The sequence below is a fragment of the Chenopodium quinoa genome, unplaced genomic scaffold, assembly GCF_001683475.1.
Source record: "Chenopodium quinoa cultivar QQ74 unplaced genomic scaffold, ASM168347v1, whole genome shotgun sequence".
Lineage (NCBI taxonomy): Eukaryota > Viridiplantae > Streptophyta > Magnoliopsida > Caryophyllales > Amaranthaceae > Chenopodium > Chenopodium quinoa.
Genome location: NW_018744367.1, coordinates 4,986,327 through 5,058,415, shown reverse-complemented (window position 1 = coordinate 5,058,415; position 72,089 = coordinate 4,986,327). Strand labels below are relative to the sequence as shown.

General features: G+C 38.1%; 1 protein-coding gene and 2 pseudogenes across 1 annotated transcript; 2 read left to right on the top strand and 1 right to left on the bottom strand.

Annotated features, from left to right (window-relative positions):
* Window positions 1–20,844: 20,844 nt before the first annotated feature.
* Window positions 20,845–24,589, top strand: LOC110696698 (annotated as a pseudogene).
* A 695-nt stretch (window positions 24,590–25,284) lies between these two features.
* On the bottom strand, window positions 25,285–31,711 carry LOC110696594 (zinc finger protein ZOP1-like). The gene is made up of 6 exons (XM_021873932.1): window positions 31,574–31,711; window positions 29,148–29,227; window positions 28,820–29,020; window positions 28,604–28,691; window positions 26,252–26,347; window positions 25,285–26,131 (listed from the first exon to the last, which is right to left on the bottom strand). The coding sequence occupies exons 2-6, from the start codon at window positions 29,154–29,156 to the stop codon at window positions 25,797–25,799; spliced, it is 729 nt and encodes a 242-aa protein (XP_021729624.1). The 5' UTR covers window positions 29,157–29,227; window positions 31,574–31,711; the 3' UTR covers window positions 25,285–25,796.
* Window positions 31,712–51,946: 20,235 nt separating this feature from the next.
* LOC110696593 lies at window positions 51,947–55,871 on the top strand (annotated as a pseudogene).
* The last annotated feature ends 16,218 nt before the right edge of the window (window positions 55,872–72,089 follow it).

Genomic DNA, 72,089 nt, shown 5'->3' with positions numbered 1-72,089 from the left:
CTTGTTTGTGTTGCTTTATGTGTAGAGTTATGGGTTAAACTCTTTGGAAACCCTTACGAGAGCACACTCGTCCTCAAAGGCGACTTTGAGGTTTAAATGGCTTGTTGTTTACGCTAAAAACAACCGTGATTCCTACGAAAGTGAGTTAGTGTATATTCTTTTTCACCCCTCTCCTTTTAGTGTTATTAGATCCTTTTTCTTTCTTTTTGTTTCTGCTTTTGTTCTTGCTTGAGGACAAGCAAGAGGCAAGTGTGGGGGAATTTGATAAGTGGCATTTATGCCACTATTTAGATCCTCTAATTGCGGTATTTTTCTACGTTTGTCCCTTGTTTGTACCCCTTTTGCTCCGTTTCTCCCTTTATTATGTTTTTGTGCTTTTCCTCGTGTTTTGTAGGCTTTTGGAGTTGATTTTAATAGAATGAAGAGCTTGGAGAATTGGAGTTCATTTGAAGAGCTACAAAGGAAGTTAAGGAGCAAGCAAGCAAGGCCATACGGACAGCGCGGGTCGTGCTTTCAGAATGGCGCGGGCGCGCCAAACCAAGCGCGGGCGTGCCTAACATTGGGGTTGAAAATATTGAAGGAGGCAGAATGTAGGCGCGATTTGGGCGCGGCTTAGGCGCGGGCGCGCCTAAGATAGGCGCGGGCGCTCCTAAGATAGGCGCGGGCGCTCCAGGGCCTGAACTCCAAAACTAACCTTTGTTCACTCTTTTAGCCATAACGTTTTATCTACAAATTGGATTGAGGTGATTCAAGTTGCATTGGAAACTAGACTTAAAGAGATTTCCAACGGTAGGTTGCACGCCCATAGAAGACTCCTAGAACAGAAGTTATGGCCGTTTGAAAATGAATGTCGCTGTCAGGCCAATCCCAGTGCGCGGGCGCGCAGGCAAATATCGCGGGCGCGCACGAGCAGCTACGGGTCTTTTAAACGCTTCTTCCTCTCCTCTTTTTATAAGTTTTGGTGGTGGGTTTCTTTGGGGGTTTTCTCTCTCCTCTTTGAGGGGTTAAACCCTAACATCTCTCCATCAATCTTCACATAAATTAGGCTTAGATTTAGTTTTAATCTTTGTTTTTATACTTTGCAATGTAGATTAAGAGTAATTTAGGGTATTTTAGAGAGAGAAAGTGAAGAGCTTCAATGGTGGATTGAAGAAGATGAAGATGCAAAGTGACATTGTTTTGGATTCCTTTTCAATACTTCAATGAGCATTCTAAACTCTATCTCATTTATTGTTCTTTCTTAATTTCTTGCTTGATTAGAGTAGTTGTTTAGTTTAATTGCTTCTCTTTGTTCTTCTTGTTGGGTTTTGTGTTAGTTGTTCATGATTAGTGAGTAATTCCCTTTACTAAGGGATTGGTGATAGCATGTGGTGAATCTTGAATGTATTAGGCTAGACAAATGCTGGTTATATGTGATTAAATATACCTTGTAACCATGTTTTACTAATTACTCCATGTGAATGGCCAATCATGTGTTGTAATTGGGTGGATTGAACTAAGTTATGACGATAGTGTAACTTAGGGATATCCATTAGGTGATCGATTCTATGCAAAAACCTTAACTTTCACAGCTTATGACGATAGTATGAGCATGTGTTAAGTTGGGAAAGCCTTTGACCCCGATAGGTGGTTAGATGGTATTGTTGGTATTGCCTTATATGAGATATTTGGTTTGCATGTAAACTCATTTCGATTGCCTAACTTTATTGAAGATCATTGTCATGTTTGACCCTCTCCCTTGGTGTTAGTTTAACTTAATATAAATCTCATTTTTGTTTATTGTTCTATCCATCCTATCTCTTTGACCTAGCTTAATTGGTGGTGGTGTTGATAGTGTTTATGTCGTCTCCGTGGTTCGACCCTCTACTTACCACTAAACTTGTTTAGTGTAGGTGTAGGTTTATAAATATTGTTTGGTTGAGGGTAGTTAGTCCAACGACCTAATTATCCTTCACCACATGCCGCCTGTTCCCCCCAAAGATAAGAAAGAGATCCTGGATAAAGGACTCTTTAAAGTAGAGTCGAGGGTCGACTCTACTTCAGGGGTACGAGAGCAAGTACCCCTGCACTGCGTCCCGAGCTTCAAATGGCTCTACGACGAGTACTTTTTGGCCGCCTGTGGCCTCAGCAGTCGGTGCTCAAGAGGTAGCCGGCCTGTCGAATACTCTGTTTTTCCATGCATTACTGTTATGACTTTTTATTAACTTTGCTATTTGTTTTTGCAGCGGACTCCATGAGCAAAATTACCGCCTCCAAAACTGCGGCGGCCATGTTGCGGGCCTCCATCATGCAACAGTCATCAACCGACTCCCCCAACAAGGGGGCGCCCTTGGTGAGCTTCGAACCTTTCACTCTCTTTTTGGAGTTGGGTTTATGCATATACTGATCGAGTGTTGTTTTGTTTTTGTTTTTTTTGTTTTTGTTTTTTTTTTGTTTTTTTTTTTAGACGGGCACTCCAAGAGCCTCTTCTTCCCAACAGCCGGACTCCAAGACCCGGAGGACGACTGTTGCGAGCTCTCCTGGTTCTGCCAGGAAACATGCGGCGGCTGAGAAACAGCCGTCCATTCCTTCTAAAACTCCAGTCAGGCCACCTAGAAGTATGAAGTTATCCTTGTGAATTTTACACTTGCTCCCTTCTTTACTAGGTCTAACCCGTTTGTTTATGCTTGATGCATCCGGCCCTCAGGAGCCAGACTTTGTCGAGGTGGCCAAGTCTATGATCAAAGCCGTCCCTCCGGCTGAGAGGGAGGCGGTCAGGGGTGTCGGCACCCTTGACCTAGACGGGATTGCAGGGGTCCTTGCTGAGGTATACTTAGCATATTTTTGGTTATTCAAATTCCAGGACGCCTGTTTTTTGTTTGAAAACTGACGCCTGTTCCCTTTTACTTAGGCCCTGCTCCGAGTGAACGGCCTTCGCAAGCTGCTTGACAGGAAGAACAAAGAGGTAACGGCTGCAAAAGCTATGGTCGCCTCTGACTGTGATAAGGCAATGTTTCAAATTGCCCAAAATGAGGTTCTGACAATTGACATTCTTTATTATCAGGCGCAGGCTACTTCTGCTATCGGGGCCCAGTTAGAGGCGGCCCAGAAGAAAAATAGCGAGCTGGAGGCGACCATCAACATTCTCAAGGCCGAGCTGAGACCTCTTTGCCAAAAAAATGTCCTCATACGACACCTTGGAGAAATCCTTGGCGCACGTTAAGGAACGCTTGGTGACCAAGGCCGAGCAAGAAAAGAAGGAGCTGGTCCAGGAGATGATGGAAGACTCTGCTCAAATCCAGCGCATGACCTGGGGCCGCCTCTTCCCCAATGCCGACTTTTCCTCCTGGGAAAAAAGTACCGCCAGTGTTCAGATAGATATAATCAAGAGATCCTGGCGGCTGCTGAGGACGAGGCGTTGGAGGAGGAGGAGCCGGTAGTGGCGCTTGTGCCGCTTGGGGGTGATGCATCGAAGAAGGATGCAGCTGAAGCCGAGTCCAGCAAAAAGAGTGCTGACCAGGCAGCAGCTACTATTATTAAAGATCTGCCCCCTTCCTAAGCTTTATGTCTTCTTTTCACGGCCTGCGTGCCGTTTGTTTCTATTTACCCGGCCAGGGGGCCGGGGTTCTGAATATTTGGCCGGTCTTTAATGACCGGCTTCTTTTTATGCCAAAATATTTTGTTTTTGTTTTGTTTCAAATTTGTTTAAGTATCGAATACTCTGATATCCAATTGCACACTATACCGACTGTTTTGCATGGCCGATAGTTGCGGACAGGTACGAGATAGTTAGTCACGCCACCTATACCCCTAGACGACTGGTTGTCTGTTTCCAGGCTAAGCAATCAGTCGGCCACTTTAAAGAATGGATTTCCTTCAACCAAGTAGGAAGGTGGTTTCCTACATGCCTTGTTTGTTTTTTTGTTTTTTAAGCTAGAGACTCTAGTCGGTCCAGGCCGACTGTTCCCCGCCACATTTAATCTAGTGTGAACAGGCGCTGTATGAGCATCTTTTTAGTTTCATACTAAATTTTTAAGGAGTGACCAAGTAAACATAATTGTTACCTAGTCGCCAAGTGACTGAGTAGTAGAGGTATCAAGCTGTGGGTACCGGTTGTTCCCCTTTATTCGCCAATGTTTGTTGGCTATTAACTCTTAAGAGACCGACTGTTCTTATCCCAAGTAGTTCAGTCGGTTGGTTGACACGGATGGTTACTGCGAACACTTGTATGACCTGATTAGTCAGTTAAGTGAGAGGTATCCTTGTCCGGGAAACGGCTATGTGGTTGTCTTAGTTAGACAGTCGTATAGGTGCCGTGTAATGATTTTATAGAACAATGTTCCACCCAAAAGGGAGCTGCTCTCTGCGACGAATTTCATCCGGATGGATGCCGTCGGACGCCTGCTATAATGTAGGGACAGGTCGAATTGAATTTATATTTGGATCAGTTGGCTTGGTGCCTGGTCTGATCATTTTAGCCATGAGCCTTTGATAGTTCTTGGTGAACTGTGTTATGGGAGAGTAACCGGTTGTGTGGAACAAGCGGCGTGCCCCTCTTAAGTAAGAATAAAAATTAAACAGGAGAGTAGGCGACTGTTTGTCATTAGGCATGCCCCTCTTAGTACAAAATTGAATGAAACATCAAACTTTTATTAAGTAGCCCTCGACTATTTACATCATTCAAAAGAAATATTTCTTAAGATTATCTACATTCCAGGTTCGAGGCAACGGTTGGCCGTCTGGTGTTTCCAGACGGTAGGTACCGTCCCTGACCTCTTCATAGATTTGGTAGGGTCCTTCCCAGTTGGGAGTTAATTTTCCAGACTCATTAGCCCTACCAACTGCTTCCATTTTTCTAAGTACAAAGTCTCCCACTTTGAGTGGACGCCTGTGTACTTTTTTGTTGTATGATCTAGTCATTCTCAGGCGGTAAATTTCATGGCGCAAGACAGCATTGCCCCTCCTTTCTGGGAGTGAGTCTAATGCCAGGCGCATGGCTTCCCAGTTTGCCTCTTCGTCATATAGCATTACTCGAAGAGTCAGCTCGTAGTGTTCTATTGGAAGAACAGCTTCCGCACCATAAGTTAGGAGGAATGGAGTTTCTCCAGTCGCCCCTTTTTCAGTCGTCCTAATGGCCCAGAGAACATGTGGTAATTCATCCGCCCATAGGCCGCCTGCTCGTTCAATCTTTTTCTTGAGACCGTCTGAGATGATTTTATTAAAGGCTTCTACTTGGCCATTTGCTTGTGGACGGCCGACTGATGCAAAGTGGTGTGCAATTCCTTGGTCACCCAACCAGCTTTTGAGAACAGGCGTCTCAAATTGGGGACCATTATCAAAAACCATAGACATGGGAACCCCGAACCGAGTGATGAAATTTTTCCAGATGAATGAAATTACATCCTTCGTCTTGATTCCCTTTACAGCCTCCGCCTCTACCCATTTAGTGAAGTAGTCGACTGCAACAAGTATGTACCTCCTTCCGCCTGTAGCAGGCGTATATGGACCCAGAATATCCATGCCCCACTTAGCAAACGGTAGTGGGCTATGAATGGTAGTGAGGTCAGTAGCCGGACGGTGAATTAGTTTGCCAAACCTTTGGCACTTGTCACATTTTTTCACCATCTCCATTGCATCTGCTTCTAAAGTAGGCCAAAAGTAGCCCTGCCTCCTTGTCCTTTGAACAAGCGACCTACCGCCTATATGGGAAGCGCAGTAACCAGAGTGAAGATCGTCTAGTATCTCTCGCCCCTTTTCTGGAGTAACACACTTTAAGTAGGGTTGATGGTACCCTCTTTTGTGAAGTTCTCCCTTTATCATTTCAAAACTGGCTGCCCGTTTTTCAGCGCTGCCGCGTGGTGATGATCATCCGGCAGGGTACCGTCTGTCAGATATGCCCAGATTGGATCCATCCAGGTTGAGCTTCTGTCTAGGATTCCAATAGGGTCTTCCTCGATGCTTCTCTTCTCCATTACCTCCCAAAAAACAGTTCGAGGAGTATCACAAGAGGCGGACGATGCTAATTTTGAAAGTGCATCCGCCTGGTTGTTTTCTGATCTCGGCACTTGAGTCAGATGAAAACCTTCAAGGGATCCGACTGCCTGTCGTACCGCCTGTAAATACTTGATCATGGCCGGATGGGTTGCTTCGTATTCGCCATTATACTGACTTACTATCAATTGTGAATCGGAACAGGCGTTTATCTTTCGTGCCCCTGCCGCCTTGCACATGCGGATTCCGGCTAGTAAAGCTTCATATTCTGCCTCATTGTTTGAGGCCTGAAAACTAAAGCGTAGAGCATACTCGTACCTGTCGCCCTCTGGCGACTGACATATGATGCCTGCTCCACAACCATTTGAAGTAGAGCTTCCATCAACATATACCTTCCAGACTTGGTCTGGATCTCGAGAATCAGGGAGAGGAGTCATCTCAACAATAAAGTCAGCAAAGGCTTGCCCCTTCACTGCTTTTCTAGGCTCGAAAGTGTAAGTTTCGGATTTTTCTTCTTCTGTCGCAATTTGATTCGAATTTGTCAATCTAATTGCATTATATATTCATTGGTAGTATTCAATTAATTGTAGTAGTGTTCATCGAATACAGTTATTTGATTCGAATAGGTAGATTAAAGAAGCTTCAAAGTTCTAATTTTAGGGAAATAATTCAATCGATTTTCATTACCGCAATTAATTCAATCGAATTCGAGTAATTTCAATAAAATTACACTTATTTTATCCGAATTACATTTATGTCATTGTCAATCAAAATGATTTTCGCCAAATTAATCTTACCTAGGAAAAATTTGCAACCCTAATAGATAAAGAAAGTGGGGTAAGGAAATTGATTGCCACTGGATTATTGGTTTGAATATTGTGTATGCATTGATGTTCAGTTTATTTCTGTGATAATTAATTTAGGCACGTTGCTTTGCTTTTTTTTTAAATGGGGGGTTGGTTATGAGATCTTTTGATTGAATTTATGTGATAATTAAATCTGGCTGGTCATTGCTTTTTTATGTGCGTCTTCTTTGATGGTGGTTCTAGTGATGTATAAGAGAATTGAGTTAGCCATAATAACCTGATGATCTAACCCATGCAGATCAATCACTCTTCAAAAATGAGTATCAAGTAGCAGTTACCTCATGTAAACTTAAGATTTGGGTATTGTTATATCTATTCTCTTTTTCTTTGAATTATGTAGAGGGGTTTTTTAGTGCCCGAAGAACGTAGAAATTTTCTCTGACATGACTTAGAGAAATTTCCAGCTACCTTGTTAAGACCTTCACATTTTAGCTCCCATGTGAAACACTAGCTCCCTTCTCTTAAGTGTTCCATCCCAGTGCTGCCTCCCACAAGTCTATATTCCTCTTTTTTCGTCTGATTTCTTCCAAGCCCCATCATTGAGAAACAAAATCAGGGGTATCCCTCTCCAATTCTGAGCTCTAGGTTAGTTCCAAAGCTTGTTATTTACGCTTTTTTCATTTCCTTGTGCAAAATCCAACTCTTAATAATGTCACATAATTATAGCATCGTTGGCTTTGATACTTTAGACAAGAATCACTTCCATTATATGTTACGACAACTCATCCCCTATACCTACCTAGAGTGTCACTACAACACAATCATCTAGTAAATCAGTGGTTTATTGATAATGCAAACACTAACCAAGTAATATTTTGATTACTTGGCTATATTTAATTTGATTAATTTATTGTATATTAACCAAAAGTTGGCTTCTTGATCCGCATCCTCCTAAAGCCATCATTTGTTATTGTCATGGCTATGGACAATGTTATACATTTTTCTTTGAAGGCATGCATGTATCTAATTATCTGTGCTCTATGTTTTCTGAGGTTTGTGTTGTCGACCTGTTGGTTCATAAAGATGGTAAAAAAAAAAAAAAATAAATAAATAAAAAAAATTAATTCTCTATATTATTGAATTACTAGAACCGCCTTTTTTAGCAGGTTACGATGTTATTGCTATAGATTATCCTAGTTTTGGCCTAGCAGATGGTCTTGGCTTGTTGGTGATGTCATTGAGCACTACTACAAAATTAAAGGTACAGTAGAATTTACATTTGCTTGTTTTGCTACTCTTTAGTAGATTATTCTGATAATATATATGTATCTTTTACATATCTTTTTTTGTTATATATGCTTGTGTTATTCTGCATTTAAGCTCTAAGTATTTTCCACTTGATGGATGAAAACCAACATAAAGCTTTACCCCCATGTCCCAATGGCCATATGTTGATATTCCTATTCTTATTGACTCTACTTGTTATTATATCATCTATGGTTTTGAGATTAAGAACGAGCTTACTTTTTCTTAGCTGCGAAACCAGAGTTCCATGCCCTTCCAAGATTTTTGTTTGGTCAGTCAATGGGTGGGGTTGTAGCTTTGAAGGTACTGAAAAAATTAATTATTTGCTTCGTATTTGCAACCTAAGCATGAAGTGGCGCAATTCTTTTGGCGCCCAATGTGCAATGTTTTTTACCTGGTATGAAACTGTTATAACTTAGAATATAACTTCTACATAGTTCAGAAAGGAATGATGTATGCAAAACAAAGGAAATCGGTTAGTTAGAAAGGAAAGGAACAGTATTGGTTTTGCTAGGGTTTGAGATAAATGGGTGAGTTTATTTGTTTTTTTTTCTTTTCTCATTACTTTTAGTATTGGTTTTATTACTTCATTAAAATGATTGACTTTACCATTACCACTATATAGTAAAAGGGTAGAAATACAACACAAATTCCTACTCTAGCTCAAATGTTCGTAGCATCACGCAAGGAAAAGCTAACAAAGCGCAAGCTTGGTGACCTAAGGGACAGATTGAATGTAAGATTCATTCCCATTTCATGAGTTTTAATGTTCTTTTCTAAATATCTAGAGTGAAATTTCAGTATGAGATTCAAAGAAGGATGGTGAGAGTGAGCTTTTAATTATTATTTGTTCGAATAACCAAAGGGGTGTTTCATCAACTCAATTAAATTAAAACAAACGGCTTTGATGAAGGAAGTTGAAGAGAAGCATGCTAAGAGGTTGAAGCTATGCAAAAAATATTACGAGGATAAAAGGCAACAAGGGAGATGGCAAATGGTCCTCTTTGCTCCTATTCATTCTCAACTTCAACAACCAAATTCTCTAAGCATGTTTGGCTTTTAATTTTTTGATAGTTAATTCGAGAAGGATGGTAATTCGACAGAAATGCTTCGACTTCATTTTTCAGCTTCTATTTCCAAGGTACAAATTATTTGATTTCTCTGTTACGTATAGTAGAGATAGATATTGACTAAGATCTTCTATTTTTCTTTTATCTTTTTGGTGCATTTGAGAGATTATATGAAGTCTAGTTGTTCATGTAAACCACGAAATTATTCATGCCTTTATAAAAATTATTTTATACCTTTTTTTTTTTGTAATTTTCATTATTTTATTAGTTATAATTTACATTGGTACATTCAGAATATATTTACTCTAGGATTTTTATTATTATTATTTTTACTTACAGGGGGTGAATAGTATGGAGGGTGAACAAGCTAAAGGATGATGAAGGCAACGTGTAAGAAGAAGAAGAATGTGACATCATAGATTAATTTGAATTTGCTTTTAACTTCTCCATTGTTATATCTTGTTTGGAAAAAAAAAATTCTTCAATTTATTTGCTAGACTAACATTATAATCTGTAATATACTCTGAAATAGGTTATTGAGACGAATTTGGTGTTGAAAATATGTTGGTATTACCTCTGTTATAATTATTTATCATTTTTCTTTTTTACTAATTTTACTAGTTTGGGATTTTTGTAGTTAAATGCTTACTACATGTTTTTAAGTTCGACATTTTCCTACCATAATAACTTCTCAAGACTCTCCACCCCTTCAATATAGTATAACAATATATAATTACTTACAATATGAAAATAATAGTTGATTCAATTCATTGTAGGTTTTCAATTTGTATATAACAGTATATAAAGCATCGTCTATAATATAATTGGCAACACTTTTTTACTGGCAAATACAACAGGTGAAAATGTTATTGCATATTATGACATAAAGTAACAATTTTAAATTGTCTCCTAAGGTGGCAACAATTTTCATCTGTTGCCTATGTAGAAGTGTTGCTTTAGGTATCACTTTACCTTGGCTTTTAAAATTGTTGCCTTTGAGTAAAAATGTGTTGCCTTATTAATAGACAACGGGGCATAAGCTACGCCTCATATGTGTTGCCTTAGCTACAAGGCAACACTTTTTTAATATTAGGCAATGGTTTTTCACTATTACCTTTGCTTTATTTTGTTGTAGTGAATCTAAATTATCAGGTAACCAATTTGTGTTTGAAGGAATTAAACTAATAATCGAACTAATTAAGAAAATAAAATAATGGAATAATCAATACTAAAAGATCTAGGGTATAGGTTCACCAATAAATAATACTCCAGGGTAAAACATACGATCAATTATCAATGCATAAATTAACAAGATTATAAAGGGTTGTCGCAACGTATTATAATCACATAATTAATCTACTGGTATTAAATCTCATCTCTCGAATCTCGACCTAACAATTAATAGATTAACATGCCTATTGAAACTAAGCCTATACATCAATTCTCATCTGTCGAATCTCGAATCAATATTGCAAAACTCATACAATTAAACCAGGCCTAATCTAATTGCATAGTATTAAATCAATCAATAAGAATTTAATCAATCATCAATAATTAACAATAATAAATTACCCCTTCGTGTTATTCATGGATCCCCACAAACCCTAGAATAAAATATACTCACACATAATTAAATCTAAGCTAAACATAATAATTAAGCAAGACATGATTAAACAAAATAATTAAATTACTAAAAATAAAAGCAAGGAAGAAATCGTACCCAAAATTAATGGAAGTATGAATTGTATTAAGGAAGAAGTGTAAAGAGAGAAAATAATGTAAACAAGGGAAAAATATCCAAGATAAGTCAAAATTATCCTAACAAAGCGTATTTATACTCTAATATTTATCCTAAATGAATAAAAATAAAAACAAACTAAAAATATCCTCAAAGAGCACGCGCCCGGTCGGGCGAGGCACTGCCCGGCCGGGCGCGCCTTTCTTGCCCTATGTGCTATGCTCGTGCTCGGTCGGGCGCACATCCGGGCGAAGCTTTGCCCTGGTTCTTCTCCTCGCCCGGCCGAGCGCGCCTTAGGGTGAGCCCTTGCCCGGTCGGGCAAATGCTCGGGCAAGGCCTTGCTTCACTCACTTGGGCTTGTTTTCTTGGCCCAATTCGACATCCTTCTTGGATCCAAATGCCCGAGCTCCTCTTTTCTTCACCGAGCCCTTAATCGCCAGATTGACTTCTCAAATACGGTCCTGGGCTTCGGAATTCGATCATAGCAATGCGTCTCCTCTCTAATGCTCGCGGCGGCTCTACTAAGTATCGGGAAATGATCCAAATCTGCAATTTCCTGTAAAATAACATTACAACTACGAAAACACTAGAAAACGCATATTAGTAATAAAATTGGCTCTAAAGAGCCAAAAATACTCCTAACTATGATCACGGTACGGGAATAAAATACTATATAAAATGAAAACATCAAGCATTTGCCTAAGGTGGATAAGAACTTGTTGCATTTGCCTCATGATTAGTGGTCAAAGGCTTAGTTGGTCTAAGATTATGATTTTTCAACAAAAGATCACTATTTTGTTCTACAACAAGCAATAGACTCATTAATTCATTAAACCTTTTGAAACCTCTTTCACGATATTGTTCTTGCAACAGTATGTTGCTTGCATGAAAGGTAGTGAGTGTTTATGGATGATCACAACATCTCAATATAGATACTATCTCATGTATGGTTGAATTGTAATCAATTACATATTTGAAATCCTGGAACCGTAAATTTGTCCAGTCAAATAATGTCTTAGGAAGGAGCACCCTTTTGTGGTGTCCGAATCTTTCATTAAGGCAATCCCATAATTCTTTGGGATCTTCAACCATCATGTACTCAGTTTTAAGACCTTCATGTAAATGATGCCTTAGTAACACTAAAGCTTTTTCCTTTTCTTGTTAAATAACAGGTTTTATAACCGTCATTGTAGAAGTGGTAGTATCAGTTGTTTAACTAGAGGGACTTTTATTCTCTTTAATAGTGTGCTCCAACCCTTGAGCTTTCAAATTCATCATGACATCCACTTTCCATTCCAAAACTTTCTTTCTAGATAAATATAGGATGTTGAATTGTCTTTTCATAAGATCTTCCATTTTAACTACAACAATTACGTGATAATTAGTTTATAATAATAATAATTCATTTGTACAATACATATGTTTAATCCTTCCGTATTTATAGTTTGTTAATGAAACACGTGATAATTAAATTTATTTAACAATAATAAACCATAAATAATATAGTTCTTTTCTCCCCCTTGGTTTATTATTGTGAGTAAATATATAATTAGGCAAAAATAAATCATATTATTATAATAACAGTGATATTATACAATGATAATTAATAACAAAAAAACAACATAATAAAACAAACGGCTATTTCACTAAATGTCACCGAGAAATTTCAAAATTCACCAAATGCCATCAATGTTTACAAAATTCACAAAATACCACCAAGTTTTAAAAAAAATTCACCGAGTGTCATTAATGACTGACGGTCGTTAGTTGACCATTAGTTGACCCTACCACGTGCCACATGTCACCTTCTAATTGGTCCGGTTTTTAAAAAAAATAATTAAACAAAAAAAAAACCAAAAAAATTTGAAAAAAAATTAAATAATATATATATAAAGAAAAACTCAAACCCTAGCCACCACCCCAACCATGCCGCCGGTCCTCGAACCCCTACCGCCGGGACCTGCACCGGCAGGCGTGTCGGCGACCGCTGACCCCTTTCTTTCCCCCTCACCCTCAAGATCGACCGCCCCTCCTCCTTCCCTCATCCCAGCGCAACTCCTCCTCTCCCCCTTGTCTAATTTTTGACCACTCCCACCCAGTGACGCCCCTGCCTCTCCCCAACCGTCTTTACCCCCTCCTTCTTCACAACAACCCCAAAACCCACCTAATTTCCTTGCTACGCAACCACCACATAACCCACCCCAAACTCCTAATTAAAATCGACCATGAACATGCCTAGAAATCTAGTAATTTGCAGTGGGGTGGGATTTTAGCGGTTCGACTTTCGAGGAAAGGCAGGTGGGGTTTTCTGGGTTTCATTTCGAGGATGGGCGGGGATGTGTGGGTGCTCCTGGGTTTCTACGAAGGTGGGTGGATTTCTAGGTTTTGACGGGTCACAAGTAAGTGATCCAAGGTTTCAATGGATCGCAAGTGGGTGGATTTTTGGGTTTCGAGTTTCGACAAGGGGTGGGTAAGTGGAGGTTGACGGTGGGGGAATGGGGATTGGAGGTTGACGTTGTTGTTGGTGGTTTAAGGGGGGTCACTGACTCACTGGTGGTGGGTTAAGGGGGGCTACTGGCATGCCTGCCGGTACAGGTCTCTGCGGTAGGGGTTCGGGGACCGGCGGCATGGTTGGGCTGGTGGCTGGGGTTTGGGGTTTTTTTTGTATTATTTTTTGTAATTTTTTAAATATTTTTGGTTTTTTTTTTAATTTTTGTTTAATTATTTTTTTAAAAAACGGACCAATCAGAAGGTGACACGTGGAAAGTGGTGGGGTCAACTAACGGCCGTCAGCCATTAATGGCACTCGGTGAATTTTTTTAAAACTCGGTGGCATTTGGTGAATTTTGAAAACATTGATGGTATTTGGTAAATTTTGAAATTGCTTAGTGGCATTTGGTGGAATAGCCGTAAAACAAAAAACATGCTTTTAATCTACTAAAACGACAAAATAAACAAACTTCACTTGTACATCATGACAAAAATTAATATTGCTACTAACAGAACTACAAGCACCATAATTAGAAGAAAAATTGTTTTATCTTCCTTAAATCTACCTCAAAAGTGAAGGTGGGGGTGTTTTGGGTGTTTGGTTGCCGTCGTCGGGGAACATATAAGAGAAGAAGGGGGTGAAAGATTTTGGGTGATTTTTGGATAAAAAAAAAATGGGAAAGGGATTTGTAGTGAAATCGGGGGGAAAATCTACCTTTTATAGAGGTAGGTTTATCTGTTACTATTCTGTACAACTGTAAATGTATCATATAATAGTCTAATATACTGGCAAAATTATGGTTCAAATATAAATATTTAAATTGTAAAAGGTTATCACACTGGGAATGCAAGCCATAGTGGTCCGAGAGCCCTAATATCTATAAAAGATCATGGGTTCGAAAACGAAAAGAAACACAAAAAGTACGTAATAGAAAGAAAAAAATAATAAGTATAAAAAAAGGCGGCATCTTTTTGTCAATTTAGTTAATAATATGCATGCAAAGTTACTACTAAAATCAAATTTTACGTAAAAGATGAGCATGTAATATCAACATGCATGAATCAAACAAAACAACATCAACATGAATAAAACAAGGTAGAATAGTATCGAATTCATAAATAAGAGAATTTCTCCACCATTGTTTTGATACAGTAAATGTTTGAGTTTCTGGTATAGAGGATCCCAAAATATGGGCAATTATAAAGCATACTCCTCAAAACATTTAGAAGTAGATTGTATTTAGGATATTTTGGATTTTATCACTACACAAATGTCTGAAAATGTTTTTTAACACCCCCCCAAAAAAAACTTTTATTTTAACAGCACCAAAAATTTTAAAAATTGGAAGTTACCACCAAAATCTTGTCTCTGTTAACGGAACTGTTAGTGGGGCCTACTCCAACGGATATTTTTTTAATAACTCTCTATATATGCACGATTTTTGCACGAATCACCCCCAAGTATCCCCTTTTGTAACCAAATCTTTGTTCGAATTGAGTATCAAAAACCAAATCTCACCCAATCAGATCGCCTTGCATATCTGAAACCGAAACCAAAGAATCATTGTTTGATTTTTGAGAAGGGGAAGAAATTGAAGCTGCTGAAACAGGTATGTGTGTTGATACGATGAAAATGAGTAATGTGTAATCAAATTTTGGGGATACAGTTCGTTTGTTTGGTAATTAAAGTTTAAATTGATGACGTTTACTATTTACAATTGTTTTGTACTGGAATTGATGGTTGGATTGTGTTATGTTTGTATGTAACTGGCCAATTACAAAATTAGGGTTCCTCACAAATTTAAATTGTGGCTTTTCGTGTTAGGTAATTACAAATGAAAATTGTTGGTGACAATGTTAATTCGTTAGTGTACAAATCCATAAATGTGATTGTTGATCTAAAATGAATGCAGATTATGTCGTTTGTTAGCTCTTCCCTTTCTAAGGAAAAAAAAAAAGCCAGTGTGGTGTGCCAATGGCCAAGATCACTAGCTGGACAAGGGATAATCCAGGTAGGAAGTTCATATATTGTAAGTTTTATGACCCAATCACAGAAACAAGGGGTTGCAAAGCTTTCGAATGGGTTGATCAACCTGATGGAACTTATTGGCAAACAGGAGTTATTAACAACCTGTTGTTGGATAAGAAGCTGCTAAATGGTGCAGTTAATGAATTGAAAAGGGAAGTTGATGAAATCAGTGGCCAAAGGAGGTGCCTACTTAATGAAGTTGATAGTTTAAAAGTGAGATGCAAGGCCTTGAACGCTGACAGGAAGAGAATGAACAGGGAGGGCAATGCAGGGAAGATGTCTTCAATGAGTTGTTTTGGTTGGGTGGGCATGGCCATTTGTATTGGTTTGTCAATGGTTGTAGTTTTTCTAATGGTTAGGGGTGTCTAATAGTAAGATGTATGTAGTATTTGATAATTTGTTGTAATGACTTTGGTTTTAGTGTTATATATTTATGAAATGTTATGAGTTTTGTTGTAGTGATAAATATGTATGTATCTCACTCAGCCTCTTTATCACTTGCATTTACTGTAAAAATGAAAATGTTTAAACTTGCACATATTAAGCACTTCATGAAAACTTCAAGTGGACAAAATAAAACATTGCAAATCTACATTACATTGAAAATGGAACAAAGTACTTCAAGTGCAGGTTTGCAAAAGAACCTTACTTGAAACTGTTTTAATGGCAATCAAAGCCATGCAAAAGCTACAAGATTGTATCCAATTGTTTAAATGGCAATCAAGGCCATAAAAGAACTAAGTTGTTACATTAAACAGACACAATGTCTTATAACCAATCATGAGTACATCACTGAGTGAGGTTTAACTTGCTGAAGGTTTGTAGCTTGGCCCTTGTTACAACACCTGTTTGGGATGGTTGTTGTACTGTGGGTGGTGCAGGCTGACTTGAGGAAACCTTTGTCTTTGTTTTTGGTTGACTTGAGGAAGGCTGACTTGAGGTAGGCTGACTTGAGCTTGGCTACCTGGACTGTGATTGTGTTTGCTTGCTTAATGGCAGGCAACCTTCTTGCTCCTGAGGAAACTTCCTGTTTGCTATGTTGTTTGGTCCTGCCCCAATTTCACTATATGACATGGATGTTAAATTAAAAAGTTAGTTACAAATCAGACATATATATAAAACAAAGGGGGATTTGGTGTTATGAATGTATTACCTTTTTTTGCAGCCCTAACCTCTTTCTTCTTCCTTTCCTCCACCATCCAAGGTGTGTTCAATGGGGGCCTGCCTGCTGATTTTACCAGCTCTGTTGGTGGTGCAGCAGGTAAATTGCATGTCTTGGCATAATGCCTAAATCCCCCACACTTGCTGCATTGCTTCTTCCTCTTTGTGCCTGCTTGACCACCTGCAGTAGAACATTCTCCTGGCTCAAGCTTTTTTTTTTTTTTTCTCTTAGGTCTCCCAGGCTGAACCTTAACGGAAGGAGGTAGTGGTTCCCTGATTTTGACTCTCTCCCAGTGCTGGGGACCAGGCATTGGTTGGACAACAGGTTCATAAGCATCCTTGTATGTGTCCATGGTATAGTATGGGTCAACATATGCCTCTATGTCACCCCTCATATCCAAAATGCATGCATAAGCATGAACACAAGGAATGCCAGTGTGTTCCCAGTGGTAACATGTGCATGTCTCCTTATCGAAATCAACCAAGACTTGGTCATCCTTCAGCTGCACCTCAAATGTATTCCCTCTTGATGGTTACACCACACATGACCTAGCCACAAAGTTTATCCTAGCCAGAACACGCCTCGCATATGGCACTAAGTTGCTTTTAATTTCTTTTGAATCCTCCCACTTTTCATTATTCCTGTTCATTATATACCTCCTCATCCATTCCATTTGGGTGAGGATAGGTTTATCTCTTGCAGGCCTAATCACTGCATTAAAAGTCTCACACATGTTGTTCAACAACATGTTGGACTTGCAGTTTGGTGTAAATGCATGTCTACATCAATGACTGGTAGGAATGTTGGCTAAATATTCATATGCTCTTCATCAAGGAATTTGATAGACTCCATGGCAATTTCATGCTCAAATTGACAATATGCAATGACATACCATTTCAGAACAACATGTATAAAAGCAAGACATCTATAACATATAAAGACAAATGCAGACAGAAGCATGAACAATTATTCAAACAATATAAGTAACCATGCATACCAATATTCAAGTCAAATGAAGCATATAATAGCACAAGTTAGCTTCAACAAGCAAAGCAACTTACATAAGTGGTAGCCTTGGTAGCTCTCCAAAATAGCTCCTTGAAGGTTGATCCATTGTAGTTGAGCTTGAAGTTAGCCCAAATATGCCTAACACGGAACCTTTGTTCTGCTTTGGGAATAGCATCAGTCATTGCTTTGATTAAACCCTACCAAATGCAGACAGAAGCAAAGTCAAAAGCCAATCACATACATACACATGGGAACTTAAAAATTGAACCTAAATACCAAAAAGGGAAACGGAAGCATACCTTCTGCCTGTCAGACATGATATGGTTAGCCCAGCTCCTTGATCATGTGTGAACATTGCCATAAGGGATTCCAAGAACCAACCCCAAGTTTCCTAGTTTTCTATCTCCACTGTAGCCCAAGCTAAAGGAAACAAGTTGTTATTCCCATCCTTAGCCACTTCCACTAGAATTTGCCTAGGAAAGGCACCTTTGAGGTGACAACCATCTAACCCTAGTAGTGGCCTACAACCTTTTGCAAAGCCATCTCTTAGTGGCCTTAAACAAATGAAAATTCTCATGAATAAGGGTGGCTCTGGGCTGTTAATACCATCAACAACAACATTGGACCCAGAACCAGGGTTGTACTTCATCACAGCTTTCCCATAATCCCACACCCTTGCATACTGCTCCCTAGCTGAACCAAATATGATCAGCTTTTCCCTACACCTAGATAACCATGCTTTATAATAACTCACTTCAATTCCTAAATCATTCAAAATCCTAGCCCTAATCTCCTTAATTCTCCAACCTGGGTTACTCCTAAACTCTTCTAAATACCTCTCTGCTATTCTTGACTCTAAAACAGGTGTGGTCTAATTTCAAGGTTTTTATTTGCTAAGTCTGCTGCTTCACAAGTTTTGATGCAAACACCTTGAAATGACATTTTACTTCCCCCACACAAGTACAAGCAGGCATTATACATGTGTAGCTATTGAACTCACATGCACATCTATACCTACACTGAATTGTAATTCTTTTACCATCATTATGCAAGTAGTAGAACTCATACCTGTTTTGAATGGCATGAAGTCTTAAGGCCCTCCTTAAGACTGTAGAATTGTTGAATTTCTGATTTACCTTCAACTGGATTGGGTTGTCAAAGTCCACATCAGCATTAAACCATGAAGCAGGGTCCTCTTCATCATCAGATCCACACAAACTCCTTGAATCATCTGACTCACCACCACTTTCTGGATTTACCTTCAGTTTTCCAACATCCAAGTCATCCCTCAACTCTGCCCTCTTATCTTTACCAACACCCTCATCTATTTCACTCCCCAAACCTTTCCTAAGGCTCTTGTTCACCTTTTCCAAGATATCCTTTGACCCTTCAATATACCATTCCTCATCCCCTTCATCATATTCTTCTTCACCAGGTTCCCAATCCTGGGCATCATCACTCAAATTAAAACTTGAATACCTAGATCATTCACCTCCATCATCTTCCTCATCATCAAACCTCAACACTTTAGCCTTAGCTGAGGATTTCCCTTTCAACTTCACCTCTGTTTTTGCAAAACTAGATGCTCCTACTTCTGCTACCTTCTCTTTCCCTTTCTTGGTGACAAATATATCCTTAGGTGGACTCTCCTCCCTGTGTTCAGTGTCTACCTTCTTAAACCTAGGGCTCCTCCTAACATTCACATTAGTTGAACTTCCTACTTTCTTGCCCTTTTTATTTGTCTTTGGTGGATTGGGTTGGGCCTCCTTTATGGGCTTAGTAGGAGCTTCTGCTGTCACAAACACTTCAACATACCCCTCTGCATTTACTGTCTCTAAAAGGCCCTTAACCTCTTCACTGTTTACTAGTTCCCTTTTCCCATTATTAAAGGTTTTCCCCTTCTGCCTATACCACACCTGTAATACATAGGCACAACCATATCACCACTAACAAAACCATGAATTGCAGTTGTTCTAATCAAATGCACATCCAACTTAGACACCTGGACTTTCCTCTTCCAGCAACACCAACCACCACACCAACACAACAGTTGTCTGTCTTTGCTAACTCTTTTAAGGACAAAATCACCTCCTACCCTAAGATAGATGTGAACCGTACTATCATTGTCACCCATTATCTACCATATTAAAAGCCATGTATCAATACATGCACATTACGAATAAATAAATCCAACACAAGTACCAAACATACAGTACAAAGCTCCAATTCCAACATTTATAAACAATTCAAACTAAACAATTGTTCAAACCCAAATTAGGTGCTCAATACCATAATTTAATAAACAAATCACACATGCACAGTTAATCACTAATAAACAACTTTATTTAATCTGTAATTGCAATTAAGTAGTCCAATTAACCTAAGTCGCATAGTGAATTGCAGAAATTGATTTTTTTTTAAGGGTTTTCTACTCTGTTGCCAAATTTGACCCTAATTTAGCCCAATATTGCAAATTTGACATCAATAAAGCACCAGTAACATACGAAATCGATACCAAAAGACAAAAAAACAAAAAAAAAAATACCTTCTTTGCTATCAGATTTCCACCAACTGTCGCCCTTTTGTAGTTGATGAAGATTGTGACGACACCCTGCTGACCTAATCTTCACCAATGTTGGCAGCTCCCTCCTACACTCCACTCCTCAGCCACACAATTTAGGTTACAATGCGAATTCAATGGTGGTTCAGAGAGAATTCAATGAAGACGGTTGGTGAGAATTCAATGAAGGAAGAAGGTTCGTTTTTTAAGTTGGAGGTAAAACCAAAATGTGGGACCCACTTCATTTTTCTAGTCATAGAAATCGTTAACTGGTGGTAACTTCCAATTTTTAAAATTTTTGGTGGTGTTAAAATAAAAGTTTTTTTTTAGGGGTGTTAAAAAACATTTTCAGACATTTGTGTGACGTTAAAATCCAAAATATCCTTGTATTATTTGTTATAACTTTGAGAAGTAGGTATAAATATACCTGATTAGGAATTGGTGCTGATAACGTGTCGAAACGTGCCTTTTTAACTATAGAATGATAGAGAAGTGAACAAGTAGAGAAATATTGCTACTGTTAATTTTATTGCATTCACCATAGTTCACCGGTGAACTTGCAAAATATTGTCATACAATTATTTGCACAATTGTACTATTATACAATTTATTATACTAAGTTTGCTACCAATTATTGTACTAGAGTTTTGTATTTATCTTCAACATTTTTCATATTGATAGACCTTCTATATGCCAAAAATAATGACAACTGGTAAGACCTTCAATGACCCCATTGCTCAACCAATTTTCAAAGTATCCAACCGTTGGAAATTGGAACTCCCAAATCAGTGAAGCTGTCAACAATGGCTTCTCTCACAAAGCCCTTTTACTCTTTCGCCAAATGAAACAAGCTGGTTCATCCCCAGATAATCTGACCTTTCCCTTTGTTGCTAAAGCTTGTGCAAAGATTTTAGACCTTAAACTATCTCAATCAATTCATGCCCATGTTTTCAAATCACCCTTTTGGTCGGATATTTTTGTTGGTACTGCAGTTATCAATATGTATGTAAAATGTAACGAATTGGATTTTGCACACAAGGTGTTCGAAAAAATGCCTAAAAGAGATGTGACTTTGTGGAATGCAATGCTTTTGGGTTTTGCTCAATTGGGTTCAGTGGATAGTTTTTTAGTACTTTTTAGGGAAATGAGACTGCTGGGGTTTGTCCCTGATTTTGTCACTATCATAGGATTGACACAATCTGTTGTTGAGTTGAAGAATGTTAATCTGGTTAAAGGTGTTCATGCATTCGGAACTCGTGTTGGGATGTTGAATGATGTTTCTTTGGTTAATACTTTGATTTCTTGTTATAGTAAATGTGGGGACTTGGTTTCAGCTGAGGGTATGTTTGATGGAATATACTCTGAATCGAGAACAATTGTTTCGTGGAATTCTCTGATTGCTGGACATGCTCTAGTCGGGAATTATTATAAAACATTACCTTTATACCGGTTCATGTCTAATGACGGACATAAACCTGATATGAGCACATTTCTTAGTCTTTTATCTTCATGTGTGCAGCCTGAGGGTTTATCTCATGGCAAGCTAATTCATTCCCACGTGATTCAGTTTGGTTGCGACTATGATGTTGCAGTGACCAACACATTGCTAACAATGTACTCGAAGTGTGGAGATATTGATTCAGCATGGCATTTGTTTCAGTCTATGACATATAAAACATGTATCTCCTGGACCGCAATGATAAGTAGTTATGCAGTGAAAGGATGTTTAGACAAGGCATATTCCTTGTTTTTGGATATGGAAAGGGCAGGTGAAAAACCTGATGTTGTCACTCTTCTGTCTCTGCTGTCAGGCTGCAGTCAAACAGGTTCGCTTGAACTTGGCAAATGGCTTGAAGATTATGCCTGTTTTAACGGGCTTAGGGGTAATGTTATGGTGTGTAACGCCATTTTTGACATGTATGCTAAATGTGGACATGTAGATAAAGCTAAAGAAGTATTTTATTCCACCTTCGAAAACAGTTGTCTCTTGGACCACAATGATTTCTGGGCTTGCACTAAATGGAGAATCCAAAATAGTTGAGCTAGATTTGAAACCAAACCGCATAACATTTCTTGCCATTCTACAAGCCTGCATTCACGCAGGTTTCCTAGATAAAGGAATGGAGTGTTTTGATCTGATGACCAGAGTATATAATTTAAATCCTGGGTTGGAGCATTACTCCTGCATGGTTGACCTTCTTGGGCGCAAGGGAAAGTTCAAAGAAGCATTAGAGTTTATTAAAAGCATGCCCTATGACCCTGACGCTGCCATATGGGGTGCATTGATCAATGGCTATAAAATCCACCAAAATGTTGAGATTGGTGAGCATGTTGCCTATCATCTATGTCGACTGGAGCCTCAAGCTGCTGTTTCCTATGTGGAAATGGCAAATATGTATGCTTCAGCAGGAAAATGGGATGGTGTATCTAAAGTTAGAGCACTAATGAAATGCAACAAAGTGAAGAAATGTTCCTGGGCAAAGCCTTATCCAAGTTGATGGAAAGAATCACATATTTGTTGTGGAAGAAAGATGTCATCTAGAAGGTTCACGAATATATGAAGTCCTAGACGTATTGGCCTTCCAAATGAAAAAACATGGAACTTCTTACCTTTTTAAAGACCTTCCTGAACATGAAATATATCTGCAAGATTTTTTGGCGGCTTGATTGGTAGATGAGTATTAGTGCTCTGATGGTACAAGTGCTTGAAGAAACAATTGATTGAGAGTTCATTGGAAAGCCATTGCATGGTGGAACCAGTGCTTTCACAGTTGGAGGCTTCTTCTTTAGCTATCCTTTCATTGAGCATCTCACACTTTGTTATGTGATCTGAAGCTTTAGCCACTTACCTAGCATGTTGGAGATTTGCTGTTACTATACTCTTCTGCTTCTCTGTAACAGCAGGCTGTCTGAAAATCAATGTACAAACCTAACAGAAAACTGACATTTTGGTAGTACATGAAAATTTTTGCTTCCATTTTTTGCTAAGTGTTTTCGATGACCCTTCTTAGTGAAGAAGGTGGCCACTTCTTTCAGGGATGCATTCTTCAGTTTTGTGTCCAACGCCATGGTGGAAGTCATACCACCTGGATTAATCCTTTCGTTTTGCTAGCCTACTTTTGTGCAAACCAGCAGACTAACTATTGCTTCAAGATTGTTAATCTTGTAAAGGGCATTGACGATTCCATAGATATTAATGTTAAATCCATATTATTGAATTTACGGGGTGAATTGAGTGATCATCAACACCTTCTCCTTATTCTTTTGCATTATTAACATTTTGTTACTGATTTGGATGATTATGTGTCTTAGGTACCTACCAGTATGTCGCGAAATATAAGACATCATGGCGTTGACGGTACTGGATCTCTTAACGGTTGTCATCACATCACAGCATCATGACATGATCACAAGCTCTAGAAGGTCCTAAGGGACAGACACCTACCATATATCTCTACTTCTAGTGGCTGACATGATCATACAGTTTAGTAGTGTCGTCATACAGACGTGGTGCTCCCTACTGGTATATTGAGTTTCCATGAAACCCGCACCTTTGCGATGTATTCAGCGGATGAAACGCCAGATAATCTTCTTAGGACTCCGTCTTCACTGAAATCAGTGCATCGGGCGTTTCTTCAACATATTCAATACTTTGGCATTCTAAACCTTCAACATGGGCAACTTTCGAGCAACAAGATTTGACTCAACCTCTTCAGTGTTCTTTTGTGGCTCAAAATCATCTTATAATTGGTCTTCAAGTTGTGGTGTCATGGATGTTGTAAATTTCGTGGTCTATGTCTCCTTGCCTGCATTTCTAGAATAGCCATGTATATTCCTGTCTGGTTGCGCCTTGGACTCCAGCACTTTTGGCTGAAACCAACTCCGTTTGGAGGCTTTCAATGAAAATCCGCAGCAAGCATCCTCTTGGCCAGCATTGATTTTCCTTATAGGATGCGCAACTCCTAATAGGACACTTTTTGAACTACTTAAGGGTCATGTCATCAAATTGGATGTAGCCATGAATATTGAATAAGGGTTGATTAACACCATTTTGGGTACCAAATTGTCATGCCAAATGAGTCTTTGGATAAGACGGCGTTAAAAAGATGATGATGAGAGTTTAGAACGCAAGAAAGCAAATGCGAGAGTGGAGATGAAGAAACGGTGACTAAGTAAATGCGATGGAGATGAAGAAATGGTGACACAAACAACCATATAATGTTTATCGTCACAAGAGAAGACTAGACTACAATTGCAGTGGTTGAATGGTGCTTAAAACAAGAAAATAGTGATAAAGTTGATCAATGGAATTAGAGTACAGTAATATTAAATCGCGTTAAGTAGGGCATAGTTATGTACTGCTCTCCTCTTCATGCTGTATATTCCTATAAATTATATCCTTCCATCGTTTAACTCACCTTTATTTGGTTTCCTTTGGTACACTTATTACACGATTATTCCTCCCTAACTAACCCTGCAGAAATAAGTAGCCTTTATTTAATCTGTTATCAACACAGTTTTATCTTGGACGTCGTCAAACCACTGGCGACATCACCTGATGTCACGACATAGTATTTAAAGTTTGACCATAACAGTCGGTCCTCCTATTCAATGCATCAGGGTTAGACATCCTCTTACCACAAGCGAGATCATCTCCCTCGTATGAGCAAGAGTAAGAGTAGATAATAGCCCTACTTAACGCGATTTAATATTACTGTACTCTAATTCCATTCATGGCTACATCCTCTTACCACAAGCGAGATCCTCCTATTCAATTCATTTCTAGTTTATAAGAATATGCAAAAATAGCCCCATATGAGCAAGAGTAGATAATAGCCCTGATGCAGCATAGCATACACTTTGGAGCCTCATATCATCAGCCTCCCAATGATTTGAATCCAAATTGTACAAATCAGATCAGCACCTAAAACTGATTCTGTTTCAGATTTTCAGACATAATGATTATGTGCTTGTGAGTTGTGATGAGTCTGATGAGTAAAGTTAGCAGTCAAATCAATCAAAAATGCAAATAAAACATTTTCTCGATCTACTGCACTAACTCAGTAACTCCTGCTTGCTTTATCCTATAACTTCAAAAATCGGTGCTTCTAAATGATTATGCAGCACAAAAGAAGGTCGTTGCCAATTACAGTAGATGTAATGTAGAAACCTCTGGCCAATTTACTGTCTACAACCTATAACCATAGTATCAGCTGATAGCATGGGACATTTTTAATTTTCCATTGTATAATATGACATGAAGGACACTGCACACTTCATGCCATAAATCACAAATAATCACCCCATACATTACAAGCGTTCATTCTTCACAGTATATTCTGTAATAAAGCCACTGCATACTTCAGTAAATGATTGATGAATATTACAACTGGGTCGTTTACTCTTTTAGCAAAGCAAATCCAACACCAAGCAAGGGAGTAAAAACTTCAGGTAAGCATCCAGCCATATATCAACAAATGCAATCAATGAATAGATGATGGGATTCTCAAGCTAAGTGTCAATAATCGAGATAATACAGAGAAGGCAATGGTGACAATTACCTTTAGCCATCTAAAAATAGACCAGACCTTTAGCCATCTAAAACAGAGCTCTTCTTCTAAACATGAGGAAAGCAATTGTTATAGCTATTTTGTGATATCAATGACCATAAAGTCCAAGCATATTCTTTTCTCTATCTTCCACCCTCTTCCTAGCTGCCTCCCTTGCTCTAAGTGCAGCTGCTTCTTCAGCAGATACGGCCTTTGGCTTTTCAGGCCGCTTCCTCTTTCCAACTGCAAGTGATGACTGAGCACCTTTTACTGATCTTGTAGGATTTATAGACCCTGAAACGACAGGCCCAGGTGCACCCTCTTTCTTTTCAGCAGGTTGACCTGATGTAGAAGCAGCCAAAGGCTTTTTCAAGGGCACCTTTTGTTTAGAACCAGCAGATTTCTTAGCAGCTGCAAATGCCTCTTCTTGTGTCACCCAATTACCTGGTTCATGATTACAAAAGAAAAAGATAAAAATTAAATCAAGGGTATCAAGAGCAGTGACAAAAGGAGGAAATGGAAATGCAATCAAATTCAAAACCAGCAATTCGTTCAACTCTTTACCTAGATCATCACTGTAGTAGAAACCAGACTTTGGATCATACTGAATGCCAGTATGTTGATCATAATAGTACCCTGTAGCGCTGTTGTATTCCCAAGCTGCCACCATATCAAAGAATATTATTGAAAGAGGAACATCATATATTTAACCAATGTATCACATATGGTAACAATGACAGAATCTTCCAGAGCAAGCATAAATAAAAACATTTAGTGCTGTAGTAAAGGACAACGTAACAAAAATAAGAAGGTTAGGGAATTTAAAGTTGATGTGTTGTGAATCATTTTCTTTTTTTGGGTCAAAGAAAAAAGAAAGTCTTGGTGGTATTCGTTAAGCATTATTAGCCCTGCAACCTGGTATATTAGGGGTTGCAACGTAATTGTTTCCTGATAGTAATAACATAACACATTCCCAAAGAAAAAAAAAAGTAAACAAATCATTTCATAACATGTCTGAGAAGGTGTATCCTGGGACTCACAAACGAATACCTGCTTATTTTCCGTCCCTCTTTTAAATTGGGATGATGACAGGAGAATTGCATTAAGCCCGAGTTAACAAGCCTATCACTAATACTATTCCTAGAAGAAAACAAAGGAATCTCCAATAGTTGATCATGGGATGTGCAATCCTCCTTCATCCTACATAAAGAACTAGTTAGCAGAAGTTTAAATTAGGCAGAAAGAATAATCATTCATATTAATTCATCCAACAGTTTCCTTCAAAACACAAAACCTAATATTCAGATAGTAAACAGGTTAATTCAATCCAGAAAATATGTATGGATACCCTCAAATCCATTCATAATTACAGTTATCTTCACTAACTAATCTCAAACATCACAATAAAATTCTTAGGATGCGTCCTAATAACCAGATTTCCACTTGTCTCATAACTATATTATAGCTGTATATTAAATTTGGGAGCCTTTATTAACCCATATTAGAAATCTAAACTAATCTAAAATTATTAACCTTTACCTAAACTTGTTTTTTCCTAAAACAAGCAGAAATAAGGTAAACTTATAGAGACCTTAACAGAAGGGTTCCAAAATAAATTAAAAAAATTTCTCCCTCCATCTTAGATTAGTTTTTACACTTTCCTTTTTCATTTGTCTCATATTAATTTTTACTCTTTTAGGAAAGTTCCCACTATTATTTTAATACATCTCTCTTTCCACAACTTATAATTTAGGGCTTAATTCTCTCAAATTTAATAAAAAAATACCCCAACATTTTCTATCTCATCAATTTTGTTAATAAAATAACACCAAACTATCTCCTTTCACATCTACTTCTCCAACAATAATAACAATTAATAACCAAACAACTTATCACCTAAAACTATGTGCTATAATAAGCTAGTGTAAAAACTAGTCTGGGACGGATGAAGTAATAACAACCTCATTGTTGAAGGCATGTTTCTTCAAGAGTTAAGTATAGCCTTAAAATATGTTATTAAGGCTTGAGAGCCTTAAGCCACAAGGTTGTGAATGGTGAGTCTATCTCACATCCTCCCTACCCAAACAAGAAACAGTTTTAAGAAAAGAATCTAAACTCTTCATTCTTCTTCAATCAATATTGATGATGTGTATACCATTGGTCAGACCTCTTTTTAAGAAGAACAGAGATTAATTTCTTGTCCTGTCCACATAATAAAGAAGATAATGATTTCAATGTAACCTCCATGATTCAAATTGCAGACTATTGAGTGAGTTCAACAGTATGACAAGGCCTATAGCAGTAAGGATCACTTTTCTATCAAGGGTTATTAAGGCTTGAGAGCCTTAAGCCACAAGGTTGTGAATGGTGAGCCTATCTCACATCCTCCCTACCCAAACAAGAAACAGTTTTAAGAAAAGAATCTAAACTCTTCATTCTTCTTCAATCAATATTGATGATGTGCATAACCATTGTTCAGACCTCTTTTTAAGAAGAACAGAGATTAGTTTCTTGTCCTGTCCACATAATAAAGAAGATAATGATTTCAATGTAACTGTCCATGATTCAAATTGCAGACTATTGAATGGGTTCAACAGTATGACAAGGCCTATAGCAGTAAGGATCACTTTTCTATCAAGGGCTTGAGTGACAAACTATTGTCATAGCTAATAATCACCCCCCCCCCCCCCCACCCCCTTCCAGATAAATAAATGAATAAATCACACACTAACAAATTTGGGCTGGCAAATCTTATCTAAACAATTTGTTATGACAAGCAAGAGGATGCACTAAGGGTCATTTATAACTTTTTCAAGAACACAAACACAAAGGAGAAAAAAAAAATACAAAGTATAAAAAGCAAGAAAGAAAAAGCCATCATAATGTTGTTAGTTGCCACTTGCCAACGAGCAGTACCTGTGTCACGGGCAAGAAAATCAGCAGGGGCTTGTGATTGCTTGCTCTCTTGAGATGCTATATCTTTCTGATAACTGCGTGTAGCTTTCTGTCAAAGACATGCAGGAAGGACATTAATTTAGATAAAAGAGAGAATAAGAGAAAGTAGATACAATCGCTAAACGACAGAAAGTGAGCAATAATGTAGTGCAGTAGTGTTAGAGCATAGATCATTACAGCTTCGATTTGCTGCAATGTACGAGCATCTTCCTTTTCTTGCTTCTCCTTAGCAGCCTTTTCTTTGCGCATATCAACAAGACGCTTGGACACACTATCCTTATGACGCTGTCCCATTTCATGATTTCTAATCGTTGATGGATTATTTGTTATAAATATTTTGCAAAAGTCACACCAATGCTTGCCCTGGCTCACCCAATACTGCCAAATGATCCCATAAGAAGCTTCAGAATAAAGAAACCAAAGGTGGTAGAGTAGCACAAAAGCCAAGATCTCAAAGGATAGAGTACAGAAATAAATTATAAGCATAAGCAAGAATATAAGATACCTCTGTCATTGCTACTGTGATCTAGATTGTCATATATACTCAATCTTCAAGCTGAGAGCCGTATATTTCTCAATCTATAGCTAAAAAAAACAATACAAGCCATGTGTTACCAAAATATAATAATTGTTATACTAGAAAAAATGAAATTATTACCCCCGTTTCATATTATGCGCAACATTTACTAAAAATGGTTGTTACAAATTATGTGCAACAGATTAAGTTGTTATTTCTCTCTATCTCTCTCATCATCATATGCACCACTATCATTCACTCTCCGTGCAAAACTCACATAAACTTTTAGCCTACAAGTCTGTGCAAACTCATTTGTTGCACATAATATGAATCAAAGGTAGTATATAGATTACTAAATTAAAGGGAGATAAAGGCACTTAATTACAGTCAGATGGGTTAAACAAACAAAAAAATTCAAAAAATTCTCTTTGGTAACATTGTAGTTTTTAAGCTTCTCAGTTGTGAATTGCAAAAAAACTTATTATCTTTGGTAAACTCAAATTTTTTATATTAAGCTAACTATAACATTAATGACTAACTTTAACTAAATATTTAATTATAGTTAGGTTTTTTTTTTAACATTTAAATGATTGTTAAAATAATTTCTTACAAAAAAAAACAAAAAAAGTCACCCCTTCCCCCGGCAGCATCCCACCACGCTAGCGTTGCCGCCGGCGCCCACTCCCCTACCTCAACCCACACTGGCGCCCAGCTCCCTCCCTCGCCGGCGCACCGGCCTTCCCGTCCTGCCGCGCCTATCCCCGTCCCCTGAACCAACACCTCCCTTCCCGCCAAAAACCCTAGAAACCACCCCCAAAATCCCCAACCTTCGAAATCGTCGCCGTTGATTTTTAGAACCATGGCCACTAAAATGGATTGATTTTGTCGCCGTTTATTTCGTCCTGAAACCCTAACTCCTAAAGTCGGTGGTTTGGATCGTGGGTTTGGGTTTGATCTAGGCAGAGGAGAGGGAGGTTGCGGTGGAAGGAGGAGAAAGAGAGGAAGGTTGTGGTTGCGGTGGCCGGTGGGAGGAGAGTGTTCGGTTAGAGGAGGAGAAAGAGACCGGCAGTGGTTTGGGGTTCTGCGTTTGTGGTGGTCTTGGGTGGAGGAGAGGTTGGGATTTTTTCTTTTTTAAAAAATAATTTAATTATTCAAGAAAATAAAATTAACCATGGTTAGTGAGTTTATATTAAAAAAAGCTATTATCTTTGGTAAACAATAATTCGAGTTTACCAAAGATAATAATTTTTTTTTTGCAATTCACCACGAGGATTTTAAAAACTACAGTGTTACCAAAGATAATTTCCCGAAAACTTTTTAACTTCTCCTGTCCCTCAAGCCTTAACTATGTGCTCTCACTAAGATGAGAAGCATAGCCAACTAGATTAAAAACCTGAGTTCAACAAGTTCGAGTTTGAGCTTCACAAGGGTGCTTAGCTCAGGTTCACCAGAGATTTACACAGGCCCGTCCCTGAGCCAAGGCAGGAGGGCAGCAGCCCCGGCCGAGGGAGAAAAGGTCCATTTTCAAAGTTCCTTCCAAACATTCACGACCCATTGGTTACCCGATTATAAACCATGGTAATGGGAATAAAATTGTATGTAAATGTGGAACAAAAATCAATGTTCACTCCCATGATCACTCAAGATGACCTCCAAATTGTCTATATTCTTCCTAAATTATCATTCCACATTTCCACCTAATACCACCTCTCAAGCGGTAATGGATGGAATCATGGAAATGGATAAATAAGAAGAAAACAGAAGTTTGAGGGGTGACTTGTGCTCCTATGGAGTTTATAAGTTGTATTTTATACTAAATTAAACTAAAAATCCATTCCCATTTACCACATTTTATTACCGGCTACCAAACGGGTCATTAAGCCGTTAAGGGTTATATAAATTAAATTAAAGCCTGCAACACATTAGCAAATAAATTTGACTCAATTATTGAATTAGGCTCCATAGCAAAGTGATTGTTGAATGGAGATGAAGGGCACTATGGAATAAAAGATTCCAATATTTGATTGTGGTGCAAAGTGTACAACCACCATCGAAATTACTGAAACACATATATAGTTCTCCAACTCCCATGTACTAACTCCAGCAACTACCAGAAATATAATACCATTTCGGCAAAAAACCTAAATTCAAAAATCACCAAATTACTGAAACTATCAACAAAATTCAAAAGACAGGGAGAAAATAAAAAATAAAAAAGGTAAACATCCACCCAGGCCCGTCCCAGAGGAAGGGCAGGAGGGGCGGCAGCCCTGGGCCCAGGGAAAAGAGCTCTGATTTCATAGTTGAATCCTAACATTAAAGTGTTGTGCAATACATTAGCAACCAAATTTGATTCAATTATCTCATAATTTTAGGGATATTTGATATGATGATAACAAATACAAACAACTTACCTCAGAAGCTGCTTCAATGGGGGATACAAGAACTATATTCAACGGAGAACGGCAACTGCGCTTCAATGGAGAAATTCAATGGGTTGGACGCCTAAAAGTCATGACCCATGACCCGCCACAGTATTATGGGTTAGAACCGTCTAATAAATAAATGGGCTGAGTCTTTATACGATCGTCCAATTAAGGGGCAGGGTAAACCTTTTAAGTGTTTAAAGTAAACCTGTTTTATAAACTACGGAGTATTAATTTATCTTTACACTTCCATTTCTCAAAATACTATCTTCACACACCAAAGCTTGTATAGTTTGTTTGTAAGTTTTTTTTGCTTTATTTTTTAAAAAAAAAAAAAAATTGAAAATGGCTGAAATTACATTAATTAAACTTAGTTTACAACAAACGAAAAGAAAGTATGGTAACCTAAGTCAATTACAAGTTATCATGTCGTAAATGTGGTTAGGATGAGTTTTCCTCAAAAAAAAATGTGGTTAGGATGACTCTTTTATCGTGGCCATTATGACAAATTAATTGTGTCATGTGAAGTGTGAACTATGCAATTGTATAGGTAGTGTTACCTTTGCGGTTTTAACATCAGCTGACGGTCACATACATTTTTATTATAAATACATTTGCAGACTAGCAAGGGTAGAATTGTATGAGTTAGTTAATTGTGTGAGTTGGTTAGTAATCTGTGTAAAACAGAAAATTATTTGTCAATAACTTTGGAAGTGAAAACTTTAATACTTTGTTTTGTTTTGAAAAAAACCCATCTAGATCAACCGAAAAAATTTCCAAAATGTGAGGAGGGATTACATCACTCCACACCCATTGCCAAAACTCCCATGGTTGAAAGTAAGTCAATTTGTGTGCTACATTATTACCCCCTCGCTTTACAAAAGATCATGAATCACTAGTAAAATTAGAAGAAATAAAAAATCTAGAATATCCTTTATAATCAAATGAAAGGAACTGGAGTCATACAAACACTTCCTCATTGCCTTAATCACCACCAGATTATCACTCTCGATCCCAATTCAGCTCATACCCTTGTGTCTCCCAATCTTCATGCCCCAAAATACCGCTTTTCACCTCTGCAATCTTAGTCTCTCATTTTTCACTCCACTACACCGTAGCTCCCCAAAGCACCACCCCCTCATTATTCCTGCATACTGCACCCAGTCCCGTCCTCACCTCCCCCAAAACACCAGCATCAACAATGATTTTAACCACACCAGATGCCGGAGGAGACCTGCCCACAGAGTCACTCTTTCCACCCCTCCATTCCCCATGTTATTTAACTTTCCCACCTTAAACCTTCAAAGCATAGGCAACAATTTGCTCAACATTCGGATTTTCACCCTTAATCATCCATTTGTTCCTTGCGCCCCACATAGCCCAACACATGGTAATTAAACTTACCATATCCTCTCCAAAATTACCAAAACAGTGCTCCCACCAATCACCCATACTACAAAGAGAGTGAGACAAAACCATAGAATAATTGCACTTACTCCAAATTGCTCGGGCTAAACTGCAATCTTTTAACGCATGCATGACAGATTCTTCTTCTCTCTGGCAAACACCACAAGCTAGTAGCTAGGGCACAAACTAGCTACAAAAAAATTAGCTTTAAAATCTTATGTGGCCAAAAAAGCTAATTTGCTAATTAGCTTACCGTTGGAGTTGCTCTAATACTCCATCTGTTCCTTTTATTAGATACATTTTGACTTTACACCCTAGTGTCCCAACCAGTCCAGCGAACACCCACCCAAACCCTAATTCTAACTCTCGAACCCCACTTATTTGGCGAACTCCCACCCAAACCCCAACCCTTACTCTCAAACCACAATTATGTGGCGAACTCCCACCTAACCCTAACCTAGCCGATCGATCGAACCCACACAGCTCCCACCCACCTTAGTCGGCACGAATCTATGACCACTCAGTCCTCCATACCAAACTCGACACCCCAATCTTTTTAAAAAATTATTTATTATAGTTAAAATTAAAAATATTTTTTTATATTTAAAATTAATATTAAGCTATATTTTATTTTTAATTAATCCAATTCTTATTTAATTGAGAAAAAATTATAGTATAAGTCAATTGATGACTTGTTTGACCGGTCACAAGTCAAATCTAGTACTTAAATTATTTATGGAATATAGACATTAATGTTAGACTTATTTTTTTAATTTATGAAAGTTGACTTAATATTGGAAGATCACCTAAAGTTCGACTTATTGTGGTTATTTTTTTCATTATTTTATTATATTAGACTTTCCTTTTACTAATTATCTGCATATGCATTTCTAATTTACACAAATATTTTCCATACGAGAATGACAAAAAAAGCAAAAAAATAATGGTGCATTATCTCACCAAGAATCAACACGAATTTTTTTAGTGTCTCATTAAGTATATAGTTATTGAAATATATACTTATGGATTATTGATTGGTTATTATTTAATTATGATTACTAGTTATTTATTAAAGTAAATATAAAAATATGATATTTCATATATTTTTTTTCTGACGGATAAATCACAAAAGAAGTCAAAAGAGAAGTGTGAATGAAAAATGTCCAAATGGTGCAATTAAAGAAAGGGAGAAAGTATTTAACAAATTATATACAATTATTTGGAATTAACAAATTATATAACTATTTAACAATTATATAAATAAATAATTTTTTAATTATCATTTTGCCTTGGGCATCCAAAATGTCAAAAACGGCTCTACATCCACCAACCTAATTTACTAAACTAAATTTCAATCGCAATATCTCAGAACCAACATTTTCAAGGAAAAAAAACAACCATAACCAAATTCCCTTTCCGTTCTTTCTTTATCTACACAGGGTTTCAAATTCGATTTGCTTCATTTGAAAAAAGTAATTTTAATTTTTACTTAATTAAGTACAAATCGTAAAAGCAAATTAAGTGTAATTCGAATGATTTCACAGCATTTGGACATAATTATTGCCCTCAAACTTCATAGATTCTTCGACTTGAATTAAATCGACCAAAAAACTCAATGTATAATTTCTTCTACATCGGAAACCTTGATTTCACATAAACAATAAGAAGAATCTCTAAGGTTATTGGTTGGAGAGTGAATTTGTGAACCAAAGACTAACGAAATAAACCTTAGACAGTGGCGCTCACCAGGAGGGGATTAGGTGGTGCTGTAGTGGGCACGCCCGTGCGCTGAAGTTCGGCGATGATCGATATACAACGCACTCTTGTGCGTTTTTGCTTGAGTCTTGTGAAAGTGAATTAAGCGCAGGTGGGAATTATTTTAGCCGCGTTAAAATATATTTCCTCATTTTTGTTACTTGACCCGCTTTGACTATTACACTATTCACACCCCTTAACTGTCTTTTGTGAATTATGAGAGCTTGTTCTGTACACCCAGGTGTACCCGGGGTTATTTGCTAATTAGCTTTTAACCCCGGGTGTACGGTACACCCGGGTGTATATTACAAATTCTAGTGAATTATATGCAACTAAAAATATATTCATGTGAGATCTTATTAGATTCATCTCAATACGTACTATCATAATATACAATTTTTATAATTTTTGCTTATGGAGAATTAATTATCGATTGTTAAAATTCTACATTAACAAGCGTGATGAATGAAACAGGTCGAAGTAAAAAAAAGTGGAGGAAGTATGAAATTATGATTTTTACCCCCAAAAAAATATAGAAATTGTGTAATGGTATTGTTTATTACCTCTACGTCTTTAAAAGTTTTACTGTATTTTAACAACAACAAGAAAGAGAAGTTTTAAAAGGAGTATTATTATGTATCTATTGGTACATATTAAGGGAATAATGATAACTTAGTACAATAAAAAGGTAATGGGACCACATATTATCACTTTAATTTTCAGTTTTTAATTGTACCACTATAATCATTTTAGTACCATTACAACTAATTATTATACTATATACTCCAATAGCATGATTTCACAACCTAGTGATACATCTTTAGTACATTTTTAACCATTTACAGTACTATTGTATTAACAATGATGTTTCGGGGTTTTCTGTGTCCCTTGGGAGAGTTATGTCACCAAGACTGGATTCTGGTCGACAGTACCTGCAAAACCACGGAAGCTCTGGTTGGTCCGAGTTCCGCCTCCGACGATCAAGTTAGTAAAGATTTGGAGTAAAAGAGTGCGGAAAAGTAAATATCGTCTCGAATTCCGAGATCAGGTGCTTTATCTAAGAATAATAACTGATGTAATGATTGAACGTGCCCCCAAAATGGGGGGGGGGGGGAATCTCCATATTTATAGGGTCCTTGGGATTTGTTCCCCTGTCATAGGTTACGGAAACCTAGGACTAATGGGCTGCGCCGTTTTAGGGCGGTCTAGGGAATTGGGGTGCTCCTCACAAGGGTGACGTGGCGTGCCACGTGGCGCCTGTGATAGGTGTCACTTGAACATTGGTAAAGAGTTTTTATTGTTCACCTTCTGGGGTAAAATTAGGGTTGACTCCCAAATTTTCACCCCTCTATAAATAGTTTTCACCCCCTTCTCACCTTTGCATGTTTACGAGAAAGTCTTCGCGAGAGAATATTTGACTTTGAGAGAATTTGTCTTTATTTGAGAAAAGCACCTGCCACCTACAACTTGTCTTGTTTCTACAGCCGATCAAGACCTTTCAAGCGTTCTCAGTACCTTTTAATCTAAGGTAACCGCTTGCTTTTCTCTCTTTTTATTTTAATTTTGTTTATTTTCTTTTGAAAATGGTTTCCCAAATGCACACGACACAACCTAGGTTAGTGATCAACCGGTCACGGGGAACGGCGGAACCTAGAACTAGGATTGCTGATGGCACCTTCTTAGATTCTCCTTTGCGAACTTCCCTGAATCCGACCGTCTCTGTGTCTATGCGAGACACCATGGACAAAACGAAACAAACATCCAGGCAGCAAAATTCGGACGACTCCTTTAGGGCGCTGATTTTGCAAGAATTAGGGGAGGAGTTAGGGAGTGATGTCTCTGGATCTGTTCATCAGGCCTCTCATTCGGACGTTAGGTTCGACAGCTCTGACGACGAATCGGAGCCGTCTATTTCTGGCAGAGTCTCTGTGGACTTTGATGAAAAGCGCTCTCGGCTAGAGACAGCGAGAGAGTCCATCTCCGCTGAGATGGGCGAGGGATGGGCCAAGCCTTCTGCCCATCGCCGAGAGCAGTATGCTGACTATCACCACCACGTTCCCGCAAGCAGGCGGAAGGCTATGGTTGACAAAGTAGGGAAATTCAAAGCTCACCATGTCATAGGTCATGGTTTCATTATAAGTGTCCCGGATGCTGAAGACACCGTAGTCTGGCCAAAAGGGTTAAGCTACAGGGACGAGTGTTTTGGCTGCTATAAGGCAGCCATTCAAGCTGGTCTTAGATTCCCTCTTCATCCTGTTGTGGAAAGAATTTTAGATGGATACCAGATGGGTGTTTGGCAACTTGCCCCCAACTCTTGGGTGAATATCCTGAGGTATGTTGTCGGTTGTGAGATGCAAGAGGTTGAGCCAAGATTTGAGGCCTTCGCTCAAATGTAATATCTCAGTCGGACCCCGAAGGCAAGCAGGTCCGAATGGTACACCCTTTCCAGCCATAATGGTTACATGATGGCTGTCCGGAGGAGTCTAAGTTGAAGGAATAGAGGAGCAAGTTTTACATTATCACCTCCCCAGACAAGGTGAAGAAAATATATAACCGGTGGAACCGAAATCCCCCTATGCTCTTAGGCGGAGCTGAACTGTCATTTGTCCCTAGGAGGGCTAGGAAGCAGATCTTGGACAAGGGTCTCTTCTAAGTGACCTTTTGGTCAAATGAGGAGACTGGGGATAAAGAGGTCATTCCCGATAACTACATTCCCCGCCATTAATGGCTAGCTGATGGGAATTACTTGGCCGCCTGTGGCCTAAGCGTTGAGAGGCCGAGAGGTAGACAACCGAATGTGCTTTAACATTTTCAGTAAGACTTGATTGTTTTTTTTTATCTTACTAACAACTTACAACTTTTTCCCATGCAGACAAAGCTATGGAAAAGCTTTCGGCCTCCAAGAAACCAGCTACCCACTCCGCCGCCTACTACCGCTCCATTTTGGGCAAGCGGAAGAACGAGGACCCAGAGGCAGCCAAAACGCCTAAGGTTAGCCATTTTCTTTAGTTGGATAGGTTGGATTTCTTTTCCCCGCCTGCTATTTACTCGCTCTGGTTTATGTGCAAGGTGATTCAACCAAACCAACTCCCTCTTCTCAGCCGGACCCGAAGCTTCAAAAGCAGTTGGGCGGTGTTATGAAGACTCTTGGCAAGCCCAGGAAGCATGTGGCCACAAGCCTAGAAAGACTAAGGCAGGAGACGGATCCTACCCCCCAACTGGGGGAAAATCTCTAGCAGGCCTCGAGGCCTTAAAGAAGTCAGATGCCCATAAAGCGTCAAAGAGTAGTAAGGGTCCACTCGAAGCTGCTATCGGCATAGCAGCTAGGGGAAGCAAACCCCCAAAAGACCGGGAGGCGGCCGGTAAGAACAAGGCCCCCAAGGAGAGGGCGACAACTGGTGTAAGTAAGCTCCTAGAGAGAGAGATGAGGAAGACACGGGAGGTAATACAGGTTTTAATCCCTTGCCCTACCCTTATAGGGTCAAGTTCAATCAACAATCGCTAAGCACTTCTGAAGACACCTGGTCTTATGGCCGAATTTACGTCAACTACTTACAAAGTGCTGAATGTGCAGATGTCCCCCAAAGGCCGAATATTCAGCATCTGGCAAGACCATGCTGAGGGCCATCTCCCCCGAGAACAAGGAGTCTACCAGAGGAGTCGACTCCCTCAACTTTGATGCCATTCTTGCCCTCCTTGCTGAGGTGCAATAACTTGTAATTTTTCTTTTTTGTGCAACTCTTTAAGCCGCAATGTTTTGCGCCTTTGCCGGATGTAGGCTATGCTTCCTGAACGATCTTAAGAAGTCGTTCAACGAGAATACCAAAGAGGTAAAAGCCGCAAATGCTCGGGCCGCCTCTTCTCTAGATACGACCGCGTTTGATGTTTCTCAAAATGAACTACTGACCACTGATATACTGTATTCTCAGGTGACGCCCAATCTGCAGGTCAAAGGCGATCTAGATGTAGCGAAGAGGCGTATATCCAAGATGAAGAAGGAGGTTAAGGACCTCAAGGCCAAGCTCGAGCCCCTCTAGGAGGCGGACAATAAGGCAGATGAACTCCGCGCCCGGGTGGAGAACCTCAAGAATAGGCTGCAAAACCAGGAGGTCCAACTCGGAAAGAAGTATACTTCAAGAGGCGAAGAGGAGAAGAAGGCCCTGGTGAAGCATGTGATGGAGGACTGCGAGGCCATCGTGGAGATGACTTGGGAGTCCCTCTTCCTTGGTACTGACTATGACAGGTGGAATCATTATTTTGAAGCAGCCGCCCTTGAGTTCAATGATAGGCTTTTGAAAAAAGCCCAAGAGGAGGAGGAGGAGTCTGACTCTACTGGGGGGTCATCCGGGGGGTTTGATCAAGAGGAGGAGCAGGAGGATGAAAATGGCCGGCAGCCGACTAGGGAGAAAGAGGATGCGGCTACAGTAGAGCTCTCTCCTGATAATTAAGCTTGATGTTTTTTTCGGCGGCCAGATGGCCATTTATTATCTTTTCCGGCCTATGTGTCGTATATCTCTGTATCTTTTACCGACCAAGGGGTCGGGTAACTTGACAATTTCTGCTGGTTAACTCTTTTTTAGTCGACCATGGGGTCGGCTAAGTTAATCAATGAATCATCCGGCCATGAGTCCAGTTTTATCATATTTCACTTGCTTTAAAGAGTTTTAAGTCTTTAAATTTTTGATATGCATAGATTTTAGCTAAGTATTTAACTTGCTTTTTTCTATGCAATTTTTTACTATACCGACTGTTTTTGCCCCTAGACAGTTGTGCGCTTGGTTCCAAAGGTGAATTGATTGACTTTAAAATTTTTGATACTTTAAAGAGTATGATTGATTTCCACGTCAATCAATCACTATGGTGATTGCCCCAAACCAAGCGGACAGTTGGCCGTCGAGCAGGCGTATAAGCATTTAATATTGTTTGGACATTGGCCTCATCAGATTGTTCTAAAACGAATAATGCTTAGCTGCTAAGTTTTTAGACTTAGCTTATATTTATTATTTGAAATTTGGCCGTCTGTATTGCCCCAGTGCAATAATAGGCGTTTAACGGTGTATGTATCGGAATAAGGTTGTATCCAAATGAAATAGTAGCCGGTTACCGTTTGTTATAAAACAAGCGGTAATTTTCAGCTTTTTAGGTCTCTTGTTAGATAGTTTAATTCAAACAGCTGCGAGCTTATCTTAATCTAGACAGTCGGTAAGGCTGTTTGTTTTTAAGTTTATAGAGCAATGTGCCACCTAAATGGGAGATGCTCTCTGCAATGAAGTCACCCAAATGATGTCGCCGGATGTCACACTCATGTTAGAGTAGACGGTTGGAATAGATTTATCCGCTTGCACATTTCACAGGCGGTTTTCCCATTGGGAGACAAATTTAGTATAGTAACAATAAGAAAAATGGAAACAAAAAGCCACTTCATTGATAAGCTTTTTATTTACAAAAAATTTACAAGTCTCAGAACTAGTAATTTTTTAAGTTATCTACATTCCAAGTTCTGTCTAGCTTCCTGCCGTCTGGAGTTTCCAGGCGGTAGGTGCCGCCTCTTACTTCTTCATAGATCCGGTAGGGACCTTCCCAATTGGGCGTCAACTTGCTTTTGTTCATTGGACCTACCGGTTGCTTCCATCTTTTGTAGCATAAAGTCCTCAACTTTCAAGGGCCACTTGTGTACTCTTCGGTTGTAGGCTCTTGTTATTCTCAGATGGTAAATCTCATGACGCAAGGCCGCATTGCCCTTGCACTCTAGGAGTGAGTCCAATGCTAGCCTCATGGCCTCCCAGTTTGCCTCTTCATCATATCGCATGACTCGAAAAGTCGACTCATAGTGTTCGACCGGAAAGACGGCTTCAGCACCGTACACCATGAGGAATGGGGTCTCACCGGTTGCCCCTTTTTCTGTTGTTCTGATGGGCAATAGAACATGAGTTAACTCTTTTGCCCATACGCCGCCAATTCTTTCAATTTTCTTTTTTATGCCGTCGAGATTAGCTTGTTGAAAGCTTCAACTTGGATGTTTGCTTGGGATCGGCCGACTGATGCAAAACAATGTGAGATCCCTTGATCTCCCAGCCAATTCTTGAGGGTAGGCGTCTCAAATTGAGGGTCATTGTCAAAGACCATAGACATAGATAACCCAAACCGGGTGATGATGTTCTTCCAAATGACGGAGATGACATCTTTTGTCTTAATGTTTTGACCACCTCCGCCTCTGCCTCTACCCATTTGGTGAAGTAATCAACGGCAACTAGAATATATCGTCGTGCCTGGCGCAGGAGTATACGGGCCCAAGATATCTATGCCCCATTTGGCGAATGGTACTAGGCTATGAATGGCCGTCAGATCAGTGGTCGGACGGTGGATTAGCTTGCCAAACCTTTGACACTTATCACACTTCTTCACCATTTTCACGGCGTTTTCCTTAAGAGTGGGCCAAAAGTAGCCTTGCCGCCTGGCCCTAACTGCTAGTGCCCTACCGCCAATGTGAGAGGCGTAGTAGCCCGAATGTAATTCCTCCAGAATTTTTTGACCCATATAAGGGGTGTCACACTTCAATAGAGGCTTGAGAAAGCCCTCCTTAAAGAGTTCTCCATTTCGGATCTCAAAGTTGGCCGCATGTTTTTTAATTATGGCTATTTCTTGATGTGTATCCGGCAGGGTGTCGTCTAGCAGATAAGCCTGGATGCCATCCATCCAGGTTGAGCTTCGGTCTAGTACTCCAATGGGATCTTCTTTGATACTTCTTTTTCCATTACTTCCCTAAAGACTGATCGAGGCGTATCATAAGAGGCGATGATGCCAATTTTGACAAAGCATATGCCTGATTGTTCTCAGACCTGGGCATTTGATCATAGCCGGATGGGTGGCCTCATAGTCACCATGGTATTGGTTAATGACCAGTTGTGAATCAGAGCAGGCGCCAATCTTTCTTGCCCGTGCCGCCCTGCACATGCGGATGCCGGCTAGCTAGGCTTCATATTCCGCCTCATTATTTGAGGGCCCAGAACTTGAACCGTAGTGCATATTCATACTTGTCCCCTTTAGTAGACTGACATATAATTCCTGCACCACAGGCGTTCATAGTAGAGCTCTCGTCTACATACATTTTCCAAACCTGGTCAAGATTCTCCGGCTCAGCCGACTTTGTCATTTCGACAATGAAGTCGGAAAATGCATGTCCCTTCACTGCCTTCCTTGGTTTAAAAGAGATTTCAAGACTTTGCATTTCAAAAACCCATTTAAGCATTCGGACGGATGATTCCAAAGTTGTCATTGGCCGCTTGAGAAGTTGATCTGTGTAGATCACAACCGGATGCGTCAAGAAGTATGGTTTTAACTTCTTAACTGCCATGAAAAGAGAAAGGCCAAATTTTCAACTATTGGGTACCGTAGCTCAGCATTTTGAAGAACATGGCTAATGAAATAGACTGGGAGATGGATGTCGTCTCTTTTAAAAAGAAGAACGACACTGAGGGCATGATCTGAGACGGCTAAATACATGTAAAGCGTTTCTTTAGGCAGAGGGCTAACAAGCCTTGGCAAAGAGTGTAAGTGATCTTTCAATTTTTGGAAGGCCTCCTCAGCATCATCCCCCCATTCAAACATAGTCTTCTTTCTGATTGCTTGGAAAAAATAGAGGCACTTGTCACCTGACCGGTTGAGGAATCTCCCCAATGCCGCCAGACAACCTGTTAACTTCTAAACTTCTTTGACAGTGTGGGGTGACTTCATGTCAATGACCGCCTGTATCTTCACTGGATTGGCCTCTATCCCCCTTTGATCAATAAAAAATTAGAGAAACTTCCCAGACTCAACACCAAAGACACACTTCTTGGGATTGAGCATGACCTTGTGCCACCTGAGTGTGGAAAATGTTTCTCGGAGGTCAGCAAAGTGATCCGCCTGTTGCTTGGATTTGAATATCATGTCATCAATGTATGCCTTTACATTCTGACCAATTTGATTAATGAAGACTGTATTAATCATTCAATGGAAAGTAGTGGGCACATTTTTCAAACCAAACGACATCACAGTATAACATAAGAGCCCCTGATCAGTGATGAATGTCGTCTTCTCTTGATCTTTCTTCCACAGGGGTATCTGATGAAAACCAAAATATGCGTCCATAAAACTCATAAAAGCATGTCCGGCTGTAGAGTCAACCAAACTGTCAATCTTCTAAAGCGGGTAACCTTACTTCGAACATGCCTTGTTCAGATCAGTGTAATCAACACACATGTGCCAGGTACCATTCGACTTCTTTACAAGCACAACATTCGCAACCCAATCTGGGAAGTGACATTGCCAAATGAACCCGACGTCTAACAACTTTTTCACTTCGATGGTTGTCGCCTAACCGTGATTTCTTTTCTTTTGCCTCACAGGCTTCTTTTTTAGATCCACGGCGAGCTTATGGACAACAAGATATGGGCTGATGCCTGGCATCTCTTCCACTTCAAAGGAAAAATTGTCCTTGAATTCTTTTAGCAAGTTGTGCAAGTCTGCACCTAGCTTTGCAAAGGCAACCGTCCCAACCTTAACAGTTCGCTCCGGAGGGGAGTCGTCTAGAGCAATATCCATATGTTCACCAACCGGTTGGAGATGGAGGTCGTCTGACCGTTCCTTGGTCAGTAATTGCTATTGCTTTTCTTTTTTAACAGCCACCAGCTGGTCGACCTTTCTTTTCTTGCCGGCTGCTGGTGGAGCGGGCTCTTCGTCCTTGACATCATCAAGGTCGATTGGCTCCTCGCCCTTGAAATACCCTAGAAATTCCTTTCCTTTAAAAATAACTATTTTGCCCTTTCTAAAATACGAAATAGGAAAATCTAAGACATTACTGCCACCGTAAAACGGCTAAGGCAAATATCAAAGACACACAGCGGAAGACTATCTTTTAAATCATTCAAAACAAGGCAACTTTAAAAGTCAAAACAAAAGAAAGCAAAGTCAAACAAAGTCAACCTACAACTTGGAACCACTATAGGCCCTTAAAACCAAACAATAATGAAAACATTTACGTAAGTCTCATGAGCATATCAACATAAATAATATTTAAAGAAAATAAAACACATCATATTCCTATGGAAACTAAGCATGATTCGCTCTTCACTCATGCCCATCATGAAAATGTTTTATCACCTGAAAAGCTTCTCTCTACTTGTCCCCACTACTCGCCATTAGAAATGGGTCGTCGTAGGGCCAAGGTAAAGACAATGCTGAGTACATAAGTGTAATAAAAACACACTAACATGATTTCATCCTATCAACACACAACTTACCGTATTATTGTTTCATTATCAAATATTATCAGGTTATCAGCTTCTTGTTTGATTATTTTAGATATCGTGTCATGACCATGTTTTGATGAGTTGCTACTTTGAATACGATAAATCGATTCAGACATCGGATTATATAGAATTACAGAAATCCTCATTTATTCTATATCATGTTAATGTGTTATGTTTCAAGTTTGGTTATAGTCTTGTTGTTGTTTATTAAATATTAGTCTATTACAGATTTTAAGCTATTAATGTATTATTGTTTCATTATCAAATATTATCAAGATATCAGCTTCTTGTTTTAAAGATCGCGTCATGACCATGATTTGATGAGTTGGTACTCTGAATACGATAAATCGATAATTGATATTTTAATAAACTAATAATTTAATGTTACAGAACTATATTTTGATATTTAATTAAAATCACGATTATTCAATTTCTCATTAGTCTAATAAAGTAATAATTGACAATTGTTTGTAACTATTCCATAATTTTGGTGTTAAAGTTATATTGCTGAATTACTTTATTCTCTTACCCTCTCTAATCACCTTCTAAGATTACGTGCCTACAAGGCTGCAACATATATATGTTGCAACTTGCAAGTTAAAGAAAACGAATGAGGAAGTAGAAGTATTTAATTAGATCGATCATCAAGTGTTTTAAGTTTTAATAATCAGATACATTTATCGATTATCTATACATACCAATGATAGTATGATACCAATCGTACCATACATTATTATTTATTACATGTATTGATATACATATAACTAATATACATTAAATATGTCGTATTGAATCAATTCCAATTTCCAAACATTTGCGTTTTTCTTACAATTTATAAGCTACATAAAGTTATCATTTTTTAAGAGTACAGTAGTGTTTTTATTGGTACATAGCTATGAATAAAAAAAATACAGTATCCTAATCCATCATCCCACGATCCGTGTCACCGTCTTAAATTAAATATCAGCCATTGATTTGCATGTCATCTAACGGCCTATCATCGCACACATTCCAATTCACGATCCGTGTGTTTTCTTTTCCACCAATCAGATCACTCTTACCATCGTCTCTTTAGTACTCTTTCTGATTTCTCTCATTTTCTCTCTCCTCTTCTGTAATATTATCAATTTTTTGAAGCCATGACTGCTAATATGCTCACTGCTCTCTCGTTTTCTCTCTCATCTCCTCTTCTTTCTTTCTTCTTCTTCCTTCTTCTCCTTTCTTCCGCCTATGTTCTCCTTTCTTCCATCTCGTTTCTCCGTCTCCGTCCACCGGCACCACGCACGACGGTTTTTATGGTCAAATTCGGTCACGTAACTCTAGATCTAGATGTTTCACGATCGAATTTGGCCTTTTAAAACCGAATTCGAGGCCAAATTCGGGATTAGTATGTACGGTGTTTTCGCCTATGTTCTCATTGAGGTATTCTGAAAGCTGTCTTGTAAATTCGACGTTGAAGCTGATTTAGAAAGTTGTTGATTCTTCTTCTGCTGGATTAACATTCAGACATCAAAATAAGTTTTCTTTGAGCCATCCGGCTGAAGATGCCGGATGACCTTCCTCTTCCCTGGTTCAGGGATTCGGAATTTGGTTAAATCGATCGAGGGCCACTGTCCCTCCTTTGATTTACGATATGGAGTGTGTTTAGGGTAAAAATACCCTATGCCACATGGCCCAGTAGCATGATGACACGTGGCAGCCCACCAGAGGCCCAACGGGATCCAATCGGATGCTGACACGTGGCATAGTAACCCTAAGTGAGAGACAGGTTCCCCACACTATAAATAGTGGAGGAATCCTCATTTATTGGGCATTCAGAAATACATTCATAAATACATACACAAAACCCGAGCAATATTAATTGCGGAATCTCTCTGAATCAGGGAGAAATACCTATTTACTTCTCGCACTTTTACCCATCCGGAATCATACTAACTTGATCGTCGGAGGCGGAACTCCACCCAACCGGAGCTTCGTAGTTTTGCAGGTACGAACGTCAGGTGTGCATACTCAGTATTGTAACTCTCCCGAGGGACTCCAAAAACCCCCGAAACAGAGTGGGCTCTTGGTCCTTGACTGGATTTTTCCTCCCAGAATGGGAAGGCTTCTTGGCCGATTGGTCCTTGTTGGAGCCAACCGTCCTTTTGTCTATTAGGTCCTTAATCTCCCCTTTGAAACTTGTCATGAACTCATGAGCTTGTCTCTGGTGATTAGGATGTGCCTTCTGTCGCCTGGGGTTGCCCAATTGGCTGTCCGAATGGTTGGCTTGGACCTGCCTAATCGTCTTCCTCAGTTCCCTTCTTTCCGTGGGACGGGTGCGCCAGATTATAAGTGACCCGTCAGGGGCCACATATGTGTCGACCTCAAAGTCGTCATCGGTGTCTTGGTCTGTATAGAATTGTGCGTCGGCCATATGCAGTTTCTCATTAGGAGGCGGTACAGACTGATGTGAAGACATCTTAGAATTACTCTCCCCATAGACAGCGCCAAATGTTTCGGGGTTTTCCGTGTCCCTCGGGAGAGTTACAATTCCAAGACTGGGTTTTGGGCGCCTGTACTTGCAAAACAACGGAGACTCCGGTTGGGTGGAGTTCTGCCTCCGATGACCAAGTTAGAACGTGTTCTGAAGATGTAAAGTGCGGAAAAGTAAAGTCTCTCTCGGATTCCAAGAGAGTATCTGCAATTAATGATTGTTAGTTTTCTGTGAATACTTTTTGTGTGTGTCTATTTCTGTGGAGGAAACATCTCCCTTTTATAGGGTCTCGAAATTCGTGCCCATTCCTAGGTTAAGGAAACCTAGGACTGACTGGCTTGCCTAGGAGTTTGGGTCGTTGAAGGCCGCCTTTCCCAGTTGGATATTCGTATGTCACGTGTTGTCCCCTGATTGGTCCACTTTAGACTCTTCCCTAGGTGACACGTGGCAGACTCTGGTTGGTCCACGTGGATGACATGTGGCGGGCTTTGATTGGTCCACGTGGCAGGGTAAAATCACCTAATCAATATGAGTTGTCGATCTTTCCATCAGCTGAATTTGTTGAATACTTGAATTGCCTTGAGTTGCTTTTGCTTTTAAATTGTTGAATTTTTTATTTTTCTTATGTGTAATCTATTTGTAATTCATAATTTGAACTTATGTATTGAATATTTAATTATTATATTTTTCCTTCCTTTGTTAATTACGATTCCGAACTTCCGAAGTTTTGAACCCACACTTCGAAAATCCTGGAGACACCACTGACTTTCTATAATTGTGCAATTTGATTCATATTAATGTTGTGACGGTGGCAAAAAACTTGTTTTTTAGTTGTGACAGATGCTAATTAAGGTTTAATCAATCTTATGGTAATGATTTGATTGTAATTATGGGTTCGTTGCTTATTTTATTTATGATCGAAGGAAAACCAAACAGAATACTCTTCAATAATATTAAGCTACCAACCTAACTATAGAACTAAAGTAATTAATTCAATTTTATTATAATAATTCAATTTTATATTTTCATGTATTATTATATTGAAAATATATTGTTTTAATAATATCGTGTTTTGACTATTGCATGTCCTTAGTGTTTGGAGTTTACACGTAAACTGCGAGTTATGACGAAACAAGAGAAGGTCAGTGTCAAGGGACCAAGTTCTTCTATGGTTAAAGGGGAGTTAACTTCTGCATGCATAATTAAGTGATTTTTTTCTCTTTTTTCTTTTTGAATATGAAGGTGGTAACTGCTATGGATGACTTTGACTTATTCAATAATAGTAAGGAATGGAACAGTTTTTACAAGAGGAAAACAAAATCATCTACTGTAGGGGTACATGTGCATAAATCCTTAACCAATATGACAACATTGTAGTATGATAAACTATCTAGCATTAGTAATATATATATATCCTAGTTTTGTGTTCGAGCGATGCCTAGATTGTTTATAAAATTTTAGGATAAACTTTTTAGAATATTTAGACATATGATATCATATCGCTTACTTACATAATAGTGTATTTTTTGTAGTTTTGTTTGTAAGTAAATATCTATATTGTTATTGTTGAACGTAAATTATTTTTATTGACCTGAAAATATTTTCACCAAACTAAATTTTTTTTACGGATTAAAACTTATTTTTAAAAATTCTCAAATTTTTTTAAAAGTAAATTAAATATATTATAAATGGATTTTATTTAAAGAACTTTTTAAAACGAATTTTATGATGGAATTTAGAACCGAGTCATAGGATATTTGTTAAAAGTTATGATTAATTTTGTATATATGAAATAATAGAAGTATATCGATAATAAAACTCTATATAACATTTTTATCTTACAAAATCTATCCAAAATTTGCATATGCTTAGCATCATATGCCACAATAATACCTATTTGTTGCTACGTGACTCGACACTTGGCGAAAAACTAAAATGTCAAGTGTCGCTGTCTCGTGGCCTGGCTGCGAGACCGACTTTATTTATTAGTGATATGATATGATATATAATATTTATGGGGACCATTATACAAACTGTTACTAACCACGAATTTGGGAGGCCAGGCCTTCACCAGCACCCCCTGTCCTTTCGCCCCTGGGCGGAGGTGGGGGGAAGCGATGGCTGAGAAAGGAGGAGGAAAGAGACTTTCTTTTTTTTTTGGTTAATTGAAAAAATTGAAGTTTTTTTGATAATTAATTACAAAAAAAAAAATTAATTAAAATCATATCATATCATATAACTAATATATAATACTAAACTTTCAGCCAGCTTACGAGACATCGACACTTGGACAAGTGTCATGCCACGTAGGTGTAGGGAATTTTTCATCGCCCCACATGTGGGTCATGTTTTTAAGCATGGTGGCGCTCCAAGGGAAAGAATCTAGAGAAAAAGAGTCGCCAACAAGTTTTAGGAACTTGTAAACTGTTCATGATCATGAAGGTTACACCCCATTCACAACCATAGAGACTACTAACTCCATAGTAGTCCGGAACCATGACTAGATGTTCGGGGATAATGTTACGAATTTGACCTAAGAGAAGCCAAACTCGCCCTAAATAGATCATTACTTAATTCTTTTTATATTCATGTGCGCTTTTCGATCAACATTCATACATCAAATTAACCCTAAACCTGTTTAATCTACATTGGTTGATTATTAATGCACAATCAAATCTAATATTGGTGATCACTTGAATTAAAATCATATTAAACCTAACTCCAATTTATTAATTATCTTTTTAGGCGTGATTTCAGGTACAAATTCCCTTTAAACCTGCAGAAAAGGGCGTGATCAAGCAATAAATCATGAATATTCAAGCTACATATAATTAATGTAACAATCGTCATCATAAAAGCATCATCAAAACATCGTTAGTGGTAAGATCCTAAGCATGATACTAAATAGTTAATAACAATCCTAACATGTCACTAATAACAAAATCAATACGTTATCTTAAACATGATACTAGAAATCAAAATCAAAACGTTATCCTAAACATGATTTCTATTCCAAATTAAAAGAATAATTAAGTAATTAAATTATTTACCTTGATTCCTCAACCTTCTTGCTATTAAAACAATACACACGTTAGTAAACTTCAAGAAAGCGAAATCAATAAAGTAGATAATAAACTAAATTAATTAAGAATTGAAAAATAGATTTGGGACCAAACCCTCGGAACTATTAACCTTTCACGTCGGCGTCGAAGGAAATGTCAAGTATGATTTGGAGTATTAGAATCACGCAAAGGAAGTATTGTGAATGATTTGAGGTGTATCAAGGATGTGTTTAGGCTAAGGCTAAGAACATGGGTGTTTTGGAATAATGATTGTTGATTGTAGCTAGGGGTTGTTGATGATGGTTGTAGCTGCTTTAGAATGATGGTTGTTGATGATGATTGTTACCGATCTGAAACGGGGCAATTCGACCTTGATTTATAAAGAAAAAAAAGAGAGTTGAACGATCGAAAAAAGATCAGAAGTTCTAATTGTGATAAAACTTCTTGTCATGTGGCGACAAGGCTTGACGCGTTGCGGCGAAGTAAAAATTCAGAATTTATCCTAGAATTTCGTCGTGTCGCGATACGCTTGTCGTTTTGCGACAAGGTCTTTCGTGTCGCGATGATTCATAAGATAGAAAAGCTCGTACTGAGTTTGTTTTCTGATGGGTTTTCTACGCAAAATATATCCGAACAAGGATTATTATAAGAGTTTTATTCAATCTCAAACTCTTGATCTTATCATTTCGAGAAAGATAGATCAGAACCTTCTAGAGTTTTCTAGAAGTTCCTATCTGGTTTAGGATTAGAAATATGATGCCTAAATAAAATATTTGGACTCCATATAATCATTGGGTCGTACTAAAGGTGGACCTAGGTTCGGTTTGGGCTCGGTTTAGTATTTTGGCCTTTAAGTCAGATTTGGGCTTATAATATATCGTTGGAAAACTCTTTTCAAGCCCCATCCAACTAAACAATAATTGGACTGGGAAAATAAACCAAAATAATCAGATTGGACGTTTTTTTTTATAATTTCGGCACGAAATAAATGATTTTGGGTTTATGGACACGAAATGAATGTTTTGGACTAAAAATATTTTGGGTAAAGGTTATAAAAATGGTCAAGGCTTAGGAAAACTTTACGCGATCCTTCAACGCTTTGCCGAACTCGTCAATAAAAACATGAAAGGTACTCATCACTAGGTTTGGTGTTTGGGGAGATACAATCAGGTGTCTACAATAGGCAACAATTAATTATCCGTAAGACACGTAGGATAAAAATGTTGGATAGGTTTAGATAGATTTTGTTAGATAAAAAAAGTTAGTTTAGAGTTTTTTCAATAAAGGATAGATTTTTAGGATAAATTTGTTGGTTTAGAGTTGTATTTTCGATAAAATACCAACCTTTTACATGTACAAATTAAATTATAACCCTATTAAAAAAATTAAATTATAACTTTCAATAATTATTATCTTAATAATTTATTATTTTTAATTATATCATAATATTTGTGTTAAAGATTACTCCAAATTAAATCAATTTATGAGCGGTAGTACTATATATTTTTTTTTATTATTTAAGTATTATTGTCAAGTGATTATTAATCCATGAGTAAAAAATTCAAATAATGTACATAGAATGTTTTTCATATATAATGTATATTTCTATAATTAATTTGTATTGTGCTATTACAAAAATAATGGTATCCTACATCAAAATATCCTAAATTAAAAGGGATATAGAACTTTTACATAGTAGTGTTTTAAATTTTGGCACATAGACAAAAACTTTAGGCACATAGATAAAAACTTTATTTTAAAATTCAATAAACAAACTGGGCATCGCCACCAGAATCAAAATTCCATATAAACAATCGCCTTTCAACAAAAAAAATTCTTAAAAGTCTAGGAGCCGAAAACTTACTTTCGAACTGAGGGTTTTGAATAAAGTATAGGAGAACTCAAATTGTTAAATGTCAATGAAACCGAATTAAACACAAACTTTTATATGTGGGTAGCCACACTATATGGTTGGGGTTACTTAAGTTACTCGGTTAGGGGTTACTTGAGGAGTTCGGTTAGGGGTTATTCGGTTAGGGGTTACTTGAGGGGTTCGATCAGGGGTTACTTGAGGGGTTACTCGGTCAGGGGTTACTTGAGAGGTTCAATCAGGGGTTAATTAAGGGGTTACTCGGTCAGGGGTTACTCGAGAGGTTAATCGGTCATGGGTTACTCGCTCAGTGGTTACGCGAGGGGTTACTCGCTCAGGGGTTACTTGAGGGGTTCGGTCAAGGGTTACTCGGTCAGGAGTAACTCGAGTAACCCTTGACCGAGTAACTCGAGTAACCCCGGCCACACGGTGTGGCCGGCCCTACAGAAAAATCCCCCAAAATTAAATTATTCATCTGATTATAAACATTTAAAGCAACAAATGTTCAAAAGTGGATAGATTTACACATTAGTATGTGTCAATGCCTAATATTTCTCTATATTTTATGAGTAGCCAATTAATGTGAAGATTTTTAAACATAAGGATATATATTGTAGAGAGAACGCGGGGCATCGCCCGGGGTACGTACTAGTTTTAAAAAAGACTAACCTTGTTATGACACGTGGCATTGTTTACCTGAACAACCGATTACTTTCTAATTCAACAGGTTTAGACTCATTTTGAGAAGATATTGTATTAAAGCCGACTTATTTTGAGTTAATTGAAAGCTTGGCTTATTTTGAGAAGATCGGCCAAAGATTGGCTTATTTTCGACAAATTTTCCAAAAAAAAAAAAAGGTAACTCTCTAAACAAGTATTCTACCATTTAAAAAAAAAAAAAAAAAAGAGTACAGTAAACAACTTTAAAAAAAAATTATAACCAATTTCAAACTTAGATATACTCAGTTACCCAGATTCCCACCATTTCAAACAGAAGTTGGGTAAAGCCCTTTAAAAAAAAAAAAAAAATAGTGTACTTTGAGTACACGATGAACAGAGGAAAAAAAGCAAAATTATGGCTGGCGATAGGAATCGATCTCGGAACCACATACACACATGCGTCGGAGCATGGTCCCCATTGCAAGACCGCGTTGAGATAATCACCAATGAATTAGGCAATCGTACGACGCCGTCTTGGGTCGCATTTAACGAAACGCAGCGTTTTAGTGGCGAGGCTGCCACCAACCAGGCCGGAAATAATCCCACCAACACCATTTTCGGTTTTTCTCTTTTTCTCTCTTTTAAGCTTTATGTTTTCCTTGTTGTTTTGTGGTTGTAATTGGCCAAGTTTTTTATTAATACTAATCGAATTAACTTAATTAATTAAATGTTGCCATACGACATCTATAATAGAAAAAATCAAATAATGTCAATTGTTGATGATGAGTTGTGACAATTCTTTGTACCCTCTTTCATCTCGCTAGTGAAATTTTGTAACTTTAAAAATAAAATTAATTGTAATTGTGTATAATTTTAACTTCAGAACAACAATGTATTTGGTTGAATTTGATTTTAATTGTAGATGTTAGTTGTTTGGTCAATTTAAGAATGTATATATTATTTCGATGTTTAGGTTGAGATTCTACCATTGGTGCTATCATACTACAGAGTTTAAAAAAGAAGCATAATCACAAACAATAGGTCGAGCTATCTTGTTTAGGATTATAACTCGCTCGGTCCAAAATGGAAGTAATGGAGATTTACTATTTTGAGATGTTCGGAAAATGAATGTCTTGTTTTTTTGAAATAGAAAACACTAATGTAGTAGTGAAGTGAGGTTGGCTTGTTATTTGCTCCATTTTAAATGATAGATGTTTGAATTGTTTGGGAAACACTTTAGTTAAAGTATTCTTCTGTAAGATCATTATAAAATGGAGCCATTTTCGTCGAAGTCTTGTTAATGGGACAACAAGAAGTTTTATTAGGAAGTTAGTGTCTTGTTGTGAGAGCATAACATTGAAATTTTATTACTGTAGTGTTGATTGTCTTTACTTAAATGTTCAAGGCAATGCATCATTATTGGCAAAAACCGTAAAGAATTACCCTGTAATTTTTTCAGGAAATTGTCTTGTTCTAGTCAATGTCAAAGTAGTTGTCTTGTTGTCTTCTTTGGCTTTTGGTCATGAATTTGATATCGAAACAATTAAGTTTAATAAAACTTAAAAAATTTCAATTTAGGAAAGGGTAGTTAAGGCCAAACATCTGAGTGTAAGATGTGATCAGGTTTTTGATTCTGAGCTAGCGTCTTGTAAAATCTGTAAACTCATCTTGAACCTTTTGCCATGTTGTTTGCATCTTACACTTGAAGATGGAACATGCTTTCCTTATTTAGTTGTAGCTACTTGTATTAGTCGTCTTGTGATGATATCTTTCAATTGGTATCATAATTGCATACTATTGGAATACAATGATGGGATTTGATTGATTTTGGAGATGATAATGAGAACCTTTCTTTTTTCATGTCTTAGATGCTAAGAGGCTTATAGGTAGAAGATTCAACGATGAAATGGTACAGAAAGACATGAAGCTCTGGCAATTTAAAGTGATTCCTACTGGTGATGGACAGAATTTCAAAAAGATTGTAATTGTAGTTACTTACAAGGGTGAAGAGAAGCAATTTGCTCCAGAGGAAATATCCTCAATGCTTCTCATGAAGATGAAACAGATAGCAGAGGCATATCTTGGTTCAGAAGTTAAGAATGCTGTCGTTACTGTTCCTGCCTACTTCAATGATGTCCAACGGCAAGCAATTAAAGATGCTGGTGTCATTGCTGGCCTAAATGTTATGAGGATAATCAACGAGCCAACAGCAGCTGCCATTGCTTATGGTCTTGATAGGCAAGGTGCTAGCAGTGATGCAACAAAGAATATTTTGGTTTTTGACCTTGTTGGTGGAACTTTTGATGTCTCTTTGGTCGCAATCAAGATGGGTGTTTTCGAAGTAAAAGCAGTAAGTGGTGATACCCACCTTGGTGGAAGAGATTTTGACAATAGATTTTTGAGCCATTTCATCACCGAATTTGAGAGGAAACACAACAAAGATATAAGTGCCAATCGTAGGGCTGTTGGAAGGCTAAGAGCTGCTTGTGAGAAGGCTAAGAGACTCCTTTCTTCAACTACAGAGACTACTATTGAGATTGATTGCCTTTTTGAGGCAGTAGATTTCTCTTGTAGCATAACTCGTGCCCGATTTGAAAAGATGAATATGGATTTGTTCCAAGATTGTACGTTTCCTGTATAAATGTGTTTGAGAGATGCCAAGATGGAAAAGAGTGAAATTCATGATGTTGTTCTTGTGGGTGGGTCAACTCGAATACCAAAGATTCAGCAACTATTGCAAGAGTTTTTCGATGGAAAGGAGCTTTGTAAAAGTATTAACCCGGATGAGGCTGTGGCTTGTGGAGCTGCATTCCATGCTGCAATCTTGGCTGGTGTAGGTTTAAATAAGAACGCTGTGCTTGTGGATGTTACTCCTCTGTCTCTTGGTATTCGATTATACTCCGGTGAAATGCGTGTAATAATTCCCCGGAATACATCCGTCCCAACAATGATGGTCGGCAGAGTTAGTACTTCGTTTGACAACCACTTTATTGTAGATTTTCCAGTATTTGAGGGTGAGAGACCCATTGCTGATGAAAACAACTTATTGGGTGAATTTTCCCTGCATAACATTCCTCCAGCACCTCAAGGCGTCCCTCAGATTGATGTCTGGTTCAACATTGATGTTGATGGCATCTTAACCATGTCTGCAGAGCTTGTTGGCACTAACAACAAGAACCAAATCACCATCACCAATCATAGTGGGAGGTTATCAAAGGAGTCGATTGACAAGATGAAGAAGACTGCCCAAAAGTACAAGGCTGAGGATGAGGAGCGTAAGAAGGCAGCCTTACTCAAGAACAAGTTGGAGAATTATGTATACGAGGTTAAGGGAACCTTAAGCAATAGTGGAAAGAAGATGAATAACAAGGACAAGAGAAAATTGGGTAACGCCATTGAGAAAATAACCCAGTGGCTGGAGTGGAACTATTTGCTTGCTGAAGCTGTGAAGTTCGAGGAGAAAATGGAAGAGTTTAAAAGCATCTGCGAGCCTTTGATCGCAAATATGCACCAGCAGGGGGATGGTTCTGCTAAGGCTAGCAGTGGTTGCTCCAAGATCGAGATTATAGAACTCGATTAAGCTTTAATCAATTAGTGAACCTGGTTACAACATTTTGCGATAAGTCTATTAGTACTAGTGAATTCCATTAGGAAGATATGAATATGACTGTTAATTTATTAGGTAGCGCCTATACAGTTAGTTATCACCTGTATATTTGCAGGTGCTGTGTATCCTTTGCTTTGCTATGATATGTTTGCTCATTTTTTAGCTTAATTGCACAAGGACACATGATTTGGAGGTTTTTTTATTTTGCTAACATAGCTGTTAGCTTGTCATTTTGTTACATCTGAAAGTCTGAAACTAAAAATTTGAAAGAAGATAAAGCTAATAAAATCCAGTTTCTGTCTCAAAAAAGTCATCTCCATTTATTCTTTTTCTCCCTTAAAAATTGGGGAAATGGCACATAACAATTTAGCAAAAAGTGTTCATTTTTTTTGGAAAAATTATTTTATTAGGAAAAATGTTTACTTATATGATCATATCAATAAAATTGCTACAGGTAACACTCAAATTCATCCATTTGGACCTCCACCTTGGCCCTATCTACCTCAATGCCGGCTTGCGAAATTTTGTGGCCAAGGAATATGCCACTTTTCACCATGAAGTGACATTTTTCCAATTTAACACGAGGTTGGCCTTCTCTCATCTTTTTAAACAACGAGAGAAGTTGGAAAGACAATCTTCATATAGGTGACTCCTCCAACAGAGAAGTCATCCATGAAGACTTCCATTTTTTCTTCAATCATATCACTAAAAATGGACATCGTGCAACGTTAAAACGTTGCGGGGACATTACAAAGACCGAATGACATCCTAAGGTAAGCAAAAGTATCGTATGGACATGTGAAGGTCGTCTTCTCTTGATCTCTCAGGTCTATTGAGATTTGGTAAAATCCCGAATAGCTATCGAGAAAACAAAAGTAGGCATGTCTTGTAAAGGTAGTGGAAATTGATCCTTCGAAGTGCTTTAATAATTTTGATTTTGCTATGATATGTCAAAGTGACAAAAATTCAATCGTTTTATGTAAATCTTTCAAATCAAAAATTGATACCCGAGCGAAAAATATTAATGAACCTTTCAAATCGAACTCATCAAATATTTCAATTCCATTCCAAGTTCTTGTAATCCCATTAGCGCTAATTTCTTAATCGTTTTCGGCAAATCTGTTTGGTTATCCAATTTACTTGTTCCTAATAAGTCAAAATCGAGCCCACTTAATTCCCAAACAAATGAAATAATGTTGGATAGCTGCTCTGGATAAAATAACCTTACGTATGACATTCATAAGCCCAAGTCAAAGCAGAACCATTGTGAAACATTTGACACTGGCACCAACATTTAACGTTAGTTAGCAATGTTAAATGTTGGCTTCCAATCACGTTGTTGAACGGTGTTTTCCGAGCGATTTACGTTGGTTTTTCTTTTGTAAATCGACTTTACGCCTTTTAGCCTATTATGAGCATTTTTCCCCCCGATTAACATATAGTGTAGGCATACAATATTCTAAGCCCTAAACACCGGTATTATTACTGCCTTCTTAAACCCTTCTCAAAACGTCCTTCAATACAATTCAAGGTCAACGATCATGTTTAGTTCAAGCTGAAAGCTACATACACTAGTATAAAAATGTCTAATGTTGCAATGAAAAGTGTGGTATTTACATTAAGTAATAGGACTCTCTACTTCATAGTTCATATAAAGCAAGGGATAAAGGATCGCCTCGTTGTAGGCCTTGTTGAAGGTTTAATTAATAATTCTATAGTAGACTTATTTATGGGAGGTAAGTAGCTAATAAAGTAACACATGCTTTAATCTAGGAGATCAAGGTCTAGTTAAAGACCAAATTAAAGGAATTGATAGTTACCTATTAAAAAAACATCTCATTTTATCCAATCATTAATTTTTTTTTTTTTTTTTTTTTTTTTTTTTTTTTTTTTGGCTAAGCTAGCAACATTTATTTTTTATTCATTAAGTACGTACATGAGAACTTTGTTCAAAAAAAAAAAAAACCAAAAAAAAAAAAAAAAAAGAAAAAATACTTACATGAAATCTCCTCGAATTATAAAAATAATATGATTAATATCTATTGTTGCATGATCTGGGGCGGCAAAACATTTTAATAAGGGGAATCTTAACCTTTATAACATAGTAAAATACGGTTTAAGTCCTTTAAGACTATTAACTAAAATCTTTTTAAGAACTTTAAAGATAATATTACAAGAGTGTTATGAGTTAATTACTTGACTCTTCATACAATCTCCAAAGCTAATGAATATAAGCTATCAATTTTAATTTCTTGTAATGGTGACTTTAGAAGGAAAAAGGGCATACGCAAATTATTAAAATACTACTACTAATAATAATTAAGGGAATATTAATTAGGCTAATTAGATTCAGTGGACACTCATGCCACTTACTTGCTCGTACTTGCTCTCACAAATCTCTTTCAAGATCACTCTACTAGTTGCCCCACTACTTGTTCATCTTAACTAGTTGTAATAATCTAAATTATTTATTTTATTTTACTATTTATTTGCTGACATAGATAGAAAGGTGGAAAGTTTCTATAAGTTAAGAATGAAGATGGGACAGTAAGATGAGGGACCCACGATTGAGATGTTCCTATCCCCCCCCCAAGCTACGTTCTTGTTAATTATTTGATCATATTTTAATTATATAAATAAAATAAGGTGATCATATTTTAATTATATAAATAAAATAAGGTGATCATATTTTAATTATATAAATAAAATAAGGTGATCATATTTAAATTAATACATGGCTTACACAACTTTTATTCTATACAATCATTTTCTACTACCGGAGTAATAATTGACTTGCCAAAAAATTTGTCAAGTTCTTTGAGTATAGTATTACTACATGCATGCCAATAGAACTACTAAACCATTTGGTCAACCCAACTATTATTTCACTCATCATTATTGTAGTTGATAATGAGATCCAAAATCTATAGAAAATTTTCATTTAATACATTGGGAGGCTTTGCCAAGAGCATAATTTCTTTGGTATTACTACTCTCCCTAACACTCGATTTTACTAATTAAGATACAGTATATAGTAACATCATCCAATACAGATTTACGTTGTTTGAAATTTATTATTTATTGAAAATACTTTATTTTAAAGAAGTTGCATGTGAAGTCCATATTGATTCTAGATGGATCGAGTATCAAATATTTCATAATATCCTGGTTTGAAATACCCACCAATAACTATAATTTGTTAGCTAGAATGCACGCATTGTCCAATCTAATTACATACCAGTTATAAATATTAGCTTAGCGTAATTATACTAATTTATGTGCATAGTCTTTACAATCAAGATTATATATGAGCTGCGGCTTTAAAGAAAATGAAAATTGCAATTTACAATTTCATCAAAATGTGATGTATTGATGTATCAGCTCACAAAATAGATAAGTCATTTTCACCCTAATTATTCACTATATATCACACCTTGGTAGAGTGATGAGACGACCCTTGTAGTTGGGTAGAAGACATGCATGCATATATATATTGTCTTGATTAAGTTAACATCCAAAGGAAATATGGTTGAATGGAATCAAATTATACAGAAATGCAATCCATTATACAAGTATCTTATGCATTATTATCAACCCATAAATACATTTAATTAGGGCAGTGTATATTGTTGAATATGTCATATATGGAGAGAGTACAAGACAAGTGTACTAAACAGCTAAGCTAAGAAAGAGAAGAATGAGGTGATTAAGCAATATTGCGCAATTGCACTACTTAGCTTAGCTTGGACTTGTACTGAGTACGTAGTTCTCCACTAAGTTGCCTAATTCAGCAGCTCAATCACACTAAAAAAAAAAAAAAAATTAATATTACGACATATTTCATATGGCATAATTGAGGGACCAATTATATCGGTTCCCACGTTATATGGCAATATGTTTGACATGGTTCGTGGTCCCAGTTACTACTAAGTACTCCGTAGTAACAACTAACACCATCTTCTAGCTTCTTCTTCTTCTTTTTTTTGAATATAATGGTGATAATTATTATTTCTATTACTCAAACTAATTATTTTCTTTGTAATAAGAAATGCTTAAGTTAAGGCCATAATTATTAAAGTCATAAATATTTGGAGTATTAGCTAGTAGAAGTCTAGCATGTAGCTAAATTTGATTAGTGCATTACATGCTTCATGCCACAATGGAAAAAGGAATTTATAATTAGTTTACGTTACTTTGTAGATCATTAGATTCACAAATTAAAAAGTAACCTTTTTATTTGATTGAATATTAGTTTATTTGTTAGTTTTTGATGAATTAAGTTTTAGAAAAATGAAATTTAGATAAGTGAAATTCAAATTAAAAAACACTAAGGTTTTATACTACCAAACAAATGGTACGGTTGACGGGAGTATCATATAGTTTGTGTCTTGTTGCATGTTTAATCTATTTGTTTATTGGATATAGAGCAGTATATACTCATAGCTACTAGCTAGCCCCTATTGTAAGTTAACAGGAATACAGGGTGAGATGATTAATATACAACCAACACAAGTCAACTAATAGCAGAAAAGACAAATTTGATTAATTCATAAATGTGATTAAGACCATTAATCCATTCTACTTCAATCCAAAAAATGAAGATTTCAATTTGCCAATTAATTGTAACAATTATAAAAAAAAAAGAGTCTAAATTTTAATGATAAATAATGTGTACATGATATAAAGTTTAATTTCCTCTTCAATTCATTGATTAAATGAAAAATTGAAGCTACTAACATTGCGAGATTATTACAATAGATTGGATAGCGAAATTAAAGTTGGTAATTACTTAGTCAGTGATAGTATGAAGTATTACTATTCCTTGAAATCTAACCTTGTTTCTATCTTTTCTTGATGCATTAGGAATAATTCCCATTGTGAAGATAGTTTCCTAATATTTTATTTTTCTTAATCAACTATATATACTAAATAAATAAGTAATAAATCAATAAACATTGCGAGATTAATTGTAGACTCCTACTCCACTCTTGGTGACCCATGAATGATCATACAGACATTACAGTTGCAATAGAGTAGTGCCTTAGCCGTAGCATTCAGAATATACAATCTGGATATTCTTATACATTCCCATTGGACACTTTTTGGGTGTATTTAAAGATTTGCAATAGGCGAAGCTGACAACCTTAAGATTGTTGTATCAATTCAGACAATCCTTATACTTTATCCATTACAAATTAATTTTACCAATTTGACTTTTAATACTCCTTAATACAACATTGAATATTAATATATGCAGTGAAACTTGTCCAACCACATTTTACTTGATGTTATAAATACATCAGTAAAAAAATGTGGTCAATATTATTCTGTGTATAGATAATAATTAGGAAATTTTGTCAGGAACTACCCCAAAGATGGGCAATTTTTTGAACAACCACCCAGTTTTTTTTTTTTTTTTTTTTTTTTTTAATTTGTGAACAAATATCCCTAAGATACCTAAAGTCTGTTATGATACTCATTAAGTCTTCTCTAGGTTTTCCTTGGGGGAGTTTTGTCTAGGTTTTCTACCTAAGGTTCCTTCTCGTTCGAAGGTTTTCATTTGTCATTTTCTTTTGTGTGTTCTTTTGCCATGGCTTCCAACAATACAGAGGAGTGCAGGGAGAGTGCCCCATCACAATTAATCACCATAAAAACAAGCAAGTAGAAGTGAAGAGGAAAAGCACGACAATGAGGAGAAGTTAAATGTTAACGAAAGGGAGGACGCTATTGACTAGGTGGATGGTGAGGAAGAAGAGGAGGAGGCGAGAGTTGAATTAGGGTTAGTTGGTAAAATCTGGACAGATCGAAACATCAATACAAACGCTTTCATTACTACGATGAAAAACGTTTGGCAGTCAAAGAATGGAATTGAGATTAGTAATATTGGAAAAAACACGTTTTTATTCCAGTTTTACCATTGGAGGGATAAATTGAAAGTTCTTGAAGGACAACCATGGCACTTTGATCGACATGCTGTGCTTTTGGGCGAAATTGAGGACAACACGAAACCCCTCGACATCATACTCTCAAAATTCCCAATGTGGGTGAGGGTTTATAATCTACCTTTTAAAGGTAGATTAAGCACTGCTAACGTTGAAGCAATCAACAACAAAATTGGTAGTTTCATCAAATTGGAGAATTCTGGGTGTATATAGGGATTGATAAGTCTGTTAGGATGAGGGTTATGATTGATGTGAATAAACCCCTACTCCAAAAGGTCAAGGTGAAAATGCGAGGGGGTTTTGAAGAGTTTTTTTAAGTCAAATATGAGTAGCCACCATTGTTCTGTCTCTTTTGTGGGAAACTAGGCCATGGAGTTAAAGATTGCGAGGATTGTCGCAACGAAGAAGAGCCGAACTTGAAGTATGGGGGTGACTTAAGGCATCCCCATGGAAAAATAGCAGATATGATAATGATCAATATGATAAGATGGATAGACTTTCTTGTGCTAAAGGTCTATTTGGGACACAACCGAAACAAAAAGAAAAACCTATCACAAAAAAATAGTTTGCTGTTGTCATTGACAAGATGACTGGATGTGCAATAACAAGGGAAGAATCTGAGAAAAGCATGGATAGTCAACCTGAGCAGCAGATAATATCAATAGAAGGGAGAATAAATGAGAAGGCTTAGATAGGGGAAGGAGAAAACGCAAATAAATAAGGCTCTAGGCAGTATCATAGAGCCTAATTTTGAGGCTGCACCCCTGGAGAGTACGATACAAGGGAGTGGGGCAGAGACTTCTCAAAATAAGAAGAATAAGTGGGTAAAAATTCAGAGAGAAAAGTCAAACACACAAAGTCACTGCTCGCTGACATTAGAAAAAAATAAATAAATAAATAAATAAAATAAAATTAGGGAACGGGAGGAAGGAGGTGATGACAGTGAAGTGAGGGTGGCAACTGGAGACAAAAAAAAGAAGATAGTGAGGGAGGTGAGGAGGGAGAATGATTTTGATACTAACATGGCTGAGAATGTGGCAGGCCCCACTCCTTGGGCCCTCGGTGTCAATGAGACACATTTTATCGTGGAACTGTTGGGGTTGGGGTGTCCCCAGGCGGTCAATGCGCTAAGGCTTATTGTTATTTCTGAAAATCCTGATATAGTCTTCTTACAAGAAACGAAGCTCAGCCAGATTAAGATGGAAATAATCAAAATTAGATTGAAGTTTAGTGGAATGATAGCAGTGAGTTGTGTGGGAGGTGGAAGGAAAAGGAGTGGTGGAATTGTTTTGCTATAGAGGAATGATTGGAACATTGACATTAATTCCTACTGTCTCAACCATATGGATGCTCTTGTCAACTGTAATGACCAATATGTATGGAGGTTCACTGGTTTCTATGGCTTCCCTGATGATGAAAGCAAACATAAAACTGGCGCCCTAATGGAACACCTTTAATTATATGGAGAAAAATATGCCTTGGCTCTGTGGTGGTGACATGAACTTAATGATATGGTCTACTAAGAAGAAAGGAGGATCTTGCTTTAATTTCAAGGAATTGAAAGCAGGTATCTTGCGAGATGCAATGGATAAATGTAAACTCTCAGATTTAGGCTTTATCGGTTATCCTTTTACCTGGAGTAATAATAGAGGAGGCAAGGATAATGTGCAAGAAAGGCTTGATAGGTTTATGGCCAATCAAGAGTGGAAAGATCTCTATGCGGGTTCTTTTGTTTCCCATCTTGAAAAATGCAAATCAGACCATCTTCCCCTTCTCCTTTGTCTCAAGAGCCGAGTTCATGTTACTAAAGATACAAAGAAAAGAAAGTTGTTCCGCTTTGAAGAAATGTGGACTAGAGAGGAATCATGTGCCGATGTTATTAAGGATGCATGGGAAGGTGGTGGGAACATCTCTATGAACATCAGGCATGCTGCTAGTAGACTTAGCGCATGGAGTAAAGACAAGTTTAGCAATTTTGTCAAAGAAATGAGAGAATATAAGCTCCGTATGTGTAATACCTCGTATTTTTATACATATATTAATTTAAAATATTATTATATGACGTAATTAAATAATTTAAAATGAATTATTTATGGTATTTTAATAACTTAAAAGGTTAATTTTAATTAAAAACCCATTTCTATTTATTTATTTGGTTTTGAAAATATTTTACTTTATTATTTAGGAACTTTAGGGCATATTTAATTTATGAAAGAATTTTAAAATCAATAGAATTTTAAATAAAGTCAAATGACTATTTTGAATGGGAATGTGAATCATTAAAGGTAAAAAGGGAAATTTAAGCTAGGAGGGTTTTGAGAGGGGGTATAAATGCCCATCTATAAGCAAATTGAGACTTTGCCCAAGGTGGGGAATACCTAAAGGTAAATATATCTCTCTCTCCTCTTATTTTTCTTTTCCCCTTAATTTTTCCCCTCTCCCCTTACTCACAACTCACGACACACACACACACACACACTACCACCGCAAGTGGTTGGCTGCCACCACCACCACTGGTCGACCACCACTAGCACTCGCCGGCAGCAGCAGGAGGCGGTGGCAGCCGTCCTCCCTTCCCCTCCTAATGTGCGTGCATAGGTTCAGAAAAAAAAAACAAAAAAAATTCTTGCTTCAATTTTAATTAGCTTTGACAAATTATTATTTTGGGTGTTGTGTGATGATTTTATGATGTTTAACTTATATAATTTTTAGATTTGGTTTTTATATGAAAAAGCCCCAAATTGATAAACCCTAGTTTCCTAAATTAATGTTTATTAAGGGAATTAAGTTGTGGTTGGTTAAAACTATTGAAATTAATGTTTTAAAACTAAATTACAGCAAGTTTAAGGGTTTTTATATTGCTGGAATTAGCTAGAATAAAGTTTTTTTTGAAAAGAATTTAATTACCCATTGATTGGGAATAAAAGTAGGTGGTTTTAATTAATTTTCAGCATGTTTTAGAAGGTTCAAAAGTGTTTTAAAGAGTGTATATATTGCTGGAAATTTAATATGAAAAGGTATTAATGTCTATTTGTAATTGTGTGTTGTAGGAGACTTCCAAGTGAGTGATTTCGTTTAGTCGTGGCTATTTAGAGATCATATTCGAGGTACGTTCGCAAACTTGGTATTTATTAAAGAGTGTAGAAACATGCTAGAATTTATTTTAGTTGATTCTAAATTAATATCACGCTAGGAATTGATTGGAATTGGTGAATTGGATTGGATTGATTGATTTGGAAAGGTTTTGGTGAAATATTTGTGAAGCATGATTGGTTGAAATAATTTATTTATTGGAATTGGTGATTATGGATTATTGTTATTGAACCTTACTTTTATTATTAGCATATTGAGAACATGTTTAATTAAACTAATTGTTTAATTTGGTTGAAAATATAAAAAGGGAATTTTATTATGGTCCAAATAATTTTTGTTGATGCTATAAGCATGGGAAATGAGCTATTTAAGTGTCTAAGTACACGATGATTAATTTATATTTTGGTGCCTAAGTGCACTTAAAGTGTTCTAAACACCGAGGAATAGGATTTGTGGTGCATTATGCGCTTAAGATATTATTTAACGCTGAGGTAGTTTAAAAAGGATTTAACATTTAATTATTTGTGATTACTAGTATTCAAGAGTTAAATTGAAATGTTTGATTACCTGAATGAATTGTATGGATTGATTGTGTTGTGGATTAAGAGTCATCACCGAGTTTAAAATATGTAAGTAACGTAAAGTAAAAGAGATTATGCACCAAAACTCTTGGAACGTATATACCTCGAGTATGAACATATGGGGTGAGTTATGTGACTTTACATTTGATCATAACTTCTACTAAAAGTACAAGACGCTGTATTTTCCTTTTTATTATGCATAGGAATTCTGCCATTTACGAGTGGTTCTTTTATACTGGCACGGTTAGCTCTCGTGTCAGTACCCCATTATTTGGGGCAGGTTAGGGGGGAAACCCGTTCGATGCATGATCAAATTAAATAAGCAATTTAACTGTCTGCTGAATGAAATGTATATTGTATGCTTGTAACAGGTGCAACAAGGTAAGTTGTGTGACGCTAAGTTATATTCATGTTAGCATGAATCATTTACGCTTATGTACTCAGCATTGCTGATTGTGTGTTTGTATGTTTGTTTGGCCTTGACTTTATCTTGGCCCTACGAAGATCCATTTCTAATAGCGAGTAGTGGGGGCAAAGTAAAGGTAACCTTTTCAGGTGATGAGACATATTCGTGATGGGTATGAGTGAAGAGCGCAGCGAATCTTGTTCAGTTCCTATACAGATATTGTAGGGAATTTTTCAAACTCAACTTTGAGCCCCATTGTGATCTTTAAGTATGGTGGCGTCCAAAGGGAAGGAAGCTAGAGATAAAAGAGTCGCCAACAAGTTTTAGGAACTTGTAAACCGTTCATGGGTGTGAAGGTTACACCCCATTCACGATCACGGAGATCGCTAACTCCATAGTGGTCCGGAATCATAACTGGATATTCGGGGATGATGGTACAAACCCAACCTAAAAGAGATTGAACCCGCCCTAAATCAGCCTCTATTTAATTCTTATGATATTCATGAGCGCTTTTCGATCAGCATACATACATCAAATTAATCCTAAGCATATTTAATCTATGTTAATTGATTATTAATGCACAATCAAATCTAATATTGGTGATCACTTGAATTAAAATCAAATTTGCCTAAAACAAATTATCAATTATCTTATTAAGCGTGATTTCAAGTACAAATTCCCTTTAAACCTGCAAGAAGGGGCGTGATCAAGTAATAACAATCAATCATGAATAATCAAGCAATGTAATAATTGACACAACAATCATCATCAACTTCAAAACGTTATTAGAACATGATTAGCAAGATCCTAGGCATGATATTAAATGGATTAATAACAAATCCTAGCATGTCACTAATAAAAATCATAATCAAAGCATTACCCTAAACATGATACTAGAAATCAACATGAAATTTGAAATTTTTATTAACACCGTAAACATGATACTAGGAATCAAAATCAGCATCCTAACATGATACTAGGAATTATAATAATATCCTAAACATGATTCCTATATCAAAATCGAGGAATAAGAGTAGTAGATCCACTCACTTTGATGTTCCTCCCTTCTTGCTATCAAAACAATAAACACGTTAGTAACTTCAAGAAAGATTAAATCAACAAAGTAAATAAATCAAATAATAATTGAAATAAAGATTTGGGACCAAACCATCAGAACTATCAACCCTTCACGTAGAGGTCGAAGGCAACGTCGAGAAGGGAAAGGAGTGTTCGAATCTCGTGAAGGAAGTGTGGTGTTTAATCGAGGAAAGTATCAAGGACGTATTTAGGGATGTGTTTAGGCTAGGCTAAGAAAAGAATCAAGAGAGAGACAGAGAGAACGTATTATAGAAGGGATTAGATGATGATTGTTGGTGATTGAAAACAGGGTAAAACGACCTATATTTACAAGGATCAGAGAGGGTTGAATGATACGAAAAGAGTCAGAATACGATTCAGAGTAAAACACTTCTCATCGCGGCGTGACAGCTTTGCCGCAGCACGATGATGCTGTCGCTCAGCGATGGTTTTGGAAAGATAGAATTCGTAAGGAATCCAATTTCCAGTTGGATTGGGTTAATCAAATTTTCGTACGTATTCTATTTTGACCGGGATTAGGATCATTGAAAAGCAGATGTTTTATTCGATGTAAGATTTTTAAATCTTTATCTTTTTGAAAACAGGATAAATTAGAACCTTTTAGAGGATTCTAAAAGCTCACAATAAATCCTAATTGGTTTAGGAATGGGATTAAGGTCAATGGACCCTCCACATGATCATTGGATCGTAGGTAAAGCTTGGTTCGGGCTCGGTTTAATATTTTGGCCTCAACCTCTTCGTTATAAGTCGGATTTGGGCTTATAATATATCGTTGGAAAGCTCTTTTCAAACACTATCCAACTACACAATAATTGGACCAGAAATTATGGACCAAAATAGACTGGTTTGGACGTTTTTATGAATTAGACACGAAATGAGTGATTTTGGCTTAAAACATTTAAGGAAAGGTTATAAATGGTCAAGGCTAAAGGGAATTCACGAGACTCTTCAACTCTTCACCTTACTCGATAATCAAAGACGTGAAAGTGCTCATCACTGGGTTTGGTTTTTGGGGAGACACAATCAGGTGACTAAAGATATGATGTATTTATTTGCTTTAATTATTATATATATTTGCTTGTGAGACTAACACAATGGTTTTAAGTATTTATTGGGTTTTAAAAATGGTCTACAAGGGTTCCAAGTTTTAGGTTGACTTAGTTTGACTTTGTTTTGACTTTACTTTTGATTAGGGGATTTTTATCCACCAATCAGCATCCGACACGTGGGCCATCTAGGTTTCGCCACGTGTCCTTCATGTAGGCCAATAGGATCCTGCCACGTGTCATCAAGAGATTCGTCCTCCTTGGACTAATTGCAATGTGACACGTGTCCACCCATGCCAAATGGGAAAATCGGCCAACAAGGCCCAATCATTGTGGGAGGCCCAGTCAGCCTTAGGTTTAACCTAAACCTAGTACTGGCACGCATCCCAAGGCATATAAATATGCCCATTAATCCTCATTAAGGGAGATTAGACACATTTAACACTCTCACCTAGAGAGACCCAATTACTTTTATTTCCGCATTAATTACTCCTTAATCAAGTACTAACTTGACCGTCGGAGGCGGATCTCCAATCGTCCGGAGCATCCGTTTGTTTTGCAGGTACAGGCGTCCGGTTCCAGTCTCAGAATTGTAACTCTCCCGCAGGACATCAGAAAACCCCGAAACATTTTGGCGCCGTCTGTGGGGAGAGTACTTCTGAGATGGCATCCACGTCTGTACCGACTCCTGAAGAGAGGCGTCCCCTGGACGACCCTCAAGTTCAGTCGGACCATGATACTGAGGAAGAATTTGAAGTTGAAGCTCACACAGCTTCAGACGGGACCCTAAGGGCCCGACGCACCCGTCATATCGAAAGGAGAGAACGGGAAGATCTTCAAACTGGACTCAGTGATCCAGCCGGCGCACCGCCTATTCAGCAGCAGCCGGCTGATGGGTCTGCTCCCATTACAAGAAACGAACTCATGACCTTCATGAGGGGCTTCAAGGGAGAGATTCAAGAGTTGCTCAACAAGAAGCCGCATGCTCTGGCCAAGGAGCAGTCGGCTAAGAAACCTTCCTCTTCAGGGAAGAAGAAGCCTGTTCAAGGGCGAGAGGTGACCCCTCATCCTAACTCTAGGAAGTGGGAGCCGCCTGTCCTTGATTTCACAAAGTACCGCTTTCCTACTCCAAGAAAGAGGAAACCTGTTCGTCATATTCAGGCGGACGGGTCGAAGAAAACATACACAGATGCTCGGCTATTTCTAGAGCAGAAGAAGAATGACCGATTGTCAGAGTCGGCCTCTACTTCAGACTTCCAAGACAGTCTACGCAATACCTTGATGAGGTATACTCAGTCGCATCATGAGAGTCAGTCAGGCGGTACCTCCCGTCAGTCCGGCTTTCATAGTGACCAGGCGGTACCAAACTTACCATTTGTACCGCAACAACAATATTTTTTGCAGCCACCTCTGTTTGGAGGGCATGCAGCAAAGAATGTCCAACCTATGGACTGGCAGCTATTGTTTCTTAGACTTGGGGAACAGCCGTCGGCCTTCTCCAAGGAAATTACTGAAGCCGCTCAGCCGACCAAAGTGAAAAATGTATTAGTAGGCGCCTATGACGGCACTACTAACCCAGAAGACCATTTGATGGCATTCACCAACCTGATGTACCTTCAAGGGTTGGATGATCCCACTTGGTGCAAGTGTTTTCCAGCGACTCTCAAAGGAATCGCACAATAATGGTTCGGCAACCTGCCGACTGGTTGTGTAAATAACTTCAGGACGCTTGCTTACTTATTCACCTCCAACTTTGCCATGAACATACCTGCGAAGAAGACGACCCTTGATTTAGGAACGATTCAGCAGGGCGAGAAGGAGGGGCTTCGTTCTTACATCAGGCGGTTTAACCTGATGAGAATACAGATTCAAGGGTTACCGGATGAGGTAGCCTATATTGACTTTTTCAGAGGCCTCAAAGACGGGTCGACATTCAAATTTGATTTGGTTCGAAAGAGGGTGGCGACTCTTCAAGAGGCCTTGATTGAAGCGGAAGCCTATATACAGGTTACTGATCTTTGTAGTACGGGAAAACAGTCGGACGGGAAAAGGTTCGACAAAAGAGAAGGACGACAGAAACAGTCGTCGAACAAAGATGAGAAGAAGAGAAAAAAGGTCTGGGCGGCTGATTCCTCTAAACAGCCGGCCCAGAAGAAGAGGAAAGAATTCAAACCATACTCCCCAAAGTATGCGTTTAACAAGGATAGCAATGCTATCCTAAAGGAAATCAAGGGACGAATCTCAATTGAGAAGCCGACCCCCATGAAGGGTTCTGCAAGCAACCGGAACCAAGAAAAATTCTGTGATTATCATGAAGATGTTGGTCATCACACCAACGAATGCATCAGTCTCATGCGGTATCTGGACCGCCTGGTTGAGCAAGGCGATCTTGACTCTTATGTCAAGAAATCTACGGGGAACACTTCCTCAAAAAAGCAGTCGGCCAAAAAGAGTCAACAGGCCGACAGCTCTGATACAGATGATGCAGTCGTCTACACCATTGCAGGCGGCTTCTCAGGAGGCGGCTCCACTATTAGGGGCAACAAAGACAATATCAGGCGGCTAGACGTAAATTTCGTTCACCAAGAACGGCCCTCCAAATATTCATTTCCTGAGATTGTCATCACTGAAGAAGATCTAGGAGGGGTAAGGGGGCCGCATGACGACCCTATCGTTATTGAATGTAAAGTGGCCAACCAGAGAGTTGGCCGAATCCTTATAGATACCGGAAGCTCCTCAGATCTTATCAGTAGCAAATGTCTGTCAAAACTCAAATATCAGACTGATTGCATACATCCGACATCCCACCCTTTAGTAGGGTTTGGAGGAGGAGTCGTCCACCCAGTGGGACGAGTGGATTTACCCATCCGCCTGGGTGAAAAAGGGGAAGGACGACACATGGTAGTCCGGTTCCTGGTAGTAGAAGAACTCTCGGCCTACAACATGATTCTGGGACGACCAACCCTTAATAATTCCAAGGCTGTTATAATCCCATCTCTTATGTTGCTCAAGTTTGAGAGGGATGATGGAACAGTCGGGTCCCTAAGGGGAGATCAGAGGATGGCCCGAGAGTGCTATCTCTCGGATATCAAGCCCACTGTTATGGCCGCTGGGTCAAGTGGTGGAAAAACAGACCTTGACAATGTCAAGGAGAGTGCGCCTGTTCAAGAAGCAGGCGGCAAGAAGAGAAAGGCAGCCCAGACGGGGGCCGCAAGAAAAGACAGAAAATAGCAATCATTGGCAGAGGAGCGGTCGGATGAATTCCGCCCTCAGCCGGCTGGTGAGCATACAGACCTGATCTTAGACGACTCGCGTCCTGACCGAACAGTCAAAGTTGGGACGACTGCTCTGAGAGTCCTGGGTGACGACTTTCACAAACTATTCAAAGAATACAAGGACATCTTTGCATTCGAAGTCCACGAAATGCCAGGAATTAGTCTTGACCTGGCGGTACATAAACTGGCTGTGGATCCGAAAAAGAAGCCGGTAAGGATGAATAAGCGGAACCATGGCGAAGAAAGAATTCAGGCGGCAGCCGCCGAAGTTAAAAAATTACTTGACGCAGGGTTCATTCGGCAATGTTACTTCCCAGACTGGGTAGCAAATGTGGTGCTTTTTAAAAAGCCGAATGGCACCTGGCGAATGTGTGTAGACTACACAGACTTAAACAAGGCGTGCCCCAAAGACAGTTACCCTCTGCCTAAAATTGATAACCTGGTTGACTCAACAGCCGACCATGCTTTGATGAGCTTTATGGACGCCTACTCTGGTTTCCATCAAATTCCTTTATGGAAGAAAGATCAGGAGAAGACGGCCTTCGTCACTGATCAAGGGTTATACTGTTACACGGTCATGCCGTTTGGTCTTAAGAATGCCCCGGCCACCTTTCAGCGAATGATAAACACTGTGTTCTTTGATCAAATTGGGAGAAACGTTGAGGCATACATTGATGATATGATTGTCAAGTCCAAGCTTCAGATAGATCATCTGTCGGAGCTCCGAGAAACTTTCGCCACACTCAGGCGGCACCATGTCATGCTCAATCCCAAGAAATGTGTATTTGGAGTTGAGTCTGGGAAATTTCTCGGATTCCTTATCAATCAGAGAGGAATAGAGGCGAACCCTGAGAAGGTGCAGGCGGTCATCGACATGCAGTCGCCTCGTACCGTCCGAGAGGTTAAGAAGTTAACAGGTTGTCTGGCGGCCTTGGGAAG

Bases quoted from the DNA above. Each gene is read 5' to 3' on its own strand.
- LOC110696594 (XM_021873932.1), bottom strand. The intron at 26,348-28,603 runs GTACTGCTCGTT...ATATGGTGGCAG, and splicing joins TTTTCTTGCCCGTGACACAG to CTTGGGAATACAACAGCGCT. The intron at 26,132-26,251 runs GTAAAGAGTTGA...ATCATGAACCAG, and splicing joins CTACTACAGTGATGATCTAG to GTAATTGGGTGACACAAGAA.